The sequence below is a fragment of the Apium graveolens genome, chromosome 8 (genome assembly GCF_009905375.1).
Source record: "Apium graveolens cultivar Ventura chromosome 8, ASM990537v1, whole genome shotgun sequence".
NCBI classification, from domain to species: domain Eukaryota; kingdom Viridiplantae; phylum Streptophyta; class Magnoliopsida; order Apiales; family Apiaceae; genus Apium; species Apium graveolens.
The window spans coordinates 14,978,629-15,050,717 of NC_133654.1; the positions used below are offsets into that span (position 1 = coordinate 14,978,629).

The 72,089-nt window shown below is 34.5% G+C and overlaps 5 protein-coding genes, 1 long non-coding RNA gene and 1 pseudogene across 6 annotated transcripts; 5 read left to right on the forward strand and 2 right to left on the reverse strand.

Moving 5' to 3' along the window:
• The first annotated feature begins 25,305 nt into the window (after positions 1-25,305).
• LOC141678230 (3-oxoacyl-[acyl-carrier-protein] synthase II, chloroplastic-like) lies at positions 25,306-34,248 on the forward strand. Its single transcript, XM_074484493.1, has 14 exons — positions 25,306-25,944; positions 27,475-27,680; positions 27,758-27,961; positions 28,317-28,427; positions 28,521-28,616; positions 28,764-28,809; positions 28,895-28,974; positions 29,363-29,431; positions 29,525-29,609; positions 30,632-30,786; positions 31,117-31,197; positions 32,589-32,648; positions 33,080-33,239; positions 33,854-34,248. Exons 1-13 carry the CDS (start codon positions 25,566-25,568, stop codon positions 33,194-33,196), a joined length of 1,689 nt encoding a protein of 562 aa, XP_074340594.1. The 5' UTR covers positions 25,306-25,565; the 3' UTR covers positions 33,197-33,239; positions 33,854-34,248.
• Positions 34,249-35,370: 1,122 nt separating this feature from the next.
• Positions 35,371-36,068, reverse strand: LOC141678231 (uncharacterized). The gene is made up of 2 exons (XR_012557663.1): positions 35,888-36,068; positions 35,371-35,792 (listed from the first exon to the last, which is right to left on the reverse strand). It is a non-coding gene; the product is annotated as an uncharacterized LOC141678231 (long non-coding RNA).
• A 5,898-nt stretch (positions 36,069-41,966) lies between these two features.
• Positions 41,967-43,535, forward strand: LOC141676507 (CENP-B homolog protein 2-like; annotated as a pseudogene).
• Positions 43,536-45,459: 1,924 nt separating this feature from the next.
• LOC141676527 (major allergen Pru av 1-like) lies at positions 45,460-46,541 on the forward strand. Its single transcript, XM_074482192.1, has 2 exons — positions 45,460-45,988; positions 46,113-46,541. Exons 1-2 carry the CDS (start codon positions 45,801-45,803, stop codon positions 46,393-46,395), a joined length of 471 nt encoding a protein of 156 aa, XP_074338293.1. The 5' UTR covers positions 45,460-45,800; the 3' UTR covers positions 46,396-46,541.
• A 1,223-nt stretch (positions 46,542-47,764) lies between these two features.
• Positions 47,765-48,545, forward strand: LOC141676475 (major strawberry allergen Fra a 1.07-like). Its single transcript, XM_074482129.1, has 2 exons — positions 47,765-48,063; positions 48,189-48,545. The coding sequence occupies exons 1-2, from the start codon at positions 47,876-47,878 to the stop codon at positions 48,469-48,471; spliced, it is 471 nt and encodes a 156-aa protein (XP_074338230.1). The 5' UTR covers positions 47,765-47,875; the 3' UTR covers positions 48,472-48,545.
• A 468-nt stretch (positions 48,546-49,013) lies between these two features.
• LOC141678663 (beta-1,3-galactosyltransferase pvg3-like) lies at positions 49,014-50,345 on the forward strand. The gene has a single exon (XM_074485016.1). It carries the CDS (start codon positions 49,023-49,025, stop codon positions 49,986-49,988), a length of 966 nt encoding a protein of 321 aa, XP_074341117.1. The 5' UTR covers positions 49,014-49,022; the 3' UTR covers positions 49,989-50,345.
• A 2,096-nt stretch (positions 50,346-52,441) lies between these two features.
• On the reverse strand, positions 52,442-57,422 carry LOC141679319 (uncharacterized). Its single transcript, XM_074485820.1, has 4 exons — positions 56,579-57,422; positions 53,059-56,408; positions 52,734-52,956; positions 52,442-52,644 (listed from the first exon to the last, which is right to left on the reverse strand). Exons 1-4 carry the CDS (start codon positions 57,420-57,422, stop codon positions 52,442-52,444), a joined length of 4,620 nt encoding a protein of 1,539 aa, XP_074341921.1.
• Positions 57,423-72,089: the final 14,667 nt, after the last annotated feature.

Here is a 72,089-nt window from a genome sequence, read left to right on the forward strand (position 1 = left end):
TGCAAATATGAAAGAAAATCTACTTCGGGCTATATTTATCTACTGGATGGTGGAGCAATTTCATGAAGGTCTTCCAAACAGATGCTCATAGCTTCATCCACCATGGCTAAAGAATATATAGCATGTTGTGTGGCATCCAACCAAAGCTTTATGCCTGGAAAACTTTGTCATTGGTTTGCGTATCCTTGATGGTGTTGAAATACCATTAAAGATATTTTGTGATAATAAATCAACAGTAGAGTATTCAAACAATAATAGGAGCACTACAGATGCAAAACATATAGATATTAAGTTCCTAGTTATTAAAGAAAATATTCAGAGTGGACAGATTTTGATAGAACACATTGGGACTAACTCCATGATTGCGGATCCGCTCACTAAGGTGTTAACACCTAAGGTTTTTCACGAGCATACTGCTCATATGGGTGTTACCTTATGTGATACTTTGGTTAGTGGGAGTTTGTATTTTGGTATTTTATGTAATAAACAATGAGTTGTTTATGTTCTGCAGAATACAGTTGATGGAATTTTATTAAATGTCACTATACTTTTTTCAATTTTCTTATTGTGGTTTAACATTGAGTTGAGAAAATTGAAATCAATCTCATTGGAGATTGACTAAGGGCTAGTTGGAAATTGACATTATATAGATCACATTGTATGTAATTTCCAAGTCACTTATCCATGCATTGATTCATGTCGTTGAATATATTTGTGTGGTGATCATGAAAGGTTTAGTCACGTAAAGTTTGTGACGATTGCCACCAGAATCTCCTGCATATATAGTAGACGGACCGAATTATTTTGGTAAAATTTAAGGACGATAAATAGCATAAAGTTGCGCACTAAAGATTTGTACAATTGATTTTGGATTCATATGAAGCCCAAGTGGGAGATTGTTATTATTATTTTAATAATATTAATTATTGTACGGGCTATATATAAATATATCAATTATATTATCTATTTATTTTATTGGGTTAAATTAAGTGATCAAATAAAAAATCCAATTAGATTTTAATTTGTTGTATGGACCTAATAAGTGGATACCCAATATCAGGCTCAATTAAATTATAATGGGATATTTAATTAGGTGGTATATAAAAAGGGTTATAGTCCTCAATATATTAAGTACGTTACACGACTTATCTTCTATCCATCAGAGAGAGCTATTGAGAAAATCTAAGGTGTACTTAGTTAAGGAAGACAATAATCAAGAATATTATACTGATTCAGATACTGTCACAATTATCACCTTATGGATTCAGGTTCGCTTCCTCCTCCGGTTTAATCTTGATAATTAAATATGATGTTTCAGTCATTATCTCTATTTTAGAAAATTATGTGTTTATAGAATTGTTAAATTCTGTCATGTTTTTCGTGGTCTTTAAAGAGTCGAACTTATGCATCTTCTGTTAGGCATGTCTGTGCTGTACCGGGGCTCAAACCATCAGCCTCTTGTTACCAAGAGAAGAGGGTATCAATTAGGATACAATATATCCAAGTATCATGTTGGTCTCAAGTCTAAATGTATATGATTTATAGTCAAATCGTCTAGGTGGTGTTGAAGCTGGCTCGTTTATACCAGTCATCTTAGAGTCTATGGAGTTTTTACATAATAATATATATTCATTATGTTTCTCATAGTTTCTTCCTGAATGTCTACCAATGATTCGGGAAGGCTTATTTCAAACCCAAGATATTGTAATCACTCCCACAATAAGTTCCACTTTAAGAGATTGACTTGTGCCACACATTCTAATCTTAGATTAAGGCAAAAGTGGATTGGCATGAGTGTTCGTCACCATTTAGTTCAACTCTTGATTAGATTTATGGAACTCTTGTAAGCATTCCCTTCATTGCTTCAAGGCCTAGAAGAAGCCAGTAATTTAGTAAATATAACTGTTATGGGAGAAAATTGATTATAACACCTCGAAATAATTGTGCTTGAATAACCGAATTACACTTGATTCTCGGGTAATTATGTGGCTGCTACAGCTATAAATAGGTTTACGACTGTAGTGGTATAGCTGGAATTATCTATATATTATGAACTGAATTAGAAAAGAACCAAGCAAAATGGATGAGAAATACCTTCTCAATTCCGGCCAAATTTACTTGGAAAATAATCACGATGATTACACATGCCAATTTGTATATAAGGTGAATATTCAGACCCTTTTGCCAAATTTCCTACATACCATATAGTGGGATCAAGTTCAATATATTTCTCTAGGGTTGGACTTTATTCCTTGGCCCCACAATCCACGTTTTTATAAGGCAAACTAGTTACCATAGTCGTTCCAACTATTTTCAAGTGAGGTTTTAGTGTCCAAGTGCGGTTGGACACTAGAAACCTAATTTAATCCATAACTGATACATGATTATCATTAAATCACGTATTTATCCTTTATTCCTTGTTATTTACCATGTTTATAGTGGTAAAATCCTATTAAAAATCTATTCCATGTATATAGGAGCCGTTATTTTTTATTTTTGGAGGTGCAGTCCTGGTTAAACATTGATCTTGTCATAAGAGGTACGTTGATGCTCCTGCATCAGCACCTTACCATCCTTTCCAACCTTGCAGGTCCTTCCAGCACCTCACTTGTCTATCTAAGACTACTCCCAATACCTCCTAGCATCTTTCATGACCATGTGGACCTGCCAGCAACTAGCTGACCTCCTGGTTAGCTACTGCTTTACCAAGAACCTCGTATCTTAGTGAAAAGGTACCTCCAAAACTATGAACCTCTGGGCTAAATACATATCAAAATACATCGTAATACATGCCAATGAAGTCCAATCCTTTTATGGGACATAAATCTTGTTCATGCAAGATTTTGGGCACAATAACTACCCCACGGTTCCTTGTAGCATAGAATGTAAGAGGAACCATAGAAGCTAAGTAGCCTTTAATTTTTGTATTTCAAGCTCCAAGGGCTCCAACTCCGTAGGTGAACCCTTATACCCACTCCGAGGTGAGGTTCAGCTGCTTGACATTGCCATTTTTTGGTCACGTCATGTAACTATATTCAGTCCAAGCACACCGGACTGTTGTGGACTTAAGCACTTCCCTCAAGTTATAAACATTTGCTGAATTCCTTTTGGTCGATATGTGAATCCGTTTTCGGGATTTTCATTGCAGCCTGGTCAGGGCATAATAGCGAATCCAAAATGAGTGCCACAGGCATCATATTCAGGGCATAGAGCGAATCCAAATTGGGTGATATGGGCATCATGTTTAGAGCATAGAGAGAATTCAAATTGGGCGCTACGAGCATCCTAAAAAATGGCATCGATAACAGTCGTCAGGGCACCGTGTCAACCCTTCAGGAAACTTTAATTATTTGTAATAGCTTTTCATAGTAGAACCTTCGAACCGATGTTCACCATCTTGAGAGCTCCTGCTCCGCATGTGAATTCTCACACCCACTCCGAGGTGCGGTTCGGTCACCTTGAACAGCCATTTTTCAAACTCGTATCATTAGTTTCCTAGCCTTATCCCATGCTCGTCAAGTTTGAGCTGGAGCTCATGGTCAATTTTTTTAACAAGACCACCTCTTCTTCCACGAACGATATTGATTCTGAGACCTTTGTTCTTTGACCTCCTTTTACATTATTCATTGTGATGTTCTTTTCCTCTGCAACATTGACCTCCATGTCATAATCCCTTGTGAATAACACCTAAGCTTCATCTATTTTAAATATTCTTCAATCTTCCTAAACCTGAGCTATCAAAATGATGTCGCAACTTTCAATAATTTCCAATTTTCCATCCTGATTTACCTCTTAGGGTATTACATAATTTTTCTGGTACTTTTTGAATGATGACCATAAATCATGGGGCTTTTTCAAATCATTCCCACATATCGTGGGGCTTTTCCAAACCGTGCCCATATATCATGGGGCTTCACCAAATCTGCATGAAGGACTATAGAAATGTTATAGAGACCTCCTCAAGTTGCTAATGTGTCTTTTCAAGTGGTTATATTTATGTGGCATATAGCGTGCCTAGGTATCTACTGACAACTTCAGCTAGCAAGTTAGAAAATATATTTCTGACGTTATGCATGAGGTAAGTAAATATCTATGGCATAATGATCTATTGTGCTTAAATCCATGTAATTTCCATGCCTTAAAATTATATAATATGCGTATTTAGATAAACATGAGTGCATGTAGATAGTAAACCTATTGAAAAGATGAGGTTCTCACTGAGAACCTTTTACCAAAATGATTTAACAATTTTAAGTATGCACATTAACCATGCATGATAATGAATACGTAAAAATGTGAGAGTATAACTTATCTCCTTTTTACTACGTTGCCTTAAGCACAAGTTCAGGTGCATCAGTATACCTCTATACTGGAACCTCTTTTTGCGAGAGCATATGTATTCTATTACGTTTGACGTCCTTTTGTACCCATTTATCCTTGATTCCCTTTAAATTTCATGCTCTTGTTTGAACCTGCCATGTTAGTGGTCTACATACGTAGCTAATCCCACAGGTTGGGTAGCTCAACAGATAATAAAATATATAAAAGGCTTAATAATCAATCAGATAATAGTATGCCATATTCCATATGCATCATGTTAGATATCACAAATCCACATACATAAACAATCACCCAGTATAAATAGATTATATTACAGCTAAAGTATTGGATACAGGCACGTATAAATTATTATCCCACATATAAAAATGTTAGACATTCAATTTATAAGAGAGTTTAATAGTCCTATTTTAAGGGCAAAAAATCATAAATTTCATCATAAAGCAATTTAAGTAATTCTATCCAAAAGGTAAATCTAAGGTACATAGATGAACCAAAACTCTACGGTTCCCTCAATCCTTTATGGTTTTGAATAACCTATGTCTGATTCCGTTCTACGTACTCTACCCATGCCATTAGGTTTTATCTTATAGCGTAAAGTACTTTATTAAGAGGCAAACCAGGTGTAAATCTTATTTCTAGGTCTTGTAAATATTCCCCGATCATACTGGTCTCAAAAAAATATACAAGTAATGCTTCTAAGATTTTACCGGGGAGACACTTGTACCTAGACCTTCATAATGACTTAGATTTTTACCATGTTATAATTAATCTAATTCCCATTAACCTTAGCCAATTAATTAAAACCCCTTGAACATGACCAAAGCCTAGAGTTCCAGGTTTTGAGCCTACTTTACCTATCCTTTATAATCAATAACAACTTTTAATTCATATATGGGCTTAGGTCCGTACATATACCTTCCCTAAAGGCAATTTTCCTAGACCTAACCCTTAAATTATAAAGTGCACTTTTACCTATAAAATAGCTCAAGAATTAACAACCAATAATGAACTCAAAATCCTACCAACCTATGGATATCACACATTGCTAGTTATTTATCAACATGCACACCTTTTTCTTAACATTTTAACAATGATTCTTAACTTAGCCTTTATGTGTTATTGTCTAGTGGCCTAGTATACTTCTTTTCAAATTTATCCTAGTGGGTTAAGTTTTGAATTTAGAAATTGTAGAAAAAGATTTTAAGAAAATGTTTGTGGAGTTTAGAATTCTTATTTCTAGAACTGTAACCTAAAAAAATCTTGGTTTAGTTTGGGGTCGCAGATGTTATATTTGAATTGTTGGTAATTATTTATTGTTAAACAGGTTATTTTATGTTGAGGTGTCATTGTGATGACAAATCCTCTGACCCCGGATTTGGGGGCGTTTCACAAAGGACTTGTCCTCGCTCCACGCTTGTCCTCGATCAGGATAAGGCAAAAGGGCTTGTCCTCGCTCAGGACAATGCAACGAGCTTGTCCTTGCTCAGGACAAGGCAAAAGGGTTTGTCCTCGTTCAGGACAAGAGAACGGGCTTGTCCTCCCATAGAAAGGCAACCAAGAACAAACTCATGACAAGGCAAATATGAATAAAGCAATGGAGATTATTTTCATAACATATTCGTTGTAGTTACTCTTTGAAGAATTCCCTTCTTAAGTCGGTCAAGGAGGGGGATTCCCATGAAAAGTTTGAAGGCCTCCAGGTGTATGCCTGATAATTGAAGGTTTCCTCATGTATTCAACGGGTGTCCTCGTTTGGGATGCGGGGTTAACATTAGTGTGTGCTTTGGGAGCTTTATTCGTGTATTCAACGGGTGTCCTCGTTGGAAAACTTTGGAATCATCCTATACTTTGCACCCAAGAGTTTGGGATCACTTGTCCTGTTATTTGGTGGGTTATCCTCATTCGGGGGACAGGGACACGTTTGACATTTGGGATAAACCTGTGTTCGTAAATCAGGGGAGATATTTGTAGCGGAGTTTTATCCTTGCGCAGAAAGATGAACTATCCGTAAAGTACTACGATTACGAACGAGTCTTGGGCCTTCGCGGTTCGGCCTCGTAGTTGGACATTTTTGAAGCTAGTGAAAGATGAATTCTGGAAGGATTTCAACCGGGACTAGGAATAAGAAGTGTAAACCCATTTGATTTCTTATTCCCCGATAACTACGTCAGGCTTGATCCAATATAAAAGATACGTAGGCATATTGAAAGTGGTTGGAAGCTGAGAGACGAAAAGGGTCACCACTACCACTAACCCTAATTAATATAAGCCACCAATTTACATACAAACACCGTACACAGCTTACTTTTCCAGTGAAGAATTACCATCCTAAACCTTGTTTTCGGTGTGAAACACTAAATTTTATTTTTATGAGATTCCTCCGTCCAACACCCCGGTCAGGGATTTTAGAATTACAAACTGATAAAATTACGACAAAGATGAACTGTGAACATAAATATTTGAGATAAACTGAGGTTTGTGGTTGTGACTTCTGGCCAGGTAAGCCAGTCCCATTTCCCTTTTCAGAGGTATGAACAACCTATAGAATATTTTGTTTAGGAGTTACATGCACTAGACGTCTAGACTTGTTAGTTGTTATGGACCGGTCCATGTCCCATTTCCCATGCACTAGGATTTCAAATCTGAAAAGCAGTCGAGTTGTACTCACGCATGTCTGTAATTTACTGGGGGTCGAACCATCAACCTCGTGTTATCTAGAGAAGGAGTATCCACTGGGGTTTAATATTACTGGGGATCATGTTGAGGTCACACAGCCCCTTAGGCCTCTGTGATTTATAGTCCAGGCAATGTTGAAGCTGGCTTAATTCTTTTAGAGTTTTAGACAATTTTTACATAATAATTGATATTCATTCAATCTCTCGTAATTTTTTCCCGAATTTTCTTCAATGATACAAGAAGGATTGCCTCACACCCGAAGATCCTAAAATTACATTCGATTAAAGAAACTAAATTTGTGCCTTAAGTACTTGACTTTAATAAAGACATTAGAGGTTTAGTGTGAGAGTTCATTGCCTCCCATTCTATGCCTGGCAAGTCTTGTTGCTTGGTTTCTGTCTTGACCAGTGTCCAAATCAAAGCCACGAGTAGGCAAAAGAGCTACCTCTTGATTTTATGTCAGCAATTGAGTAGTTAACATGGTTAGTAGCATAAATTTTTTTGTACTCTAATGTTGCAAGTTCTGCATTTTAAGACACTTGGTAGAAAAATTATCACCTTTCGAGAATTTTATGGTTGTGACCAGACTATCTGATCGACATGTATACCAAAGGTCTCCAGAGTATCACAGTAACTTGGTCATCCAAATAAATATGTATTATTGCATGGACCCTGAGCTGTTTTCTAGTAGCTTAATCTCAGGCCAGGGCCTATTTATTACGCTCTACTCCCTGACAAACTCTGAGTGATATGTGAACAACACAACTATCTGCTGGTATAATCTGAGACACATGTACTCTATATAATGCATGGAAATGCACCGTTCAATGAAAATTTTTAATGTTGTACATTCATTCAGACCTTTCTTTACTTTCATTTTCTTGAAAATCTGATGTTAAAGACCTTATTAACGAACTCAGGGGAGGTGACGGTGGTTGAGAATGATGATGGTGGTTGTGTATCTCTTTCGTATTTATGCATTGCGTTTGGAGAATGGCAGATTGGCAGGATTTGACTGATTTCTTCTAAATTTGATCATGCATGAAAATCTACTTGATTCACCTGTACAGTAGTTTTTAATGGATTTAGATTATTTTAGCGGATATTTATGGGCGTGTAGCTGACATATCAATTTTGTTCAAACTTTGAAACAGAATCTTCGGATAAATCATACAATAGAATTGTTGCTTCAACAACACAAGCTAAAAGACCAAACATCTGAATCCTTTATCAGAGTTTAGTGCCCTCTTGGTCAGAGTTGCTTGATTTGTATCTGAATCTGAGTATCTAAGATGGTTTGTAGTATAAATTTTCTACAAAATGTTGCGATTTTAAATCCTGAAAGACATGAGTTTTAATTATCAAATTTTTTTTTGCATTTGAGACACTTGGTTAAAAGTATTAATTATCTCTTCTTGGAGAATTTTTAGTTGTGCCACTCATTCACTAACTCTGACTAGACTATTTGATATGTACAGCCAGCGTCTCAGAAGTATCACAGTAACCTAGTCATCGATCTGTATATGTGTTATTGTATAATTCTTAGCTGTTTTCTAGTAGCTTAATCTAGAAGCCTATTTGTTATGCTTACTACATGCAATTTGGTCCTTTTCCTCGTGTTTTAATTTGTTTTCACTAGAATGTTTGTGTTCGTTTTGAGTCTGTTTGATGACTGGATGTATATTCGACATCTTTGTCTGGTGAAGAGCACATCCATAAGGTCTTTTGATTTTGTTATTGCCCTTGGGGCCTTGCAGATAAATGGGAGGATAGAGTATTGTGAAGTAAATGATGTAAAATTTGTAAGCTGGAGGGAAGTACAATCATGGATTCATTAATCAATGAAGCATTGAATTGTCTCATAATCAAAATTCATATAGATTTAGTGTCAGATTCATACATCTTATACGTTCAAATTATTATTAATCTGACAATTTTACCTAATACCTCTTTTTGTAGATGGATCGAGTACTTGATATTAGTATGGACAAGAAAACAAGTGCCTTGTCCATGTCTTGTCCATCGGACTGCCTAGGACATTTCTCGGATTATTTGTTAGTTTAAGATGAATCAATGGATTTTCTGTTCGTTTCTTAAGATTTCATGAAGTTGTTTTTGGCAGCATTGCACAGAACATTTAACAACTGAAGCTCTATGATAACCCCCCCGCAAAGATTAAGTATTTCAGTATCTTCAATATCAGTAGAGAAGATCAGTAGAGAAGACATGAGATTTGAATTTCTGCAAAATGCAACATTTTTATCATTGTTATACTTATTTTGATATAGGTGTTAGTTGTGATTGTAGTAATGAATGCAAACTGCACAGTCGGAAGATTTTTTCTGTGGAAAGAGGGAAAGGGGTAATAACATCAACATAAGTTTATATGAAGGTACTGGCACTTGTCTGAGGTTTTTCATATAATGTACTTGTTTGGTGCCACGGAACACGGTTAGTGAATTTTATAATTACACAACTGATAAAATTAGTATGGCAGAGACGATATGTGAACATAAATCTTTGAGATAAATGAGGTTTGTGGTTTTGATCTGTTTAGGAGTTATATGCGACTTGTGAATGCTGCTTTCCCTGTTTGCTCTAACTCGTCTTTTAACTATGAGGTATTAGGTTTTCTGAACAAGATTCCACCACATAAGACTTCAAATCTGAAAAAGCAGACGAGTACGAACTACCTGCTGCTTTGGAGTTGGACCTTTGGCATGCAATTAACTAGTATTGGATCAGATGTTGGCATGCGATATGACTAGTGTAAGATTAGATGTTGGCATGTTTTCCTTCGTCTCTTCTTCTTTCTTTTTTGATATTATTTTTATCAGTGTGTATACAGAGTTCAAACTACAGACTTGTGGTAGCTAATATTGAACCAGGCAACCTGACAACGCACCTTGCTATATATGCGTCAACTATTTTCTACATTATATGGTTTCTTTTATCAACAAAGGTGATGGCAGAAATGTTGTACTAACGCATATTTACTGAGGCTCGAACCATCAACCTCTTGTTACCTAGAGAAGAGTGTATCCACTAGGCTTGAATATGTTGCTTGGGATCATGTTGAGTCACAGCGTCACAGGCCTGTCTATGATTTATAGTCTATGCAGTGTTGAAGATGGCTTAATTCTTTTAGAGTTTATAGAATTTTTACATAATAATGGATGTTCATTCTGTCTCTCATTATTTCTTCCTGAATTTTCTCCAAACATACAGTTAGGCTCGCCTCACACCCGAAGCTCCTATAAATGCATTCTGCATTCAATCTAAGAGACTAAATTATGCCATAACTCATAAGTACCGGACTTCAACAAAGGCATTGGAGGCTTAGTACGAGAGTTCATCCCCTCCCATTTTATAGTTTCTATGCCTGTCAAAGTCTTGTTTAGGTTTACATAACTGACTTGCAGGCATCCCCTGCATGCCATAAAAAGTTTTAGTGACATTTTCTAAATTTTATTTTACAATCTTTGATGGGGATCACCGGAGCCACCTCAAAAATCAAATCTCATACATTTGATCATGCATCAGAGTAATTTTTTATATAATAGTTTGTTGGGAAATGTGGGTATTGAGCCCCACATTGTCAAGTCATTTTGGGTCGTTCTTGAGTGGGTGACGCTTGGAGTATGTTCTCCTCCGTGAGAGCTTTCCGAGACACTTTGAAACACTCAAAATGGTTAAAGGATGAATGAGTTACGATCATTCAAAATTGGTCCCTTGAAGGTAGAAATGTAGATGTGAAAACTTGTATCCCACATTGAAATGGAAAAGGGGTTTCCATCGAAAAAGGGGCTCTTTGGCTTGTAGAAATATGATATGGGGGCCTATCCAAAAGAAAATCCAGTACTTCTTTGTTTTATATAGCACAGCACTTTAGTAGTGTTTAAAAGTGTTAGTAAGGTGTTGCTCCATCTCCTACATGCGCGCGCAAGGGTACAAATTGTGGGATTTTGAGGGGTAATCCGATGCTTACGAAGCCTTCGGGCTTGCCCGCGCGTGCGGACACGAATGTAGCAGAAAATGGGCCCACAAACTAGTTTTAAAGGTATTAGGGTAGATTATCTTACACACAACTGATCTAAACACAAACCATATCCTTCTCTCTCGTCGGTGATAGTTTTTTTCTCTGTTCTAGCTCACCGGAGGTGCTGTTTGTACAACGACACCGTCTTCTCGTTTTATCCGGGAAGGCTATCGGCCCGCACATACGGTGAGACGGTGAGAGTCGAAATAGCTTTAAGGAGACGGTTATTTTTCAACTGGACTCGAGAACTCTCTCGTATCCTTATCTCTTTCGTTTATTTTTTGTTTTTCACTGTTATTCGCGCACACTGTTTCAATTGTATGTATTAATCACATATTGTATTCACATAGTTCCAATGGAGTTGGATTCCTTTTGCAGAGACTAATGTAGGCATGTACATGGTCGATATATCAAATTCGCTCAACTTTGAGAGATAATCTTTAGATAAATCGTTAATATAGAACTGTTGCTCAATTTCTACCTTTACTGTAATGTTGCGTGTTTAGAACCTGAAACACGAATGAGTTATTAATTTTTCGATTAATTCTCTTCTGCATTTTAAGACACTTGCTAAAAAGATTATCGCCTCCCGGGAATTTTTGGTTGTGCAACTCATCCTGACCAGACCATCCGATCGATCGACATGTATAGCAAAGGTCTCCAGAGTATCACAGTAACTTAGTCATCGAAATAAATAGTATGTATTATTGCATGGACCCTGAGCTGTTTTCTGGTAGCTTGATCTCAGTGCAGGGCCTATTTATTACGCTCTACTTCCTGACAATCGTGAAAAAGTCTGGTTGATATGCGAACAACTCAACTATCTGCTGGTATAATCTGAGACACATGTACTCTAACAAATGCACCATTCAATGAACATTTTTAATGTTGTCATTCATTCAGACCTTTCTTTACTTTCATTTTCTTGATAATCTCCTGTTGAAGACCTTATAAAGAAACTCAGGGGAGGTGAAGGTGGTTGAGAATGATGATGGTGGTTGTGCATCTCTTTCGTAATTATGCATTGCGTTTGGAGAATGGCAGATTGGCAGGATTTGTCTGTACGATGATGATTTATTAATTTTCATCAGGGTTTCTGCTTACCAAATTTGACTTCTTGTTTTTGAGATTGGTCTTGTAAATTATGATTTTCACGTTTATTTCTCTTTTTCTTCTCTTTTATAATAGATACTCTATTTCATATTTCGTCAAATTGATCATTCTTTGATCAAAAATTTAATATTATTTTTATATAATTTTAAAAAATTGAAATTAGATTAAGTGTACTTTTGAGTGATGTAACTTTTTATTTTATTTAATTATAAAATATTAATAAAATATCGACCAATTTAAATGCACAAAAATTAAATATGTGAGACGGAGGAAATAATTTTTCTGAAGAGTCTAGCAATAGCAATCGATTGCTAAAATTTTCAATCCGTTAAAATCTTATTTCAAAAATTATAGGTGAATGTAATGAGTAACGTCACTCTTAGATTTCGCACATAGACAAGCTAGCTTAAATTTTGTTAAAGAAAATTTTGATTAAAGAAAATTTTGATTTATCTATTAATAATTTGTCAACCAATAGACCGATGTATATGCTCAATTTAAATCAAATCACATTCTTTTCTATACTTTAATGATCTCGACCTTTCATTAATAACGAACTAAATGTAAATCTGAGACGCGAGACATATCTTTACTCCTGAACTTCTAAGCTCGAATTGCTGCCATTTTCTATCAGTTAACATTCACAGTGAGTATTCAATTAGGATTAAAAAAAAATTGAAAACTTTAGATTATTCAATTTATATTCTAAAAAATTCTTCAAAATCTGATGGTATTTAATAGGGATTGAAAACGTCTATTAAAATCTGGGTTATTCAATTTAGATTTTAAAAAGTCCATTAAAATCTTGTGATATTCAATTTGGATTTTTAAAAATCCTTTAAAATTTGGTGGTATTTAAAAGTCCATGAATTTTTTTGTATTTTTTAAAATTATAGATTCTGATGAATTTGCTAATATATTTTATATTTTTAAAAATCTTAGCAAAATCCAAGAGATTTTGATGTATTTTGTAGAAATCACTATTCAAGTCAGCAAGATTCTACGAGATTTATTCAACAACTCCCCTAAAATGCGCATACAATTAAAATCAGTCAAAATCTGCCGCAATCATTCAAAATTAATAAATTGTAATCAATCTTTTAAAATTTAAATTGAATACATCATTAAGAGCAGGGGAGGAACTAGGGGGGACCGAAGGGAACCCCGGTCCCCACCAACTGCGGAATAACACCAAAATTTTAATATAAAATTTTAAAATTTACTATCAAAAATTTTTTTGGTCCCCCTACATTTAAAAAAAAAATTTGAAATTCAGAATTGATTATACAAAATTTTATTGATTTTGTTAATTATTTCATTCAAAATAATATTGATTAGATGGAAATCATGGAATTTGTTCATTAATCTTAATAATTAATAAATAAACATATAAGATAAAGATAATACAATTTGAAACAAAAAAAAATGCTTAAAACTAAAGTCTAAAAATATGGTCTTTATTATCAATGCGGTTACTAGTTCTTCTAAGCGGCATGATTAGTTGCAAGCCAATCAAATTACTGAAATTGAACATTTAAAGGAAATAGAAGAGATTCAACCAGGTAAAGGTCTTTATCAAATTGGAACATTACAACGTCCCGGAGATACTCAATGGAGTTCACATTTCACTGCTATATGTAGTTTGATAAGAATGTATGGTGCTACTCGCTCGATTTTAATTGACGATGCTGCTCAAGGGACAACTTTTTCTCAACGAGGTGATACTTTAAGTGCTATTAAAATGTTAATGTCTTGGTGATTTATGGGTTAGATGTTCCGGTTCATCCAAATTTGAAAAATCTGTCTACTCTTGGTGATTTATGTCATGGATTGGTAACCACAGGGAAAACTGACATGTATTCATTAGTTGATAGACTATTAAGGCTTGTCTTGACTCTTCCAGCATCTACTGCAACATCTGAACGAGCTTTTTCTGCTATGAAAATTGTAAAAACAAGTCTTCGCAATCGAATGGAAGATGAATTTCTTAGGAATTATTTGATGGTGTATATTGAAAAGGATATTGCGGAGATCATTGATTCTTTTTATTTGATCAAAGAAAGGCGTGCACATCTCAAATAAATCGACATGTTTTCTACTTTTATTTATTTTGGTCCCCACATGTTAGATTCCTGCTTAAGAGAGCAAATATACATTCCAAATATGATGCATATTTATGCACCAAAAAATAAAGTTTTTATCATTTTGTGAGCATTATCGCTTGAAAAATTAATGAAGCCATAGACTTACGAAGCCCTCTAAATGAATATTTTCTAAAATTATAATTTCTAAATTGATAAAAAAAAAAATCCAAGTTGTGATCAGTATTAAAATTTAATAACCTCACTATCGTGATAATTAATATTTTTTACGAGATTTGTAGTGTTAAATATCGGTCCGAATTTTCACATAAAAAGATATATTTGATTAAATAAACATTTTATATACTTTATATATATAATATATAGTTTTTATACTAATTTATGATAAATGTTCTTATCTAGTAAATTATAAACTATTCATGATCATATTTATTGTGTTTAATTGATCGCTGTAATTTTTGTATTTTGAAATATGTTCATTCAGATAAATAATATAATTGAATTTATACTTACTTTTTGACGTAAAAAGGATAAATTAAGCATAGTTTTAGTATATGTTCTATAATTAAAAGTTTAATGTATATATTGCGGTATATAAAATCAATTTTAATCATTTTAAATTGAAAAGGTTTAAATCTCTTCTACTATAACCTCTCTAAAAAATGATTATTTTTGGATTACGGGGATATCGTAATGTAATACTTCTCTAAATAATTTAAATTTGTACTCTAAAAATGCGCATATACTGTAATGCGAGTTCATAAGTGAACTTTGACGTAAATATGTATACTATAAGAAAGCGATTGCACGTTGGAGTGACGAAAATACTGAAGGCACAAAATCATTTCTTTAATGCAAAACTGAAGTTGTTACATGTGTCTTTTATTGTTGAAGGACATATAAAGTCCGAGTAGAACAGTATTACTTGTAGACTCTAGTCTTGTACTATAGTTCAGAGTTAAGTTTAACTAGCAGAGTGACCGGTCCATAACACTATAACAGCTTTAGATGCGTTTTGTAATTCTATAATACGGTGTCCCGCTATGGTAAAGATTTTGATACGGTTACAAATATAATTACCGCTTGTAAAAAAATTATCGAATTATTTAACATGAAAAACTGATAGAAACGCATAAACATTTACTCTATTCGTACTTAATTTTTTATTTAAAATTATTTCTTATTTGTAAAATTTCACGGACAAGTAGTATATATATGTAACAAGAGCCTCACACTAAAGTCTGTTTACATGTATTAAACTCTGCCGGGTAAGAATGGATGTGTATTCGAAAAAGTGAACATAAATTCATAAAATCGAGGTCTGAATCATATAATTGGATAAATATTTGAAAATTAATTTAAATCGTTCAAAAATTATCCTCACCGAAAATTTAATTGAAAATAACATGAAATGCTAAATCCAATTACAACTTGAAATCAAAACGAATAATATATTATTCGGCCCGAACTAAATTTATTTGAACAAAAAAATATATTTTTTAAGTCTCATAGAAAATGAGTAAGTTATGATTCAAAAATATCCGAATTAAATTTAATCTGAATTAAATTTTGTTCGATTTTAATCCAAATTTAATTTAATTTTAATTTTAACTTTTCCTGATTCGAATCGAATCATATCCGATCCGATCCGATCCGAATGATTACCAAATTTATTATAATCTGAAAATGAATTCAATTTTAAGTCAATCAGATCCAGAACCTATCCGTTTATCCGAATTGTTAGGTTTACTAAATCATGATGCCAACTATGATCCAAAATGCATCGGACAAATTTAAAAAAATATATATTTAAATAAAAATATGATAATATTATTGAACACATTTTTACGATAAAGAAAAAGTGCACGAAATAAAAGCACAATGTGTAAGTACAAAAACCATCGCACCTAGAAAGGGTCATGGCCCATGGGGTTCACCCCCTTAGGCTCATGGAGCATTCCGTATATTTTTATCAATAAAAATACATTTTGCATGATATAATCTAATAATTTCCCACACACAACATAAGACTTAAGGATATCTATTCTAACTTTGTAAATAACGACAGGGTTGGTGTGCTATTGCCGTGTAGTTATCAGGAAACTTGATGTTTGTAGGCAGTAGAGATGGAGATATCTTTTACGTTACCGAAACAAACAATACTGGTGGGCAGCATATACCTTAATATGCATGCACTTATAGAATTTGATTTCACATATATCCAAATATATATAAACAAAATAATTTAGCATTTATTCTCCCTTAACAAACCGAATAAACCATTACATTCAGATTGTTGATTGCTCTTTGAACTGTAATAGTCTCCGTTTATTGTTTTTGTGGTGGGCTTGACAAAATAAGAGCCAAGACAATAAATTTCGATTATTTTATACTTTTTGCACCATGGGGAGGTGGTTTGACGAATGTTTAAGAACTCCGAAATTGACTGTAAAACACTTTTGATCAGCCTCCTCGAGTACCGAAAGATTTGGCATACCCTACTTTCCAATTACTTTAACGTTATTAAGCACAAAATGTAATAATACACATAAAAATTGAGTTTAAAAATTCTGATAATAAAGTCTAATAACGCATGCCGTATTAAAAGGTTAAACTGATCATTTTAAAAAATAATCATTCACGTAAATCAATTCAAAATAAACATACTTACTATACTAGTATTTCTCTCATTCATAAGAATGAAAAGGTTATTTAGCGAAAAATTTCTATCTTGTGTATATGTGTACAATATATAAAAATGTAAAAATTTTAAAAATAAAATAAAATGTGATAGACATAATTTTTTTGAAAAAAAAATAGGTTGAGACAAACTTGAGCACATGACATTATTCACATAAAATTTAACTAATTTCATATGCATTTAACATCTAACATTTGTGAAATACCTGAACATAATTATCGTGGAGAAGATAACTTAATTACCATGAGAAAGATAACTGCTTTGAATATTAAAAAATGAATTTGGACATCTACTAAACCAATCCCGTTTTCCAAAATGGTCTCAACAAGTATTAAGTAAATCAACATCTCTCCGGAAATGACAACAACCGTTGAGGGATAATAAACCAAAAATCTCAAGCACTTCAGAACGTATTTTACAAGTTTCCGTAACTGAAAATAAAGAAAACTTTTTATGGCCATTTCCGTAAGATCGGTATGTTTGTAAAAATTTAATAGTATGCCAGGAAATGATGATTGAATCCAAAGAAAATAATTGATAACCACCAGGAAGAAAACCAAGGAAATTGATATAGTATAATAAATATATGAGTATAATTCAATTTTGATTCATATATCAAAATCAAATAATATATGTATAATAATATGTTAAATATAATATTTTTTAAACAGACAAAATATTTGTCCATAGATCTGTAAAGTCGAGTTCTGTCTGAACCGAGCCAAGTTTTATTTTATTTTTAAAACGAATCGAGTCGAGTCGAACCGAATTTAACGAGGGAACCGAAGTGATATTCAAACTTGACTCGTTTATAGCTCGAACCAAATAAAAATCTGTTTACGAACAAACGAGCTGAGCGAACTCGAGCAGAATCGAGCTATCCAGTAATATTCTTATATATTTTTTACTCGACCAACCTTAAAATATAATTTATAGTTTTACATTTTTTTTGCTAATATTTTATAGTTTTACAAATTATATCTTTGGCGTGTACACACTGACACTTTATTATCCTCTATGCTTATTTTAATCTATATCATTTTATTTTTCAAGTCAAATTTTAATTACATATTCAATTTTATTATGAATGATTGAGACATTCATAATTTTAGATACGGTACATTACTTTTAAAATTGTCAAATAACAAAATTATATTATATTTTGATATTTTACTTAAATTTATTTTTTGTAAATTACAAGTTATTTAATAATATTTATGTGAATATAAAGAGTTAGAGATAAATTAATCGTGATAACAATGGTTAATAGTTTAATTACAAAAAAAACTATGTGTTAATTTAGAAATATAATACAAATCCTTAAAATAACTAAATTATTAATAAATGACCATAAATATATATGAATAAAAATATTTAAGTAATTAACAGTAATTTGTTATTTGTAATATATGTAAACTTTATTCGAGCTGAGTCGAGTCCGAGTCGAACATATAAAAAGTTCGGCTCGGATCGTTTACTGATTCGAGCTCATTTTCATGTTCAAGATCCGTTTGTTTAACGAAACAAACCGAATCGAGCCGAATTTACTTAAATGAGTTGATCCCGGGTTTGTTCACAATACTCTATTCATTTGCGGTCCTATTTGTCACGCAAAATTTAAGCTGAATGTTGGAAATAAATATTAATTTAGGTGTGGTGAAAGATGAATGTGCTATTACTCAGAATATGAATAAATTTTAAGAAACTCGTGTTTAAGTTTGTAAGCTATTCTGTTCTCACCCTTTGTGGGTTTTAATAATATATTTTGACTTTTCAAAAAAATAATATAAATTAAATTTAGGAAAATTGTTGAAGTCATTTTTCTAAGCAGTTTTTTATATTTTGGTTATTTTATTTGATAAAAATTAATCTTCATTAAAAATAGATAATTTATCAAACTTATTTTCTTTTTTACATTTTCAATAATTAATAAATTACTCATAAAATGGCCATATTGAGATAAAATTATTATTATTCACATAACAATCAGGCAACTTTAAATCATAAATATTTTTTAAATTTTACTCTAATTATGCCTTTTTATAAGAGATATTTTTTTAAAAAAATAATCATATTTAACAAGATGAAATTATATTTTAGTTCTATTTTCTTGAAAATTATATTTTACGGTAGTCTTTGTTTCACTCTTATAAACGCTTTCGGTTGTTTAAAATGTAATAAAATTTGTTACCACTAGAATATTATATATCATTATATATTATGTTTGTAATCAATTCCTTATTATTTTCATCATTTTCATTTATATCAATGTTACTAACAAATTAAAACTATTACAAAATATTATGAATTCAATATTGTATTTACGTAGTTAAAACATATACGTGCAACATTTGCAAAACTAGTATCACTTAAATATGTCAATTTTGAAATTTGACAATCAGTATTAGTGTTATAGAAATCGGCGATCTTACCGATAAATTGGCCGATATATCGCTGAAAGGTACTCTAACGATCTAACTGAATGAAATCGGAGAAGAAAACGGTTTTGGAGAAATCCATCCAAAATCGACGATTTTCAGGCCAATTTTCGACAACTCAGAGACACAGTTGTCGGTGAAAGAGAAAGAAAAGATGTCCAGTATGTGGAAAATGAATCTGATTGAAGGAAGAAGTTAGTATATATATATATAGGGTTTTACTCCAATGAGAACCCTATTATTGTGAGATACGAGATCTAATCATATCCACTCATTTAAATACATCAACATTCATTTAATATTTTAATATTTTTCACTATCTTCTTTTTAATTCAACCACACATCAACATCAATCACCGGCGACCACCATTTCCGACCATTAACACTATTGGCGACCACCACCACCTCCGGAGACCACCAGAAAATCACCACCAGTAAAAATAAAATCATCACCGTTAAATCAAAAATCACCACCGGAAAATTAAAAATCACCACCGAAAATCAAAAATGAGCACCAGAAAATTAAAAATCACCAATGCCAAACAAATATCACTGTCGTAACTACTTTCGATATTCACCGGATTAAATGGATACAACCATTAATAATCACCATCGTCACCATATATCAATTACCACCACCACCCCCTCGAAACCTTGATGACATCATCACACGACCCCACCTCCAGCAACACCGCCAACAAAAACCATACCTCTGTTAACACAGCCTCAAATTACCCTGAAAATCACTATATACCATTGACATCTTTCTAAAAATCACTATATGTAAATCAATAATCCATCCACATAAAATCATTTACGTCAACCCCTAGTCATCACCAAAAAAATCTAAATAACCACATTTTCAATTCAAATAACTAGATCTTGCCATTATCAAACCAGATCGGAGAATAATATAGTGTAAATAGTAAATCGGATATGGAGTAGATGGAGGAAAATGATGATACACAATATTACATCGATTGTGATGATAAATCTGAATATATGGATGATCGAAAAAGTTTAAAACTCAATCGGAGTTTAATAAAAAATGAAGATGTTCATTAGGGGGGGATGAAGAGAGGGAGTCTACATATCTGGTGTTTTCCGGCGACGGTGGTGGCCGGTGGTCGGCGGGCGGAGGTAGCTAGGAGAGGAAGGTGGATACGTAGGTAGAGAGAGAAAATGCATGGGTATTAATGGCGGGCTTAAATAAAACTTGAAACATATATATTATAATTTGTGTGACTAAGATTTAATATACTAATAAATATGCATGGCTGGGATTAAATCTTAGTTCTCACAATTGTAGTGGTTCTCATTTTAGCAACTTCTTATATATATATATATATATTCATGTGAGTAACTGCAGTTTGGGAATAAGGGGTCGACGGCGATTTCGAGAAATGAACCTAAATCTACTTTGATATCTTGAAGTATATGTTTACTTCTAATTGATATTTAATTCATGTACTTGATAGTTGATACGGTAGAACAATCCTTAGTACGCAATCGAGTAAGTAGTTGAAGTTAAATTGTAAATTGTTTTGGTGTATATATATATATGTATATATATAGATACATATATATATAATTATTCCCAATTTTTTTACCGATTAATCATTCTGATTAATCCCCGATTCACCGATTAATCTTTGCAAGATCACGTGACCGATCTTCCCCGATTACCGATTTTTGTAACACTGATCAGTATACTTATATATACTTATGCAGTTGTTCGAATATAAATATTTTTAAAAATAAAAACTAGAAATATCATTTTAAAATTTATATTATACTTTATTTATTTTGAAAACTTACATAATGCCCCATATTTCACGCAATAACTTCCCTAATTTTATATTTTAACCCCCACATCAGCAGTGACCCTAATGCCACATCAACCGGGACCCCGCTACCACATCATCACCACGTCAGTAGTGGACCCACCGTCACATCATCGCCGAAAAATCACCACATATATCACCATCAAAATGAAAAATTAACATAAAAAATGAAAATTATCACTACCTACCACAACCATCAACGAAATCACAAGATCCGGATATGATTACCACAACGATCAACAAAATCACTATCCCAGATTCGACTACTGCCACAACCACCAACATATCACTAAAATTTATAAAAAATCATTGTAAAAAATCATCTAATAAACTCATTTAATAATTACCGGATGGGATAAAATCACTTAATAATTATCATATTAGATTAATAAACCAGACTACAAATTTCAAATATGTCGGAGAAGCGACGAATTCATGTGAATAGAGCGTCGACGATAATGTCGAACAAGAGGCGCTAGGATGGTGATGAAATCAGGAGACATCGGAGTTTTCAGATGTGGAATTGGTGAGTCGATTGTGGAGAGAGATATAGAGATCGTAAATATGTGCTTATCGGAGATAAATGGCGGAACGTCAACGGTGTGGACTTGTGCATGGTAGTGGTCGGTGGTGATGGTGATGGGTGTTGGGGTGATGGAGGCCGGTAATGTAGGTGAGTAGAGGGGAAATGTTAATTTAGTTACTGAAATTGTAAATAAAAAATGTCATCAATTTGTAGTTTTCATTATAAGAATTCTTTTAGTGGAGTAGCATTCTACATACTTATATAAAGGAAAAGACCGAGTCGTTTAGATGGCGCCTCTCAAATCGGCTCATTTTATTTTTCTAATTTTCACAAATTTGTGACTTAATAAATATTCTCCAAAAATTCTACAACATTTTCCATTAAGATTTTTAATCAATTTATTATCATAATATTTTTTCTAAAACTTCTACTTTCTTTTTAAATTAACTTATCATCTTGATATTCTCCTAAATTTCTTTTTTATTACCAATTCTCCTAAAATCAACTTGCTATATTAGAATTTCCTAAAAAATTTCTTTTAATTTTTATCCTATGAAATATTATAATTTACAAAGAAAAGTTTATATAAATTTATCATCATTTATAACCAGTGTTGTAAAAAGCGCATTAAGCGGACGCTTAAGCGGAATCGGAGGTCAAAGCGCTTGGATTAGTGCAAAATCAGATATTTAAGCGTTTAATAAAATTTAAGCGGGTTTAAGCGGTTATAAGCGGAATTAAGCGGATTTTGACCGATTAAACGGTTTTTGACCAATTAAAAGGGGAATTAAAAATAATTAGAAAAAATAAATCTTATTTTTAAAAAAGGTATAATTTGATATTTTTAAATGTTACTTGTATTTTTTAAGTTGATTATGACTTTGTGAATGATTATTTTATTGATTTATTATAATACGTTAATGTTATCTCTTTATTCAAAAAAATATTCATTACTTTTAATATATACATATTTATTTATTTATTTATAATCCGCTTAAGCGTCCGCTTTTAAAACCGCTTAAGCGCCCGCTTTAGCGCTTAAGCGCTAGAAGGTGACCTCACCGCTTAGGTCCGATTTGCGCTTTTTACAACACTGTTTATAACGTTCTTCTAAAATTTTGACAACATCTTCTATTAAAATGGTTGGAATCAATTTACCATAACAATATTTTTTTAAAACTTTTTCATTTTTTGTAATTCAACTTATTATCTTGATCTTCTCCTAAATTTCTTTTTAATATTATTTCTCATATTTCTCCTACAATCAACTTACTATATTAAACTTTTCTAAAAAAATTCTTATAATTTTTAACCTATAAAATATTACAAAAACAAGTATCTATGAACATATTTTCTCAATATTTCATAAAATATTATATAGTTATATATTATACTTATTATGTAAAGGAGAAGATGAGGGTGGTGAGTTAGTGTATCTCATATTGTTTCAATCTATTTATGTAAATTTTCAAAATTTTATATTATTAAATAGAAAAAATATTATGATATTAAATTTGTGAATAATAATATAGCGGCTTATTGGATTAAACATATTTAACGAGAGAACGAATTTTATTTTATTTATTTATTTATTTATTATTCATAATTTCAGAAAGACCAAGATCATATAGGAAATACAAAAAATATGGAACATTATTTTAATAGGCCACTGCGAAACGCGGCTCAGTAAACTAGTTTTTAAAAGGGTTAAATGGCATTTTGGTCACTCAATTGACCGAAAACTTGCAGTTGGGTCACCCAACTCAAAAAACTTCCAGTTACATCATTTTACTATTAAAAATTTTCATCCAGGTCACTCGCCGTTGCATTCCGTTAAAAACTTGACATAAGATTGGTGACTTGGTTTAAATAAATTCACCGTGACATGTACAGTCAGCTGATACAGTATTTTGGTCACTAAACTGACTTGAAACTTGTAATTTGGTTATCAAACTGAAAAAAAATCATTTATACCACTGACCAATATGTCCATTAAAATTGAAAGGAAAACTGATCGAACTGGTCTCCTACAACAACGTTAAGGGCCCTCATATCACACCCTTTTACAACAAATACACAGATAATCATCAATGATTTTACTCACAGAAGCTAGGGGTGCACATGGGTCGGGCTGACCACGTTAAATGTATTTTAACAACCCGACCCAAAGTTTGAAATTTTATAACCCGACCCATTAAAAATAAAAATGCAACTTGACTCTACAATTTGTTCGTCAGTTTGGATCGGTTTGAATTGAGTTGAACGGGTTATTAAAAGACATTTAAAATAAATAATTGTTAAAGAAATGTATTTATGATAAGAGAATATCGTGCAAACATATGAGTCCAAAAAATAAATCACTTTACGAGTCATTATAGAACAATTTTGAGATTTTGAAATAAAATTTCAATAAAAATTTTGAGAACAATTTTCAAAATTTTGAAACTTTTTGACATATTTTGAGATTTGTAACGACTTTAATATGTGAATTGAACAACATATTAATACATTTATTTATTGCATTTATATGTTCCAAAATTTTGTAAAAGAGAAAAAAGTGGTTTAGCAGAGCTCTTCGTTCAGGTTTTTTTCAGTTTTTAATGGATGTAACGGTCAGTAACTTGAATGATTTTTTTTGTTTGATGACCAAATTACAAGTTTTGAGCCACTTGAGTGACCAAAACACCGCCCCATCTGACTATACATGTCATGATAGATTTATTTAAACCAAATTACCAAGTTTAGTCAGCATTCCGTTAATTTTTTAACGGAATGTAACGACGATTGACGTGGATGAAAAGTTTTAAGAGTAAAATAATGTGATTGTAAGTTTTTTGAGTTGGATGACCTAACTGCAAGTTTCCGGTCAATTGAGTGACCCAAACGCCATTCAACCCTTTTTTAAAATTATGTAAACTAGTTTTTTATGTGTGCACTCAAAAAAAGATTTCAACCCTTTTTTAAAATTATGTAAACTAGTTTTTTATGTGTGCACTCAAAAAAAGATTTCAACCCTTTTTTCGTTGCTTCGTTGAATCACTTCTCATTTTTTGTCAAATTTGATATTTGATAAATTTTAAATATTATGAATCCATTAAATTAATACTCAACAAATTTTAAAATAATTATACCATTTCAATTATAGGTTAACATTTATATTATTTTAAAAAATAAAATTAATTTATAAATTATTTATGAAAAAATTAAGATTAATATTTATATAATTAATATGTCAATTTATTAAAAAATAATGATATTTTTAAATGATAAACTATATTAGTTTATTAAATTTAAATAAATTATATTGTTAAAATTACAAGTACATTTAATTTTTTTTGAAATTATATGATGTTATAAATATAAAATATAGAAGAAATCATATATTGTTAGAATTTACTTGTACACATAAGAAAAACTGAAGATACGAATACAATTATAAAATATAAAAGCAAAATGAATATCATGTATTTCTGGTGAAGATGCTCTCCAGTCTCCGGTTCACTCATATATCTACGTTGGACGAATCAGATTTTCGTAAAATATTTTGCACCCTCACAAACATATTTTTAGAGAGAGAAATTAATCCCAAACGAGATCCAAGTAATCTCTCTCCTCTCTCTCTCCCTCTCTCTCTCTCTCTCTCTCTCTCCACTACTCTAGTCTAGCTTTATCATTTCTCTCCCCAATTTTAACATCTCCCTTACCTATACATACATACATACATAAACAATCTCTATCTATCTATTTTCACAACAGATATAACGTACACTGTGACTCACTGAGTCATGGCGGCGATGACGTCATCTATGATGTGCACATGGTTCGTAGCGGCATGCATGTCAGTTACCTGTGACAATGACTATCCCAAGCAGTCTCCGATTTTATCGCGCCGGAGATGTTCGAGTCGTCGCCGGCGACTTTTATCCGGCGGCGGCGTTGGAGGCGGTGTGTGTAGGAGTCAATTAACGAGTTCATTGATTCCGGCGTGGTGTGGATCTTCGAGTATTCAAGGCTTAATGAGCTCATTAGAGCCGTGTAATGAGTATTATAGTTCTAAAGGTCTGCTTTCTTCGTCTGATTTTTTGTTCGGTGATTCGATTTTTCGATCTCGAAATGGAAGCGTTTCGAGGCGTAAAAGGATTCTGCCTGCTGCTTCTCGTTCCGGTTTGTGTAATTTGAGGTTTTCGATTTTCTATGCATTGTTATTGTATTGTTATGTGAATTGTTAGTTACTTTTTTGTTGAGTGTTAGTAGATTTTTTCGGAATCTGAAACTTATAGAATTAAGCATTTACATTGTTATGCTATTTTATTTATGTCGATTTTGAGCTGTTTGATTGTAATCATGCATTGTTGTATGTACTGTTAGTTACATTTTTATAATCTGAATTTTATATGATTAAACTTGTTTTTCAGAATTTAAGCTGTTTAATTTTGTTATAGTAGTGTGTGTGTGTGTGTGTGTGTGTGTGTGTTGAGTTTGAGTGGATTGAGTATGTTTTGTATATTGTTCTACAACTAATTTGTTACGTATATACTTGTTATTTGTTGAATTTGTGAGTCTGTACAGTTGTTACGCTTCGTGTGAGTTACTGACTTGTATGATTAAACTAAACAAATGACTGAAGTTTGTTATACTATCATCATAATATTTTAGTAGGCAGGTTATAGCAACTTATAGTTGTGTACTTGCTATGTTTGTAAATTGTAACTGTTTGTTTGTGTGTGTGTGTGTGCACGCTAGATATCATTTCCATGGAGAGGTGTGAATTCGTATCTGTTGGGTTGATGGCTGTGGAGTAGCAGTGATTTCTATTGTGCCTGCAATATTCTGTTAGTTTATCTGGATACGATGTTTATCTGTATATGACTTGTTGATTCATAATGCTTGAGAGTAAGATGAAGATGAGCTATATTTTGCTTGTCATTTTGACTGTTATTTTCTTACATTGTTGCTATATTTCTGCTCTTTTGGACAACAACATATCAAATTGTCCGGGCTTCTGGGACAAGGGCAATTAACGGCTGAGAGGGACAAGGACATATAATGGCTGAGAGGGACAATTTAGTTTAGATAATGTTTATGAGAAAGTAGTAATGCAAAGAGGTGCAATAAGGTTTAATGCTTATGCGAAAGGAATGACGGGTTTGATCATATTGTTTAATGGTTAAGAGGCGCAATTAAGTTTAACTTTTATGGAATTTAACTAAAATGGTTTTGTTGTATTGTTCTTTTCCTGATATTATATATTAATTGTTTGATCCTATATAATCTTGCGGAGAAGGAAATTAATTTCATCCTATAAAATCTTGAGGAAAAAGAAATTGGAATTAAGTTTTATATTCCACGCCGACCTCTGAAATTGTACGAGGTATGACGTGCTTGGTGCTAATGATAACTCACGCATATTGTCGGCCCCACTTATCCTCTATTATTGCCCTTATTCTGGCAAGGGGAAAGGTTACGTGGATATATATTTAGCAATAAAATAGTTTTGCTTTGCATGGCCTATGTATGGTAAATGTCATTTTAAATGTATTTTGCTCCTTTGTCTTTATGGATATCTGAAAATGTATTGTTAATTGTATGTTGTTTAGCAATGATATCTAATTGTACTTGCACTGAAATTGCTTATGTTACTTCTTATATACGATACCTTAAACAATGACCATTTTTGTGTATTTACTATACAAGGTGAAGCAATGGCGGTAGCTGTGCAACCTTCAATGGAAGGTGCTACAAAGAAGAAACCGCCTATAAAACACAGGCGAGTTGTTGTGACTGGAATGGGTGTGGAGACTTCAATTGGTCATGATCCAGATGTCTTTTACAACAATCTGCTTGAAGGTGTCAGTGGCATTAGTGAGATAGAGGGTTTTGATATTTCTGACTATCCTACTGTAAGTATGTTTTGTACTCGCTCTTCTGTTGAAAAAATCTTAATGGTTTTTGGTTCTGACAGTAATGTGTTAAACAGAAAATTGCTGGAGAGATTAAATCTTTCTCGACTGAGGGATGGGTTGCACCAAAATTGTCCAAGAGGATGGACAAATTTATGTTGTACATGTTAACAGCAGGAAAAAAGGCATTGGCAGATAGCGGCATTACAGAGGATTTTATGGATCAAATGGATAAAACTAGATGTGGAGTTTTGATTGGCTCAGCCATGGGCGGAATGAAGGTATAGCTTACTTTCTTAGGTGCAGAATACATTTTCACTTTATACAGAAACCCTACTATTAATTCATCATGTCATCATGGAATGGAGCTACTCGTCATATCCCTTTCTTTGTGTGGTTCGACTGTTGTGGTGAACAAGAGAGCCAGACAGACTCAAATTTTTTAAAAATAAAATGGCTCTTATTGATGTCTCTCGTGGCCTTGTTTCTTTGACAATGCTTCATAGACCCAAAAATTTCCTAAAGTAGTTGGAGGCAGGGCAAAACTTGACACTAATTGGCAGTATTGCTTCGTATGTGTTTCGGTGTGATCTGTGTGGTTATGTCATCTTACATGTATATACTTTATCTGTGTAGGTCTTTAATGATGCTATAGAAGCTTTGAGGATATCATACAAAAAGATGAATCCTTTTTGTGTCCCGTTTGCAACTACAAATATGGGCTCTGCTATGCTTGCTATGGACCTGGTGAGCCTAATTTGGTGCTTCAAGCTAGCAGCATATTACAGTAATTAAGTTTCTTCATCAATTTCGATAATTATTTGTGCCATTAAACTGCAGGGATGGATGGGTCCAAACTACTCAATATCTACCGCTTGTGCCACAAGCAACTTCTGCATATTCAATGCGGCAAACCACATCATAAGAGGGGAAGCTGTGTGTATTAATTATCTATTTTGAATATAGTGAATATTATATCCTCCATAAATGTAAATTATTGTAGTCTATTAAGTATTAACCCATTTAGTTATTATTTTAAATTAGAGTTTACATTAATGTGTATTCTGATACATAAACACGCAGGATGTGATGCTTTGTGGAGGTTCAGATGCAGTTATCATACCTATTGGTAGGTCAAATCTCCTTTACTTCTGTGGACATAGCTTGATAAGGACAATTTTAAATGTAGCTGCTTACCATAAAACTTGGTGCAGGATTGGGTGGTTTTATGGCATGCAGAGCACTATCTCAGAGAAACAATGATCCAACTAAAGCCTCTCGGCCTTGGGATAATGTAATTAATATATTGTGCCTCGTCTTCATTTATTTTTTGTTTCAGTTAGTGTTTCCTTGTTAAATAAATAACGTCAGCGTTTGCTAGGATCTTCATTTGAATGCTAAATTTCTACTCGGACAGTGTCTACACATTGCACAATAATTCCACTACAGTATAAGATTGTTCTTTATGGACTTAAGTGTTTACAATTATCAAATCTGGTTCTAAAATTTCAAATAATCTGATATCTGTTAAATCTCAAGAATTTTTTGACTTTGTATAGGAGTGTGACTGTTGATAAATGAGTCCACTCCAAACATTGGATCTACTACATAATCTCTTTTAATTGATCTGCGTTATGCAAGCTTAATATTACTACTTAAGAAATGGTTTTGGTATCAACCAGAATCGTGATGGATTCGTTTTGGGAGAAGGAGCTGGAGTTTTGCTTCTTGAAGAACTTGAGCACGCCAAGGTACTTAAAATTGTAATCCCTTAATCAATAATTACGTAATTATGTCGTTTAAATATCTCATATACTGATTAAATCTTTTATTATCAATAACAGGCTAGAGGTGCTAAAATTTATGCAGAATTTCTTGGTGGAAGCTTCACTTGTGATGCCTATCATATGACAGAACCTCATCCTGATGGTAAATCTAGTTTTTGTGCCAATTATTTTCATGCATTGTGATGTATTAAAAGCTACAATATGGCTGATAATAGCAAATTGACTTCATAAGGTTTATTTGTTGTCAATTTATTTTGGTTATCACTTTAGTGTCTTGTAAAAATACTTGAAAGTAATATCATTAATAACAAATATAAGCAGCAGCAACATGTAGTTAATACTAAAACATTATTACGGACTTGAATTAATTGGAATGCACTAAATGAAACATACGACTTAAATGTGCTATGCTCTTATCGAATGAAGACGTGGTTAACATGTGCTATGCTCTTATCGAATGAAGACGTGGTTAACTAAATGTTATGGTGGAGTCGTAGAGAAATCAAAATTTTTTTAAATAGAAAAGTTGTATTATAATCTTAAACAAGTGGCCAATATGGTATGTGTGCATAGAAGTGAAAAGGCGAGGAGATGGAATTAACATCAACGGATACTTTTTTAAATCAATTAAAAATATTAGAATATTTCTTTCCTTTCGGGAGTTCCTTTTGCCAATTTACGAATATTATGTACAATTAAACAACAATTTTCTGGTGTGATGACACATTATAGGAAAGGATAATTAACTACGTTAGATAAAGGAAACTAAAAAGGAACGGAGCTTAAAGAGGAGGAAAAAAAAGAAAAACAATATAGATAATTGCAGTGTTTAAGTATAGATAGAACTCCATTGGCATGGCTTTTGCATCATTAAAAGCATCCACAACCCTGGATAGGTCCTTTTTGTCATTTTTGTAGTACTTATTAGTGCACATCTCTTCTGATACAGTTTAGGTACTACTCCTTTACTGTATATTGTAATGTAGAGAATTTGCATTTTCTCTTGGTACGAAAAAGAAAAATTATGTCCAGGGCGTGGAGCGTGATGCATTTCTTGAAAGTCTCTGATGGTGCTTAACTTAATTATTGTAAAAATGGCAAACTTCTTTATCCATCACATATATGTATAAAAAGCATCTTTTTCATTTTTATCTGTATGATCAGGGGCTGGTGTTATTTTATGCATAGAGAATGCTTTAGCTCAATCTGGAGTATCCAGAGAAGATGTTAACTACATCAATGCACATGCTACATCCACACAAGCTGGGGACTTAAAAGAGTATCAGGCCCTCCTTCACTGTTTTGGCCAAAATAAAGAGGTTAATTTTAAAAAATATTTAAGTTGAGGTCATTAACATATTAGGCCCTCAAAAGTATGGAAGTTTTTACTCATAAAACCCTCAAAATGAATAAGTTTTGGCCCTTTATGTATGCCCATTATACACATCAATCTTTTTTCTTCCAACTATATATTGGAAATATAATTAATTGGAAGGAATGATGTCTACAGTTAACATACATAAATGGTTTTACTTTGGGGGTTAATGTGTTCAACTTGTCATCTTTATGGCTAGTATGTTACTAACACTTTTATTTGTTGTCCAGTCGAAACAATATCTTAAAGTTATACAAGATCCTTTTTTATGCAGTTACGAGTGAACTCTACAAAATCTATGATTGGTCATCTTCTAGGAGCAGCTGGTGCTGTTGAGGCTGTTGCTACCGTACAGGTATCCATGCATATGTTATCTGTAATATACAGTGTAAAACTAGAGAGGACATACCTGTGTATATTCTCTTACTACATTACTTACAGCTGGAAGTACTTTTATCTATAACCTGTTGTTACTGCTTAAAAAATAATCATCATAAGACCGGTGACCTATTGGTCCACTGGTATAACCCTTGCTCTATCTACAAGATCAGATGTCAAGGGTTCGAATGTCTTCGACTAGATGTGTGCGTTAGTTTATTAATTATACATATAAAAAAAATTGTCATCATAAGACATATAATTGTTATTTTTGGCTAATTTGCAATTGACTCTTTTTACTACTTTATTTTTCCCGAAAATGAGTAACTCTTGGATTCCAGAACCCACAAGTAAATTCCAAATGATCTTCTTTGAAAGATTATTTGTTCCGACTGAATCAGAAATTATTTACAACTCTTCATAATGTTGTGAGATCCATTTACTTTCTACTACAACTCCGATGGCCCTTTCACTTAATTGGTGAAACCTCTTTGCATGCTTGCAAGACTTCTGATATTTTAAGCAAATATAAATAACTAGATAGGTTCTGGCAACTAAAAAGAAAAAAGAAATGCAAATAGTTATGAATTACGGCGTACATTAAAAATTTGTCAAGCATGTTGCTTGGATTATTTCATTCAAGAAAAATGATTTCTTAATAGCTGTTCTCTTCAACCTCGGCTTAGTGGCACTGTGGAAGCCTCTTTCTGATACAGCTGCTGAGTCAAACTTATTCCTATGTTTGAACATTATAAATTCTTGTTGATGGGCAAAGGTTTATATCACATGATCTTCAACGAAATAGTCATTCTATTTTAGAATAGACCAAGTAAAAAATTATCTAATATCCCACAAGATGTGATGGTACCAGATTCCTTATTTACCTCCTGAACTCTGAGCCTTTTCGCATAGTATAGTGAAACTTCTCTATGCTTGCAAGGAAGTGTCTGATATCCATGAATAAGCAAGGCAACTAGATAATTTTTTGTTGTAATAAGAAAAAAGAAGTGCTCGTGCTTCTGATTAACAGTTTCGTTTTCAAGTTTGTTAGGTATATAAATTGGAATTTGGATTACTTTAAGCAAGTAATATGCTTTCCCACATAGGGTTTCTCTTTGACCTTGGTGTAGCAACACTGTAAAGCCTCTTTCTAATGTATGTCGTGTGAGCCTTATTGTCTTTATATGCAAAACCCACGCAAAGCTGTTGGTACGATCAGTATCAAGGGTGTGTTAGTGTGTTTTCCTTCCCGTGGTGTATCTTTTCCTTCCCGTGGTGTATTTTTGAATTGCATAACTTCTGTCGATGATAAGGTTGTAATCACTAGATTTCGCTTGATCATTGACATAGATGTGTATATCATTGTAGGCAATACGCACAGGGTGGATTCATCCAAATATTAATCTTGATAGCCCTGATGAAAGAGTGGTATGTATTTTCCCTATAATGCTTTACGTCTGCTTGGTAATATAAAGAATGTTCTTTGGCTTGTGTATTACTATCGCTCTGCTAGCCAGTAAAACGGGTCATCAGCTGGTACATTGTATGTCTCTTTACTAGTAGGCCCATCCCTTTGTCAGATTAGAAAAACTGTGGATTTGAATCAGTCTGTCATGTTATGTTTTGTTAATTTGCTTAGACCCGCACAGTAAATTTTCTTTTGTGATTTTTACTAACTAGAGGCCTCTCGCTTTTAGTTACATCAACTGCTCATAGCTCTAGCCTCTACACATAGTTTTGCAGATATATCTTTTATTTTCTGATTTATTTATACATGCAATAAATTTTACTTGTTTACTGTATAACAGTATGTTATTATTAGCATGCATTTATTTGACCGTACCTACCCATCAAATCAGGACATGAATTTGCTGGTTGGACCGAAGAAAGAGAAACTGAAAGTCAAGGTGGCACTATCTAATTCTTTCGGATTTGGTGGCCAGAACTCATCAATCTTATTTGCTCCCTACCAATGAATATGAACAAGCACACCGACTTGACGGTACTTGATGCCTGCTGGTACGTAAACACGACTTAACAATAGTCAGGTTGCCTGCAAAACTGTCTATAAATTAAGAAAACCAGTTGGCTTTAGAGCAAGTGCAATGCACAAGCCCAAGTTCCCTTCTAAAATCTGAAACTTTTGTGCCACCGAAATAATTGTGGGTCTCTCAGATATGTTGGACAACCCTTTTCAATGCAAAACCCAAGTTCAGATTTTGTGTAAGCCATGCTTATCCACACACACCTCGTTTAGACACACACGAACAGCCAACATTATCAAGTAGGAGCGATAAAAGATAGTTTAAAAAGAAAAAGCAAACCACACAGCAGGAGTTGGCCGGCCCAAGTAGCCAGGTCTGGCCAACTTTTCTCTCTCTCCAACGCACAAAAGAAGCCCAACTCTTTTAACCTCTCTGCCACATCACTCAGTTGGGCTCCCATTGCACTTGCTCTTAAAAGTGCTTTATAAAAAACCTAAAGTTCGTATAGTAGGATAATGATATTTAAACGCTTTTTTGTGATTCCTTTGGAAGGAGACCCCAAATTACCTGGGTTTGATTTTCCACAGATACCCACATTACTTGCTGTTCTTCATAAACATTGATGTATGTGCTTGCTAAATGCTGCAGATTATAGGACTGTTGACTGTGACGGATTATGTTCAGGGGTTGTCGTATGTGGTGAAAATTTAAAAGAAGACAAAGTTCTAACTGTTTATCTAATATACAAAGGAAGAGGAGGTGCTGAATGTTGAGGTACCCATCTGGAGTAGGACTGTATGTTCTAGTAGAGGGTTGTAAACTCACTCTTGTAGAGTTTTTAAATTAGCTTTTTCTTTTGGTTTTTAAAGTTCTATATGAAAGTTGGCAGAATCGTCATTGTCAAACTGAACTATTTCGATGGGAAATATCTTCATCTGATGGATTTTTATAGGCCTCTAGTGCCTTTGAATAGATCAATTTTAAAGAGTTTGGTGATGGAATGGAAGTCATTGGAGATCAACAAACTTGTTACTATTTGCTTACTCTTTGTGTTTGCATACATATATATTTTTATATCTTTGCCGTGATTCAAATTACTCAAGAGTCAAGTTTGAGCCAGTGTTGTGAAATGAGACGATGAGATTTTTTTTTCTTTTCACTTTTCCAAGTGCTGTGAAAAGAGTCGCTGCTTTTCTGGTCATCAGGGCTCAAATATGCAAGCCCAAGAAATTTATGTGAATAGACACGTTTACAAATTTCTGTGGAGGACATAAAAAATTCGAGCACGTATGCATAGTTATTCTTGTTAGATATGCATCGTCATATAAGAAAGCTCAACTTCCTTAACAGGAAGAGAGGGATCAGTACATGCAGTCCCATCCAATCTCAGCATAGTCACAGAAAGCACACCCAAGCTACGACGGATATTGGACTAAAACTAATACAACATAGACCAAACTTAGACTACTTGAACGCAAGCTTCTAGCTCCGGCAAACTAACCAAGTACTGCAAACAACTAGCTCCGGAAGGATTTCTTAGTCAATATTATATACTGTGGGAACGCCAGCAAAGATAACTGCTTCTCTCCACCAGCTTGGAAATATTAAAGGTTTCAAAACTTTAAAACAAAAACAATTCAAAGAATTGGCTTTTGGACTTGAGGTCACCAAAAGACCATCCCCGTGGGTTGGTCACGCTGATACCTATGGACGAGAAGTCTGAAGTAGTCTTGAAGGTAGTAATGGCTCGATTAGGCAAGCGTTGGTGGGAAAATAGCGGGAAGGACTCCCCAACAGGCCGTGTTGAATGATCCTTCAGTAGGGTTGTTTCTTAAGTCACTGTTGTTGGAATGGAATTCTAAAATGGAAGGTATAAGCAATGGTGTATTCCTTTCCTATGCTGGCCTTACTTAGCGGATCAGTTTTCTACTCAGACCCTACATTTACGATGTTTGGTAGGTGGGGCTGGGGATTGATAAAGATGCAACTGTGCTCATCACTTGAGGAGAAATCGCGAATAAGGATTTACTGATAACCTCCTTATAAGTGTAGTTTGATCATCTACTACCGTACCATTACAATAGTTGTACCATAATAACACAAAGGGCACGTTCAATAGCTCTACTAAACACAACTAAAACCAACATCATCTATACTAAACAAAATAAGCAACAACATAGTTTCCATTTACACATACTTAAAAGTCTTGTTGGCAACCTAAACAACCATTACATCACTTGCATTGTTACTTCTTAGAATCAACAAAAGAAAGCACTTACTACTAATTAAACTAAAAGCAACAACTACTTCATAACACATACTACTTAAAAGTTAAAATCCACCTGCAAATTCTTAAGGGCTTATTTTGTTACGAATTTCAGACTCCAACAAATCAAACTCTTCCTTGAACAGCTTGATCTCTTGTTCCATACGAGCCAGACCGGCTTGAACTTGATCGTTGAACTTTCGGAAAGCTGCATTCAAGTCTTCATGACTTCTTGAAAGGCTTTCGAGATTATTATTAAGATCTGATAAACATTTCGCCAAGTTTCCATTCACTCCATTGTTGTCATCTCCGCTCTTTGCTCTGAGAAAAAAACGATGAATAAATCACTTATTATTTTTGCACAAAATAATTTACTAAAAACAAAAAAATTTAATAAAGAAAAGAATTTGTTGGACTTGTGCAGTGCTTCTTAATTCCCTTGCTTGCTGGTGTTGTTGCGCTTCATAATGGGTTTTGAGAGTGTTGGAGATCAATATATAGACAAGAGCAAGTAGATGAAGAGTCTTATGTTATCATAAGGCATTGATGATATCTGGTAGATTTCTCAAAAGTTGTGCTTTCACTCAACCGATACACTTCCCGTAATAATGTGATTAGACAATACAATAAATAGACACGGGTAGATAACACAAATTCAAGTTCGGCTAATTTGAACTTTGATTTGATATTGAAAACACGGGTGTACGGACGAACCGCGCAACCGCGTCCAATCGCTCGCAATCGAACCGTATTTTGCGGATAATCACAAAACGCGGGTTGGTTGTGGAAGTAAATTTTAAAAACCGCTCATTCGCGGTTTGGATGCGGTTTTAAATTCTTGAAAATCGCAAAATCGCAACCGCAACTCGCAACATATATTTATTGTTATGCCCAAAAATTGGTAAAAATAATATTCAGGTTGAGATTGATGAAATAGTCAAAGTTGAGAAAGAAATGCCTAAAATTTAGGAAACAGGTAAGATTATTTTTCCATAAAAAGAAAGAAGGCGCGCTCTCTGTGATCAGGACGCGCCCTATGGTGAAAATGACAGATGGAAAGTTGCCCCTGTCTATGTATAAGAGGCGCGCCCTCAAACATAGTAAGGAGGCGCGCCCAATTAATGAAGAAGGGGTGAGGGATTCCCTGATTGAATTCTTTCCTATGGTGAGCTTTAGGGCGCGCCCTAAGTGAGAAAGATAACTTGGATGGGACTTCAACATGATTACTTGGACGGGATCTGTGGAAGATTCAAGGAATATGGAGATTATTATTACTAATTTATTTGATGCAGGTACTCTATCGAAGAACTCCTTTCTGTAGCACATCTACAGGAAATGCGGTGTCCGTGGTCAGAGACCTCCAGGTGTATGCCTGGTGATTGGAGACCTCCTCCTGTAGTCAATGGGTGTCCTCATTGGGGATGTGAGGTGAAATCTGGTGTGTGCTTTGGGAGCTCTGTCTCTGTAGTCAACGTGTGTCCTCGTTGGGAGACTTTGGAGTATCCTGCACTTTGCACCCAAAAGTTTGGAATCATTTGTCCTGCAATCTGGTAGGGGCTCCTTATCGGGAGACAAGGATGCGCCCAACATTTGGGGTGAACCACGACTATACTTGCATCCACGGACTAGAGAAACAGCTGGTAGTGGAGGGTTATCCTTGGCCAGGGAGATGCCTTATCCGTGAAGTCTCGAAGCCGCAGACGAGCCTTGGGCCTTTGTGGTTGGGCCTCATCGGCGGACATTCCTAAAGCTAGTAGAAGACGGTTTCCAGTGGGTTTTCTCCTGGACCTCGGGACAAGAAATCTAAGCCCGTTAGGTTTCTTGTTCCCCAAGAATTACGTGGGCTTGATTCCCTATAAATAGGGATACGTAGGCAAAATTGTAAGGGGTCAGAAGCGAGAGCGCAAAGGAGCCACCACTAACCCTAAGCAATCTCAGCCCCCAATAATCACCACCACCAAACACTGTTCATCTTTTTCGATGAATACTGTTCATCGGATCCACCGATTACTGCTCACATTTCCGACGAAGAACCGCCATCACAGATCTTGTTTCCGGCTACGAACCTCACACTTTGTTGCTTCCAAATTTCTCCGTCAACAAATTGGCGCTAGAAGGAGGGGCTAATCAAGATCAGCATCTATGAGGAAGGATGTCTCAATATCGTGATGAAAGTTTTTATGATGGAAGCTCTGAGGAAGAATCTGATCACGGCTATGAACATGAACCTTATGTTCCGCCGATGACTGATCATCCCACTCCGGACGTTGGGGGACAGCCGCCTGTGCTCATCAGCAACGCTGACTTGCTGGGAAAACTGTATCGCATGGGCGATGCTTTGAACGGCTTCGATTCAAGGTTGAGCATCGTGGAGCGGCGCAAGACCAGAAGAGGCCTTCTTCGCAGCCGTGTTACTCATGCACCAGAAAAAGCACCTATGACTAATAAAGATGCCTCAGCCGGCCACGACCACACTGGAGGAGGGCGTGTGCCGATAACCCCACGACGCCTGGAGTATTCCAATGATACGTCCCCAATCATCGAGCTGGTGGAAGAAGATGCTGATGGTCGAGAAATCCTGCGGACGGATAACCGGGGGGCTGCCCATCCACACCGGTCTGGACGTAGTCTTGAAGAACGCCGACAGGCGGAGTCCATGCCGGAGAATCGGCAACGAGGCTTCGCAGCTTTGAAGGATCACTTGGGGATCCGCTTAGGCGACGATGATTTAAGAATGTTGATGCTTGAATGGCAAAAAGAAGCTGATCGTAGAGATGCGACGCCCCATGATGCAACGCGTGTGCCCCTGAATTCCCAGGGAAATCAGGAGCGACACCGCGATCATGAGAGAGCTCCTCCCCGCAGATCGCTGGACCGATATGGTCGAGGATATGGAAGCGACCGTTGGAGAAGGCCCCAATGGAGGGGAAGAGGCGGAGACCGAGGTAGGTATTTAGATAGGTATCGTCGCGATAATTATCGTGGCCACATTGATACCCACTGGTATAATCGAGCAGACAACGATAACTATGCTGAATATGATGATCACAGAGATGTGGAAAATTATGATCGAGCAACGATAATTATTAATTATTTTAAAATAAGTGGTTGAACCGCAAACCGATCCACAATAACCGCAAATTCGCAACCGCAATTGACGCGGTTAACCGCAACTGCGGTTGCAGAGACAATTTTTTAAAACTGCTCTTCGCGGTTTGGTTCGACTTTTACCCCAAAACCGATCCGATCCGAACCGCGTACACCCCTAGAAAACACTATTCACTACACGTCTTTATTCAGTGTAAGTGTTCTAAGATGAGAATCGGAATCGATAGCGACAGTTTATAGTAATTAAATTCGAACAATCAGTAATTTTTTGGAAAGATTAAGGGGCCATTTGCTTCTCACCGGATGGAACTGAATGAAGTGTCACGTGACTGCTTCATATAATCATTTTTTTTATTTATCTACTTTTGTCATATGAATGATTCAAAATTAGCTGAATGGTTCCAACAAAAAATTATATCCTAAAGATTCAGGGATGGCCCTGATGTTTATTATGTACATGTAATGACTCTTCAAATTGTACACGTCCTATTTATATATTTATAATTATCAATATCCGGTGAACATATTAGTCGTAAGCATAAGTTAAAATATTGATTCTCTGAAAATTTTGTGTATATCTAACAATAGAAATTATTAAAATGATGCTTAGAGATCTACATAATTATGTTTATTGACTTCTAAATTTTAATAACACCGATGAACAATAATAATTGCCAAATTTATTTGATAAATGTTTATATTATGCTATAATATAAAATTTCTACATATAATTTTAGATGATTCAGAAAAATTAATTATCAAATAATAGTATTCGTTCATGTTCAGATATATGAATCATTCAAAAATTTAAATTGTTCAGATAAATTTATTCAAATTCAAATTTATATAGTATAAATTTATTGTTTGTTGATAATTATATATAAAACAATAAGAACTTTGTGTTTTTTTTACTGGATTATTATTCTAATATTATATACATATAATTTATCAAATAATCATATTTAATTATGGGTAAATTTATAAAATAATATCATTCAGATATTATAAAAGTTTATATACCAAATGATATTATTCATTTAGAATTCAGATATTTGATTTATTGAGATGATTCAGAAATATTAATTATTCATATATAAACGATTCAGATTTGCCAAATGGCCCCTAATGGGGATAACAATCGGATATATTTAAATAAATATATATATATATATTAAATTTAATAAGCTTTATTATAACTTAAAAAAAATATGCAGTGATTAATCTTGAAATCGGTAGGGTGCCTGCAAGGGTTTACTCAGATGATTAAAGAGGGGATAACTATCCTCTTGGTCACATGTTCGAATTCTACAGGAGGAGAATTTATGATTATGCCTCATGAGTCAGAGTCTGTCGCTTAAATACCATTTACCTTGGTTCACGTGGTTTGCAGGCTATTGAGGTTTGCAGACTATTGCGTGAACCCGTAGGATTTAACTAGTGCACACCCGAAAGGTAGCGGCTGCGGGTTACCTACGATAAAAAAAAATCGGTAGGGTACCTTTTAATAATTAACTAGATTAATATTTCAGAATATAGTTTATGTAGTTTTTGAAATTTCAGCTTATAAATGTTTTGTTAGAAATAAAGTTCCTGGTCCCAAATAATTTAGTTAAAGCGTGCGAAAATACCACTGGAAGCAGTTTGTACTCAATAATCGTTTAGACTGCTGAGTGATGGTATATCGTGTCATATTTATAATTTTTTTTGCAGACTTTATCTTGGTTGTACATGATCTCTGAGTTAAAGATATGATATTCATTGTAATTTGTGTAGAACTGATATCCATGATTGTAAGGTGATTGAACCTTACTGTATATGGAATCGACAATATCTCATTCTAATTTCAGCGTTCTCATGTTAAAATATCAGTTTAATGTTGTTAATTTTATTTTGATGACAAATAGTTCACAAATTCATTATATATATGTCATCGTGCATTGATGTGTTAATGTAGTTTGTGGGTATCTATTACGAAATTTCATGACGCGACTATTGCGAGAACTTATAGTAGTTAGTCTTCCAAAATTTTTCTTTTTGTACTTCATATAAGATTTCTCAATATTAGTTCTTTATTAGAAAATGACATAGATAACACAAAAATATGTAAAACGCTAAAATAATGGCCCTTTATGACAGTCTAAAATGATATATCGTGTTGTGTTTTTAGTTCAGAACAAAAATATAGTAATTATACATGGATTAACATGCAATTAGAGTACTGTGCCACGAGGTTGACATGCAATTAGAGTGTTGTGCCATAAACTTTTAAATACTAAAATAATAATTAATTAATAAAAATGTGTTATGAGTGCGGGGAATTATGTAAAATATCACATGAGTGGACCTCACTTAATATATATATATATATATATATATATATATTGTTTGTGTGGTCATTAATCAACACAATATAAACTTATATGTGTATGAAAATGTCTGCTTGGTGCGTCTTTTTTTACATAGTATGAACACACAATTTGTGTAAATGCTAATTAAACATGTGTTTGTAGATTTTTTAAAAGCAAAAATTTACGGGGAGAAGAAATATCGCACGCTACATTTCTGAAAACATATCTTTAAGTTGTGTTTATTTTTTCAATATATGATGTTTTAGACCTTATTTAATAAAATTGTAGCAAAGAATTTCAACACCCTTATTTCAGTTACTTCTTAATTGTTTATTTTGGAATGCAATCATCTCAACAGTTAGACATTTAACTCTAAAGCTATTTTTTCTTAAAAGTTTTTTAATATTTCATCAGTCTCTCTCATTTCTTTACATTTCGGAAATAGTGTCCGACACGCATTTTAAGGTGCATGTAAAGTATTATTTTATAACTTTTTATTTCATTTTTTTTCTAAATAACAATTTATTGGTTAAATTTTATTTAGAAAAAAATTATAAAAATAAGTTACGAAACTATACTTTATACAGTAAAACCTTTATAAATTAATATAGTTGGGACCGGAGAATTCTATTAATTTAGAGAGGTATTAATTAATCGATAAATTAATAATTATTAATTTATAGAGAATTTTCAGTAGCAAACAAAATTAACTTTTGATTAAATTTTTATTCACATAAATTTAAATAAAATGAATTGTACAATTTATATTTTATACTTAATTCAATTAATTCAATGTATATGAATTTAGAAAGTCAATGTAATGTACAATATATTAGATTCAAAGTCCATGTAGTGTATAAGTTAAATTCATTGTATTTTACATAGAAAATATTCAATGTATATTAGGAAAATTCAAAGTACATGAATTAATTTAATTCATTGTATTTTACATAGAAAGTATTCAATATATGTGTAGTCATAAAATATATTATATATACTGTATATACTAGATTGGGGGAAAAATTATACAAACAAAACAATGGCTTCTCATCTAAAAGGTGTCACAAAATCAACAATGACGGATGAAGCAAGAAAAGCATTATGTGAATATAAAAGAGAAAATTCATCATGCACTCAAAAAGATCTCCAGTCGTGGCTCGAGAATAAGTTTCATCTAAAAGTTAGTCAAGGTACAATATCAAATACACTGAAAAGGTCAGCAGACTATCTTGCAGCTAATTACTTGGAGAAAAGAAAAGATATTAAGCGACATAAACCAGCAAAATATCCAGATATGGAGAAGGTTCTCTATGAATAGTTTCTCCAGTACCAAGATCGTGTTAATATGACAGGAGAGCTAATTTTAGAGAAGGCAAAAGAGACCATGAAAATTTTATACCCTCAACAAGATCAGGAGCACACTTTTTCTCAAGGTTGGCTTGAGAAATTCAAGTTAAGACATGGTATTAAGTCATTTCGTCGCTTTGGAGAAAGTGGTTCTGTTGATGTACAGGACATGGAGAAGAAACTGGAGTCCATAAGGGAAAAAATAAACCAGTTCCCTATGAAAGATGTTTTTAACATGGACGAAACTGGTTTGTTTTACAGGTTACAAGCTGATCACTCTCTTGCTACGAAACAACTTGAAGGAAGAAAACAAGACAAAGAAAGGCTCACGGTTGTTATATGTTGCAATGAAGATGGCTCTGAAAAAATTCCTTTATGGATTATTGGAAAGTATGCAAAGCCACGGTGCTTCAAGAATGTTAATATGGGCAGCTTGAATTATCATTATCGTGCAAACAAAAGAGTTTGGATGACTAGTGTACTTTTTGATGAATACATTCGTTGGTTTGATAGCCAAATGCAAGGCAGAAGAATTTTGTTTGTGGTAGATAACTGTCCAGCACATCCAAAAAATATTGAAGGACTACAAAATGTTGAGTTGTACTTCTTGCCACCTAACATGACATCAAAAATCCAACCTTGTGATGCAGGAATTATAAGAGCTTTCAAGATGCACTATCGCAGGAGATTTTATCGTGGGTTATTAGAAGGTTATGAGTTGGGACAATCTGATCCAGGAAAGATTAATATTTTGGATGCTATCAATTATGCAGTCGCGACGTGGACGACAAATGTAAAACAAGAGTCAATAGCAAGGTGCTTTCAACATTGCAAAATTCGTTCCATAGATGAAGTTTCGAGCAATTTAAATGAACATACAACTCCGGAAGAATACATTCATGAACTTGAGGTGATGATTAAGGATCTAGGTTATCGTAATAAAATGGATGTTAATAACTTCTTAGATTATCCGGGTGAAAATGAATCATGTTCCGAGGTCCAGAGTATAGAAGAGATTGCAAACACCATCCTTGAAAATAGTGTTGAACATGATCTTGAAGACGATACAACACCGTTGGAGCCGGTTACACGTAAAAAAATACTCAAGGCATCAAAAATGCTTAATAACTTTTTGATGCAACATGAAAGCACCACACCCGAGCTTTTGGATGCAATAAGGAAGATTAAAGATGAGCTTCATGTTGATTTAAATTATATGAAAAAGCAAACTACAATTGAATCATATTTTACAAAGATGTAATAGCTATATTTTTATGAATATAAGGGAATTATTAATTTATAGTTTTATTGGGATCATATTTTTATACAGGGTTTTCAAAAAAATTATTATCTTATTATCTTATCGAAATTGATCATTTTTTGAACTGGCCCAAGTCGGGACCGAACAAAATTATTAATTTAGAGAGATTATTAATTAATCGAGTATTAATTTACAGAGGTTTTACTGTATGTCACTTAAAATGCGTGTCAGACATTCTCTCCGAAATGTAAAGAATTGAGAGGGAGGAAATATATATCATTATCGTGATCTATATGTAAGAATATATGATGTTGTATGGGTAATATATATTATATTTTTATTTGAATAATTAATCATCATATATAATCTTATATCATATATATATACCAATAATTATTGTCTTGTATTGGTGATTTTAATCGAAGAGTACTTAACAAAAATATCGTATTAATATTGAATAAATACTTATTATACATTTTATTTTCAGTATAAGTGTATACATGATAATTAGATATTATAAATTTGATTTTTTTTTCTTATAATTGAATACGTGATCATTAGATTTTATTAACCATTTTGTATATGTAATATCGTAAATTTTAATATAAGGTTTACTTTAAAAAATATAACATTGTTATTTAATATATGTTATGTGTTAACTAATTTATACTTTTCGTAAAACAATTATTTAATATGTAAAATATTGATTAATATTATTATTTTAGTAGTAAATTATTTTTTAAAATTTTATAGGTAACTAAATTAGCAAATATAAAAAGAAAAATATGATTAAAAATGTTATTCTATAACTAATGGGAAAAATACATATTAAGTGTAAAATTATTAACACAAAAGACATATTGGTATAGTGATATTGAAGTGTGTTTATTATTGGCTAGACTTACGTTAAATTTGTATTAAAAGTATAGTAAGAGATGTGTAAATTCAGTAATTCTTAGAACATAGTTTATGGTGCACTGTATCAAGTTATTCTAGTTCAAGAAATAATTTTATTCGACTTTTAATTTAATTACTGATTATTTGTCCTATTTTATATTTTATAATATATTAATATACACTCTCTCTTTCTCTCTACTATATATTGTACTTTAATGATGAAATTAAATTTTTAATAATAAAATATTAAATATATAATGATTGTTGCAGTTCAAGTAAGATAAATATGTACTCAATTACTAGTATATAATATTTTATAATATATTTAAGATTTCAATTATAATATTGTTGGAGTTGCTCTTATTAGTTGGACCAATTTCCCTGACCAACACTTCAACGTTTTATATTTTACTTTGATAACACACAATTAATTACTCAATTTTCCGAACTAACGCCTTTTGTATTTTGGACTTGTAAGTCTGCACATGATGTACATATTAAGAATTGGTCAGTTCTAGATAATTTTTGTATGATGTAATTTATCCCAATATTCAAAAGTAAAAACATTAATAATTAAATAACCACCAACAAAGTTAAAACAACTTTATAAATATAAACAAAGGGATTTATGATTTTAAAAATATTGATAAAATAAACAAATAATGTAAAAATTATTATAAATCATCGAGTTAGTACAGTTTAAATATTGTATTATTAAGAAATATAAATTTAGTTTCTAAAATATTTACAAAATGCAGATTTTTATGGGATAAATATAAATTGAACATGCATTCATTAACAATTTTTTGTAATTATTTTTGTAATACTGAAGGTGTCCGTTCAACCGATATATCGGTGACAACTTGTAAAGCCTTCAAACTGATGAATGCAATATATGTTTGTTACTAAGATGTGTTTGTCAACCCAATATCAAAAGATAAACTGCAGATTATAGTTGTAATAAGTATATTGTATGAATTAGAAGTATGTATGTTTCAAATTCAAAGATCCAAATTTTTGTCCATTGCCTATCCAAAAAAAACATTTCCAACAGAAAATTATATAAAGAAACTAAATTGTTAATTGTGTCCTTGGTCTTGGCCGCTTCTCATCTTTCTGTCTTTGTGCTTCACTCTAGATACCATGCAGAGTAGCTTGATTGAAATCAAAATGGACAAACACCAGAATTTAGGTTCCCAGTTTCCATGGTATTGCACAATAAAAAACACTTCCTACTGATGTCTGCATGTCCTATAAGTATCATCCTTGCACCATATTTCTAAATCAACCTCTGAAAGCTCTTCCACTATTCTCATTATTACCTCTCCTATCCTCAGTTTTCAGCAATATCTCTTTATATTTACTAATATGGGCTTCGCAAGCTACACTGATGAGTATACTTCCCCCGTTGCTGCATCAAGGATCTTCAAGGCCTCCATCGTCGACTCTCACAACTTGATTCCAAAACTCTTGCCACAAGGTATTCAGAGCATTGAACTTATTCAAGGCAACGGAGGAGCTGGAAGCATCAAGAAGATCAACTTTATTGATGGTTAGCACTATTACTTGTACTTATCACCACATGCTTGCAAATTTTCATGATCTGCATTCTCGTACATTTGCATTCTAGTTAAATATGACTAATGCTTATATTACTAATGTAGGCCGCAATTTCAACAGTGTGAAGTATCACATTGATGAGCTCAGTGAAGAAAACTACACCTATAATTATACGTTGCTAGAAGGTGATGACTTAGTAGAAAACCTTGAAAAAATTACCTATGAGGTTAAGTTCGAGTCTTCTCCAAGCGGTGGTACTATCTCTAAGGTGACAAGCAAGTATTACACTAAAGGCGATTTCATGCTTAAGGAAGAGGACATCAAGGCGGGCAAGGATAAAGTTTTACTAATGTACAAAGTTGTTGAAGCGTACCTCCTCCAAAACCCAGATGCCTATGTCTAGGGGTTCTGTTTCCGATTATCTGATATGTTCTCTCCAGTTTACAGTTTACAGTTTCATGTGTACCAGTTTGTTCTAGAATAAGGAGAGATTGATCTGACTCTAAGTCTTAACCATAGACCGTCATTTCTTTAAGTTCTGTAATTTATCCTGAAAAATAAAGAATCTTTTTTCTAATGTCATTTGTTTCTAAGTTCTTTTAAGTTCTACTAGTGTTCTTGAATCTTATGATTGAAAATATATTGACTTCAAATAAACCTATGACGTTAGGGAGATGCTAAGATCATGTAAAACCCAGGAGGGCTAAGGAAAAGTATCACGTGTGCATGTATTGAAGTGTGTCCATAAACCTGAATCACCTGCTAGGCTGCTACATATGTGTATTTATCCACTACATGCAATTTATCAATTATAAACTGAGTCTAGTACAAATTTTGTTGAAATGCATATGTCTGGACTTCAGTCCAAGACTCCAAGTGAACTTCATAGGTTAACTTTCAAGTTTCAAGTTCTTTTCTGCTCAACACCCGAACTACAAAAGAACCCAAAACCAGATACAGAAGCACCGGATTTTCATAGCCACGCTCTAGTTTTACATTATAGGCATATTATTTTTAGTGTTGTCTGATGGCACCCAGACCACAGTAAAACAAAGTGCCAGATGCACATAAGCACATGAGTGTGAGAAAAATCAGATATAGTTATCAGCTTTTACTAAGCAAGATTTCTTATGTAGATAGAGGGAAAGCTAAGCCTTAATTAGTAAGTCACTGGCTATGAGTATATAAAAAATTAGCCTACTTGTTGATGTTTGATTTAACATAATAAGTTCTTAACAGCTTGCTAGGAACTCTACAATTGAATTATTAAAAACCTCAAACTAAATATCTAATACTGGCTACTTGGTTCGTGTTACTCTTAAGCAAACAATCAAAAACTACACCAATTAAAAACTCGCAGATATTAAAAAAACAAAAATTAGGATATCGTCGGAATCAGGAGTTTGTAACAGAGTAAGAATGTTGTCATATACTTACCTCCAAGCAAGAGTATTAGATTATATCAAATAGGTATGTTGGATATTTGGACTCCTTTCAGCATTATATTCCGGTATATGTTTTCTAATACTCTGAGATCCAACATTTTGTCTTGTGCAATTTTTTTCGAAAGTGATCCCCAGGCAACATCAGATAAGAAACTGAAGGGTGTCCTTACCTCCATCTCTTTTTTCTGTAGTGTGTGCTTGAACCTATATATTTGATTAATCATCTGGTGACGCCAGAATGGACAAACACCAGAATATTTGTTCCTTTCAACCATGCTAACTTTACATGGTATTCCACAATAAGAAACACTTCAAAATGGTCCCTGCTTATCCTATAAATACCATCCTCTCAACATATCCCTAAAAATCTCAAAACAGACTTCACTTTTCTAATTTATCACCTCTCCTTAGTTGTCACTAATACCCTTTTATAAAAACATGGGCTTCGCAAGCTACACTGATGAGTACACTTCCCCTATCGCTACATCAAGGATCTTCAAGGCCTCCATCCTTGACTCTCACAACTTGATTCCAAAACTCTTGCCACAAGGTATCCAGAGCATTAAACTCATTCAAGGCGACGGAGGAGCTGGAAGCATCAAGCAAATTAACTTTATCGATGGTCTGCTAATTTATTTATGCTTCTTCATTCATGCATACATATAGACCTGCATTCTAGTAAAAGATAATGAATGCTTCTATACTAATCGTTTCATATCAATATTACTCACGTAGGCCGCAATTTCAATAGTGTGAAGTACTACATTGACGAGCTCAATGAAGATAACTACACCTATAACTACACGTTGCTGGAAGGTGATGCCTTGGTGGAAAACCTTGAAAAAATAACTTATGAGGTTAAGTTCGAGTCCTCTCCTAGTGGTGGCACTATCTCTAAGGTGACTAGTAAGTATTACACGAAAGGCGATTTCATGCTCAAGGAAGAGGACATCAAGGCAGGCAAGGAAAAGGTTTTGATGATGTACCAAGTTGTTGAAGCCTATCTCCTCCAAAATCCTGATGCCTACATCTAAAGTTTTTAGTTTTGCGATGTCTGTTTTTTCTCTCCAATAGGTTTTACGGCAAATGCATGTCTTGTTGTGTTACGGTTTCGTCTGTAACAGTTTATAATTTTATTTCAGAATAAGGAGAGGACGGGTTTATAAAAATAAAGAATCTTATTTCTAATACAATTATAGTTATTTCGGCCAGAGATGGATCCATGTCGCAATAACTAGCTAGCGTACTTATGGTTTACTATATTAGCAAGAATCTCAAAATCTCCGGAATGTGTGTTGGCCACTCTCTTCGGAATGTAAAGAAATGAGGCACTGCCAAACATGCACATTATTGTTAACTCTTGGCTCATTCTAAATGTGAGTTCACGTTATGAGTACTTGCTTCATTTCTCTCACTCACATTCAGCCAAAAACTCAGCCTGAAATCTTTACATTTGTGCATGTAAAGCATGAGAAAAAACATCTTACATTGTTTATTCACATGCACACTCATATTCAAGGTAAATAAAGTCTGCAAGAACATCTCCAGGTTACTACTTATTTTCATCATCTTCACAAATTATAATATGAACTTCACTTCAAAAGTATTTGTACACTTAAATATCTACCTTAAAATGCCACGCAGAAGGCGAATTCTTGCTACATTGCCCTCTCTAGCTATTATTATCATTATAGCATTCATCCTCTTCAACATTTATGTGAAATCGCAGTCAAAATTCACCTCTAATAATGCCCCCACTCTCTGTGACTCGCCTCATCCACAAATCCAGTTCAGCCTCTTAATAGGTATACTCACTCGGGCTGATTTCTATGACCGTCGCCATTTTCTCCGCCTCGTTTATGGAATACAATCCTCACCTATAGCCAAAATCGATGTGAAGTTTGTCTTTTGTAACCTCACCAAGCCTGAGCAACGAACATTGATCTCTCTTGAAATACTACGTTATAATGACATTATTATCCTGAACTGTTCAGAAAACATGAACAATGGAAAGACTTTTACTTACTTTTCTTCACTCTCAAAGATCCTTCCCCACCGTTACGACTATGTAATGAAGGCTGATGATGATGTTTACCTGAGGCTAGCGCCATTGGCATTGTCACTCTCTGTTCAACCAAGGTCAGATTTGTATTACGGATTTGTAATTCCTTGTCCTAGCATGAATCCTTTTGTCCATTACATGTCAGGAATGGGATTTGTGCTATCTTGGGACCTTGTAGAATGGATTAAAGAATCTGAAATCCCGAAAAAAGACATTATTGGACCAGAGGATAGACTAGTTGGGAAATGGTTGAACATGGGGAACAAGGCAAGAAACAGGTTTTCTAGTAAGCCAGCAATGTATGATTATCCAGGAACCAATGGAAGGTGCTCACATGACCTCATTCCGGACACTATTGCAGTTCATCGGCTCAAAAGATGGGATCAGTGGCTGAATGTGCTTACCTATTTCAACGTCACCGGGCAACTTCAGCAATCCAAACTCTACACTATCGGACTGCACCTTCAACAAGATCTAAAGTTTTTCTAGTTAACAAGATCTACAGTAGCTCAAAGTTTTTCTTTTGGTAGCTTAGGAAAATGTTTTGCAGGAAGAGCACAGCTGGTAGGAGAACTTTACAAGGATAAGGCTGCTGATGAAGCAAAACTCATCAAACATATATTAGACCTGCTTTGTTCAATCTTAGTTCAGCTAGACAATCTCTTACATTGTAGAAGAATGCAAAATACTTGCGATTCAGATAAATAATGATTCACTCATAATAAAAATATAAACCGATCCAAACAGACACGGAGTCATATAATGTGTTAGTTTCTCATTCTCAAGCTGTAACAATAGCAGATCTTGCAACTACAAGAGCTTGTTTGGAGGCAGGCTCTTATTTGAGACCAAATGCTGGAGAAATCTTTGAGAAGTTGTCAGATTAGTAGAAGAATTGCCATTAGAAGAGAATTTCATTCTGAAATGTTTTGAATTTTCCTCCATTTTTGTGTCCCACAAACTACCCATAATTTGTCTAGAATCTAGACATGGGTCAAGAAAAATTAACATCAATCTTGGCAACTCAGTGTACACTTAACACATTAGTTCCCTAAAACATAACATAATTAATATAGTATGATAAATATTTGGATTCATTAAACAGGAATAATTCGAAGAAATAAGCTTTTGGACTTGAGGTCCCAAAAGGCCATCCTTTAGGGTTGGTCGCCCTGATACTATAAACGAGAAGTCTGAAGTAATTTTGAAAGAAGCAATGGCTCAAATAGGCAAGCGAGAGCAGGCATATAGTGGGATGGAATCCCCAACAGGCCGTGTTGAATCATCCTTCAGTAGGTTGTTTCTTAAGTCATTGTGGTTGGAATGAAATTCTACAATGGAAGGTATATATAAGCAATGGTGTTTTCCTTTCCTATGCTGGCCTTAGCGCATCAGTTTTCTAATCAGACCCTACATTTACGATGTTTGGTAGGTTGGGATGGGCATTGATAAAGATGCAACTGGGTTCATCACTAGAGGAGGAATCGCGAATAAGGGCTAAAAGTTATTTAATCACAAGGCATTTAAAAGGAGGGGCTTGATCCATCAAGAAATGGTTAGAACTGGTAGTCAAGACAATAGATGCACCAACAAAAATACGAGCAACTTCATTGAATCCTTAATATCAATCTATCCTCTTAATATTATGACCATATACCTACTATGATTACCTACTAACATCCTTTAAAGTGTAATTAGTTCATCTACTACTATAACATTACAACAGTTGTAACATAATAACACAAAGGGGCACTTGCAATAGCGCTACTAAACACAACAAAAACGAACAATATTAAACATAAGCAACACAGTTATCATAACACATACTTAAAATCCACATGCAAAAGGGAGAAAATTAGTCTTGTTCGAAACATAAACAACCCCTACATCATCACTTGCATTGTTCCATCTTAGGATTAACTAAAGCTTACTTAATAAAACTAAAAGCAACATAGTTGTCATAACACATACTTAAAATCCACATGCAACTTCTTATGGGCTTATTCTTTTACGAATTTCAGACTCCAACAAAGCAACTTCTTCCTTCAACAGCTTGATCACTTGTTCCATACGAGACTGATTGGCTTGAAATTGATCGTTAAACTTTCGGAAAGTTGCATTCAAGTCTTCATGACTTGTAGAAAGGGTTTCGAGATACTTATCAATATCTGATAAGCATTTCTCCAAGTTTTCCTTCACTCCATTGATGGCATCTCCGCTTTTTGCTCTGATAAAAAACGATCAACAAATCACTTTCTATATTTGCATGAAATAATTTTACTTTCAAAACACTCTAATCAAAAATAGCGGAATATCAACTAGAATTGAACGATTGTTTCGCATTGAGCATAAAATAAATTACTTACTCCGGTTTTTTCTTACTCGTCACTTTAAATTTTGCACGCATTTCAATTTATTTTGATCAGCTAATTAGAATTATTTTTTATAATTTTTTTTAAAAAATAAAATTAGACAACTTATATTTTAATTAACAATTTTTTTTAAAAAAAATATTTTTTTCTAACTAATCGGTCAAAACACATTTCAATCGTATAAATGACAAATAAAAAAACAGACCCAAAATTACAAATAAGATAAACAGAGAGAATAAATATTATAAAAAGCTAAGAGCGTACCCCATTGTTGGACTGTTCGCAGTTCTTCTTCCTTGCTTGGTGATGTTGCTTGATAGTTGATACTATTGTTTTGAGAGTGTTTGTGTTAAATATATAGACAAGAGTAGATGAAAGGTACAAGAGTAGATGAAGAGTCTCATGTTGTGAATAAGCATTGATAACTTCGAAATTACTAACCGACTACACTTCCCGTCATAATAATGTGATTAGACAATACAGTAAATACTGTTGGATTGGGAACACTAACTCAAATTAAGCTCTGAGTTGGCATAATTTATTTTTTTTTGAAGAAAATGCTAACTTTCACTAAGCAACATCATGCAAAAGAGTCTCCAACAACAAATCTGGAGGAGACGTTAATATGTTTGGGCAATCTAGCGAACAAGGTAAACGAGCCATCAAGTGGGCTACTTTATTCGCCTGCCTTTTAACAAATTGAATTGAAAACCCTGATCCAGTAAAGTCGTGCGACAATCTTCCAAAATATGGCCAACTTCCAAATGATTCTCCTGGGAATGATTAATAGCTTGCACATAGAGGAGAGAGTCTGATTCTATACAGACCACCTGATTCGACATCGAACACAACCAATGCAAACCTTCCTGAATAGCCAGAGCTTCTGCTTTTAAAACTGTGCTCACCATCTGTAAACAGATGGCCTTTCCTCCCACAAAAATTCCATGATGGTCACGAAGAACAAGACCTACGGTAAACAAGTCTGATCCCAACTTTATAGATGCATCAACGTTCAACTTCAGACAACCCTCACGAGGAGGTTTCCATTTTTGAAGTGACTTGTTACTAGCCCTAACACTGAGCACCTGATTTTAGGCTTTAAGATGCTTTGCCTTCTTTCAATCTGAGATAGACTTAGAACTCCAGTCTATAGCCACCCGTCCTGTAACCACCTTGTTATCCCATACCCTTCTGTTTCTAAAAAACCAGATTCCCCACAAAACCTTGGCCACCACTTCAATTTCCTCCCTCGAAGCACTACTAATCTTTTGTATAAGCCAGTCAGGGACAAAATCCACCGTCTGCATATCGTAAGTTAAACCTGCATAATGCCAACAACTAGAAGCAAACGGACAATCGAAAAAAACATGCCCCAGGTGTTCAATATCTGCCATACACATAGGGCAAGTTATTGGTAGCCGCACTCCCTTTGCACTCAATCTTCTTCGAACAGGGATGTTATTTCTACAAAATCTCCACAAGAAAATTTTGATCTTGTGAGGAAGATTCAATCTCCACAACTTGCTCCAGCCATTAGATTGATAGACACTACCAGGTCCTATATTGGAATCATGCCAAAGCTGATAACCTGTCTTCACTGTATATTGACCATTTGTCGTTCGAGACCATGCTAAACGATCAACTGCAGGATTTTGTGGGATACGCACTGCCAAGATCAGACGAGCATCATCCTCTGTAAAAAAGGACTTAACTTTATCCGTCTCCCAACTCCTATCATCTGTTCTGAAAAAACTTGATACCTGCACTTGATTACAACCATAGTCTATACTTTGAGACACACAAAAATCATCCTTATTCTGCAACCATGGGTCCCTTATTGCATTGATGTCCATACTGTCTCCAAGAATCCATCTATATCCCTTACAAACGCTTCTCCTTGCTGTCATGATCCCCGACCATATGTAGCTAGATCCTGGACTCACAGAGGCATGAAGAAAATGAGAATCTGGGTAATAACGTGCTTTGTAAACACGAGCAACCAATGAATGAGGCTTTTTTATAAAATTCCAACAGTGTTTCCCCAATAGTGCTATATTGAAACCGTAAAGATTCCTAAAACCCATATCACCTCTACTCTTCGATGAACTCATAGAATCCCAAGAGAGCCAGCTTATTCCTCGTCTATCACTAGAGCTAGTACACCACCAATACTTATTTAACATCCTCTCAAGCTCATGACATAGAGATTTTGGAAGCAAAAAACACGACATGCAATACGAGGGAATAGACTGAGCCACGTTTCTAATCAGAATTGATTTACCTGCTTGAGAAATAGCTTTCGACTTCCAACCTTGTAATCTTTTATATACTTTATCTTTGACAAAACCAAACACCCTTTTATTTGAACGACCTACAAAAGAAGGGAGGCCTAAGTATTTTCCATCCTGAAGCTCATTCGATACTCCTAAAATCCCAGCTAAAGTTCCCCTCTCAGACTGTGGGACATTTGAACTAAACAAAATTGCAGACTTCTGAAAATTCACAGATTGACCCGATAGAGCCTCATAATCGTTCAAGAGAGACTTGACAACAGTGGTTTCAACAAGATTGGCACAAAAGAACAGAAAACTGTCATCTGCAAAAAGCAGATGAGTAATAATTGGAGCTGTATTACTAAACTGAGACCCATGAATGTTGCCCTCCATAGCAGCTTTATCAAGAGAGTTAGACAGACCTTCCACACACAAGAGAAACAAATACGGGGACAAAGGGTCCCCCTGTCGTAGACCCCGTGATGGACATACAGGACCTACAGAAGTGCCATTGAAACAAAAATCATATGACACTGTGGTTACACAAAGCATGATCCACTGAATCCATTTTCTGCAAAAACCCATGGCTTGCATTCGAGCTTTCAAATATGACCAGTTTACCCTGTCGTAGGCTTTAGAAATGTCCAGTTTCAAAGCAATCTCCCCATCCCTGCCTCGACTCTTCCTACGCATATGGTGAACAACTTCAAAAGCTACTAACACATTATCGGCTATACTCCTTCCCGGTACAAAGGCTGATTGGTTTTCTGATATAACATTTGGTAATTGAACTTTCAATCGATTTGAGAGCACCTTCGCTAAGACCTTATATAGAATGTTACATAAAGCAATTGGTCGTAAGTCCTTCATACAACGAGCATTTTCCTTTTTAGGAATGAGAACCACATTGGTCTCATTAAGGTTTGCTGGAAAAGAGACTGAGTCTAACCAGCACTTGTAACTCTCGTAAACTTCTCGCCCCAATATAGACCAAAATTGCTGGAAAAAAGCAGGGTTTAATCCATCAGGACCCGAGGCTTTATCCGGGTGCATCTGCTTGATAGCAACTGAAAATTCTTCGAAAGTCATCTCAACCACCAACATGTGATTTTGCTCCTCTGTTATACGCCTTTCAGATTCATCCAGCTGAAGTATCTCAGCATTATGCCCACTAGTGAACACTGCAGTGTAATAATCCTTTACCACTTGACACATATCCTCATGATTACTTACTTCCTCCTCTGTATCCGTCTCAAGAAACGGAAGATAATTAGCTTTCTTTCTAGCTGATGCACTCGCGTGAAAAAACTTTGTATTAGCGTCTCCCTCTGTAAGCCAGAAATTTTTAGCCCTCTGCTTCCAATACACTTCCTCGTGGCACAATAAATCATTTAACTTTTCCTTCTCCATAAAATAATTACTGATTCCATCCTCATCTACACGATCAACCAGAAGCCTTATCACCTCTTTCTGACGTCTAATCTTATCTCGGAACTTGTGGAAAAAGTTCCTCCCCCAGCGAGCCATGAAGCTTGAGACAGAAACAAGCTTTGGAATTATATTAACAGTGGGCAGTTCAAGCCAAAAATCTGAAACCTCCTTAAGAAAATTCGGTTCCTGGAGCCATGTGTTCTCGAACTTAAAACGAAACTGCTTCTTTGAAAAGGATGTACTGAGCAAGTCTAGAAAAATTGGATCATGGTCAGATACCGACACATGGTAGACTAGCAACTTGCAGAGAGGAAAAAGATTCCACCACTGTTGAGTAGCAAAAGCTCTATCCAATCTCTCCCGAACCCAATCGCTTTTCCCATGACTCTTTTCCCATGTGTATTTACCACCACTAAGATCAAGCTCCGAAAGAAAACAGTCATCAATTGCAGCTCTAAAACCATCCATTAAACTTTGAGGATGAGGCAGATTACCCCATTTATCCGAAAAATAAAGTAAATCATTGAAATCACCTATGATGCACCAAGGAATTTGAGAAACTCCTGCTAACCTGCGAATTAGATCCCAAGAGTGTTTACGACGTTCTCTCTCCGGGAAGCCATAAAAACAAGATAGCCTCCAGATAGCTGCATTATTTTCAATAAAATTAACATCAACATGGTTTTGAGAATATCCTACCACTTCACAAGCCACATTGTGTTTCCAAAAAATTGCCAAACCACCACTACGACCTACTCTATCAACTGAAAAACACTGAGAGAAGCCATACTTAACACGAAGCTCCTCGATTTTATTTGTAAAAGAAATAGTCTCTGAAAGAAATAAGAAATCGGGATTACGTGACTTTAACAGGTCACTAAGAACACGAATTGTTCAAGGGCTCCCTAACCCCCGACAATTCCAACTGAGGATATTCATTTGGGCTGGCTAGCTTGCTTTGCAAGCTGAGCCAAAAATTCAGGAGAAGAATCTGCGCAATCACCTTTAGAAAGATTAGATTCTGATAATAAAATCATGTTGTCACCTTCAGTTTCCATATACTCAGTGTTATCCAGCCCACGTCTTCTTTTTCTTTCCTCCATATTAAGCCCATTTAGCTCCCCAATATCAGGCCTAATAAGTGAGTTGGTTTTTATGTTTGCCGCCAACACATTTGAAAACTCAATCTGTTGAGATTTCTCTGCACCAATATGAGCCTTTCCCCTGAAATCTCGCCCTTGATTACCTCCCCTCATCCTATCTGCAGAAACTGATTCCGAGAAGTGCTGATTGTAGTTAGCATTCCCTGAATTTACGCCCCACTCAACGTCACGTTCATCTCTGAGCCACCTACTCCATTCTTGCCCCGCCGCCTTGCGTGGTGGAGCTCTGAGCCAGTTCCCCCACTCCTTGACAATTTCACTTGAACTCCTATCCATCTTTTTGTTACAAAACCTCTCAGTGTGAGTTACCATGTCACAAATGAAACATAACTCGCCCAATCTTTCATATTTGCATTGCACAATGCATTCAAAACCATTCTTTCGATATATCTTCTTCTTCCTTTTTAGTGGCTTTCTGACATCCACTAAAATCTTCAGCCTCATGCATTCACGCCATATGCTTGATTTATTGTTGGGATCATACATAACAAACGTACCAAAAAAATCACCAAGTTGTTTACCAACTTGTTCAGTCATGAGGCTCCCAGGTAAACCATACAACTGAATCCAGAATGGAATGTTATACAAAGATACCTCCAAAGGATCCTCTCCCGTACCTATTGTATTAGTGATTAACATAGCTCCATCAAAAGACCAAGGACCACCATTCAATACCCACTGCATGTTAGTGTAGGTGCCCTAGAGGCAATACATTATTCTTTTATCTTTATGTCAATTGATCATTCAATAAATGTATTTATTATGACCTTAATTACTGCGATATTTTGTTAGCATAATAAATGTCCTTAGAATCATGATACAAATTGTATAGTTTAAGTACATGACTTGAACTTGAGATTATATAATATATCATATTCTTAAAGGTCCCTAGTCGAGTATTATTATATAGGACAATAATAATACATAGATAGACTAGTATGTTGTTTGACAAGATAACCACATCTCATTGGTTATAAGTATGGGGATACTAAAGTCAATATATAGGTACATGTGAGAGTACATGGTACTGGACAGACCCACAGTGAGATTCTTCATGTTTAATAAAGTCATAAGAAAGACTCACAGTGATAATGGTGTAACGATCCTTTGACTTGAAATCATTATATTTCTATACGAGGATTAATATACTTTGACTACATTAAAAGTTACTTTTGATCGGGTGATGATAAAAGTGGACATCGGGTATATCATAAGTCGTATGAGAAATATGAATGATAGATAAAGGATTTAACCCTCCTATAATTAGGAGAGATATTATTGGCCTCTTGATTGAGTGAGATTATAAAAGCATGGCCATGCTCAAATAATGATTTGTCTCGATAATCTACTCATGGATCAAGTAAACCCGGATTAAATGTTGAAGAGGATGACTAAATACATGCCTCGAGTTTAATCTATAATATGTATGGTTAAAGGGATTATATTACATGAAAAAAAACATTAATCACAAAAGGTTTTATCTAATCACGATTTAATTATTGTTTAATTGGGTAACAATGATGTATTACTAGATACCGCTCATTGTTTATAATTTTATTAGAGAATAAAATTATTGCCAATTAAATAATAGCCTATAGGGTCGCACAAATAGAGCACTTAATGGAATAGTTAATTTAAATTATGGATTTAAATTAATTGATGATTATTTGAATTTTATTATAATTAAGTAAGACTTAATTGAGATAATATAAATTCGAATTAAAAGGAATGTTTTTGCCCATAATAATTAAGTATGACTTAGTTATTAAATAAATAATAGAAATTCGTTTTTATTATTTAATCCAATACCTACTAGGGTTGGGCTTTGCTATTATGGGCCTTTTTAATCAGTCATTATAAATAGATAATGAGAGGAGAAAGAGGCTTGTACGTTTTTTTAAGAAAACCCTAGCAGCAAAGAGAGGCAGAGGCAATTCAGATCGTCAAGAAGGAGGCTAGTACATCCATTCCGTAGTCAAGTTCGTGAGACGTTCTTGAAGGTGCTCGTGTGGATACCATAGAGGTGTTTCTCCGAGAGGTAGACACAAAGCGTGATAGCTAGGATCTCCGTTGAGTTCGTGAAAGTTAATCTCTTGAAAGGTATGATTCGTTATCTCCATAATCTGCCCATAATTATACATGGATCCTGTTTTTGGGTTTCGAAATTTTTGTTTTATTTACGTTTATCCGCTGCGTTTTATGCCTTCGGAACCCATCACTGCATATCATCTATATGATTAAACTGGAACAGGAAAAGAGCAGATTTCAGATCCTTAATGTTGATGCCCTTTGCTGGCCTCCACACGTCCGCTAGCTTCGATTTCATGGCCTTTGAGTTGACATTCTTCTCCGTCAAGAAGCTTCCAACAAGACAAAGTTCAAACTTGTTTATATTATCCTCCACCCCCTCGTCAAAAACCAATTCCTCATTCTCCTCGTCCTCGATATCCATCCCTTCCATTTGCCTATTGATAGCCTCCATACCTCAGAAAAGAAAACACTCTTACAGATCTTAACAAAGAAAAGAAGAGAAAAACACAGCTCTCACAATAACATGGAGAGAAAGGAAAATTGGCAGGAGTTGGCATAATTTATTAAAATTTAACTATATTCTCATTTCTTAATGCATATATAAGCTTATTTGATGAAAAATCTTATTGGAATTAATATATCTAAAAATGACAATAAGCGATATTGAACAAACTATTTACTATACATTTCTCGTTTATGGTACTCCCCCTCTCACAATATAACTCATTTTGACTTTTTACAAATATTTTAAGGTAAATAAAAAGGATATATTCGTAAATTATTTTTCAAATTTTCTTTTTTCTGAATAAATATATACATATTAATTTTAATTCAAGAAACAAATATGCGCAGCTATAATTTTAATAAACTTTAAAGTACGCGTAAAAATTCAAAAAAACTTTTATTTTGGGATGGGGAGAGTATATTATATCAAGGATTTTTCATCTAACAGTATAATTACTGGAAATGTACTTGTTTAAAAACAAATGTCCAGTTGTAAAATACACGAATATTAAGAAATGTGAAGTTTGATAAATAAAAATAGTTATAATTATATTGAAATTAATATACTATACGAAATTGGGCTAATCTTCAAAATATAAATTAGACTTTTATGACTAGAGTTGATTTAAGACTTTTCAGAGTCCAGTCAAGAACATTTCGTCCTTATCTGTAAGATATCGGAAAATTTGCTGAAACTTTGTAGAGTCCAGTCAAATCAAGGACATTTCGTCCTTATCTTTTCATCATCATCCCAAAAACCTTATCTCCAATTTTCTTCTATATAATTTAAGAAAACCAACCTTGGATACAAATTAAAGTGACTAACCAAGTCAACTCCGAACTCCTATATTTATACGATTCCGGAGTTATGGGGCTACAAATCAAAGAAAACCTCCAGTTTTTCTTCCAAATACTACAAGGAAGCCAACCTTGAATACAAATCAAAGTGACTAACCAAGTCAACTCCGAACTCCTATATTCATAAGACCTCAGAGCTAGGGGACTACAAATAAAAAAACCCTAATTTTTCTTCTAAATAATTCAAGAAACCTAACCTTGGATAAAAATCAAAGTGACTAACCAGGTCAACTCCGAACTCCTATATTTATAAGACCCCCGAGTTAGGCGACTACAAAAAAAAATTCTTCTAAATAATTCAAGTAAACTAACCTTGGATAAAAATCAAAGTGATTAACCAAGTCTATCCCGAAATCCTATATTCATAAGACCTCAGATTTCGGGGGCTACAAATTTAAAAAAAACAATTTTCTTCTCAATATTTCAGAGGAAAACAAACTTAGATACAAATCAAACTGAACAAAAATATTACTCCCCATCAGGGAAACCCGCATAGGAGAGTGAGAGGCAGATGATAGGCTATAATAACACTGGCCAAACTCCACCCGTGGAAAGCCCAATAAAAGAGCTCAATACCCAATTATCAGCTCATGATCTAGGTGGTAGTGGACCCCAGGTGGTCCAGTCACATCAGAATATTCCTCCCAATCATTAGTTTGTGAGTATGAGGAATATTCTTGAATCACACCCGCTCCCAGGTGGTATACACTGAGCACACTTTGGCATGCTCCAGCAACAGGGAATGTGTTAGTCCCTTAACAATGTAACAAGAATTACAGAAGGGGGGTTGAATGGAATTCTTGAAACTTTTTCTTGAATAAAAATGTTCTAACTCAAATATATATAAGTGTGAATTGATTAGCAGAATGCGGAATAGTTACTTGAAATGAATCAAAACACAAGTAATTAAAAACAAGAGTCTTTAAAAACTTTCTGGTGGATTTGAATGATTCCACCAGAGATATATAATATATATCGAGAGACTGTGTGCTATAAAGCTCACAGCTACTTACAAAATTATAACAACTAAGAATGAGAGAAATGCTAAGAATGCAGCTTACAAATGTTTCTCTCTTGGTTGCTTAGTTCCTTAGTTACTTTTCTATTTGCTGCTTCTTGGTTTATATATCACCAAGATTACAAAGTAATAAGACAGGATAATAAAACAAAAACTATCAAGTCTAATACAATGCTACTTCATTACTCTATTCCAGCATCTTTGAATATCTTCATAATAGCATGTAAATGACAATACTTCTTTGTTCTCGAAAACCCAGTTGAATAGGCTACCACATTCTATTTGCATACACTCGACGCATGTGACCGTGTTGTCACTATCAACAGATATTTGAATTCTTTATCCGTCGGGTTCATGATCATCCGTCGAGTTATTGATCATCCATCGGGTTGTTGATCATCCGTCGAATTCATTGTTGTTTATCCGTCGGGTAGCAATCAGGCACTAGACTTCATTTCATCTATGCAGAATTACAAGACATCATCTATGTATAATTAATCAACCTATTCTGCATATCTATTTAAAGTCAACATGATTTAAGTACTACTACAGATTCTAAATAATGTGTATGCAGAAACGTGCTACAGACTTTTACATAAGCTACTCACTCGATGGATAATAAATCATCATCCGTCGGGACTATATTGAGTCATCCGTCGGGACTATAATCCTTATTCGCCGAGTGCTATAATTTCACTAAGTAAAATCTACCAAGGTGTTTTATTAATGAAATCATCAAGTTCACAACATATACACAACAATCTACCCCAATTTATGTCTACTGGAATTGTAGCCATAAATTAAAAGATACTTGATGATAAAAAAACACCCTAAAAATACACCTTTGAAAGTAGATAGATAAAACTGTAAAGTGCTTCAATTAAAAAAATATACAAAGTTTAGCTCACAGTCATTTTCAAGGTGTTTCTCTAGCCTGAGCAGAATTATCTAGTTCCTTGAAGGTCTGGATCTCTTTCCAAGCTTTCTGTTGTTTTCTTCAATCTGATTTTGAAGCTGCCTGTGGAATTCCATTTCATCAGATTCTAAGAGATTTAGCTTTTCTTGCATTTCCAAGAGAGTCTCATTGCTAGAGATGCTCAATTGGTCTTCTAATCTGAAAAATATTCTCACTCATTTGTCATTCATGAACTCCATCAGCCAGTAGGGCCTTAGATTCACTCTTCTTCCTGTGTAAGGGATGATTAGAGTCTTTGGTAGTTCATCTTTAGCTCTAACACTCCTTAGTTCTTCAATCTTCTTCAGAACCAATCTTCTTGCAGTAACATTGAACCCAAAGTTCTTCTTGAAAGATGAATAAACCTTAATCAGTATAGCTTGGCTTTCCTGAAGGATCCTGTGAAGTGGCCACTAAATCTCCTTTCCTCCCTTGTATTTGAACACTAACCTTTCAGGCGGGTTTCTGTATGCATCAATTCCTCTCACTTCATCTAGTTCATCTAGATAGAGGTTTAGATCAGAAAACTCCTTGATATCACATAAGTACAGGTAATCTCCCTTATTGGCTTTAGATTGAGCTTTGACTAGAGATTTGGATTTGAGAGGTGACAACTTCACTTTCTTGACTGCTCTTGACTTTGTTCTTTTTGGCTTGCTAAGGATTGACAAATTGAAGTTAGGAATTGGTATATTCTCCCATTCTATTGGCTCATCCTTAGGCACAATAGGTTCACCATGAATGTTCCTGTAAGGATCCACCACCTTGATATCTTCAAATACCACAGAGGGTTTTGATGCTTGAGTTGTAGTTGGAGTGGATTCCTTGGGAAACTGATTCTCCAATTCCTTATCAACAATGTCCAGTTTCCTTTTGGTTCTTTTAGCCAATTCCCTGATTATTGGAGCTTTCTTCAGTTGTTCAACTTGCTTCTTTAGATCTTGAGATTCAATGATTTCAGATGGCTGAGCAGGAATTTGTTGTGATGAATTTACAGCATGTAGCTTGACCAAGTTAACAATTTGCTCTTTCTTTTATTTAGCCTTTTTAGCATCTAGAGCAGCTTGCTTTTTTTCCTGCTTCAATCTAGCCTTTTCTTCTCTCTTTGCTTCAGCAAATTGAGGGTGTCCAGCCACCACACAAATTTCTTTCCCATTCCTGAAAACTTTAGCAATTCTCTTTTTCAAAGCTAAATCAGCCGGATCTTTGTAGAAAGCAATTGACCTTGACAAAAGCTTCTTTTCATCAGGCTTAGGTGTCTCATACATAGTATCCAAAGGGTTCTTCAATGATGATTTTGGATAGTTCACCCTTGGTTTTAGAATTAATTTAGCCTTTGGAGATTTGATGCAGGATGACTGTCCCCTTTCCAGATAGTTCGTGCTCATCTCATTCACAGAAATCTGCTTGATTTGAGAGTGATGGATGGCAGACTTTTCTGGCTCCTTTACTAGTCCAAATTTTCTTTGTATATCCTCATCAATCTTCTCCCAGCTGATTGGCTTCAACTGCTTCATTTCAGCTGCTCTAAAGTTGGCTGCTGCTGCATTTATCAGATCTATACTGTCTGTAACCGGTGGCTTTGAGATAGTAATTGAAGGTACAATTACTTTACTGATTTGAATTTGAAGCCTCTACCCTCACTTGGTCCTTTCTCCCCCGTTTTGTTATCATCAAGTTGAGTAGAGGAAGAGGTTTGAGCAGCCACCAGTTTTTGAAGTAAATCTGTTTGTTGGGCTTGATGAAGATGAATGGATGTTAAAGATGCTTCCATGTCTGACATTCTTGTATCCAAGGCATCTATCTTGGTTGCAAGATCATAATTTTTCCTTAATTGCCTCTTGATGTCAAGTATTGTAGCTTCTGGAAGCTTAGAATCCATCTTGTCTAAAATAACCTTCTTCATCTCCTCAATATCACCTTTGATGGTGTTTACATCCCTAGCATGTTGGAAGCCTTGAATTTGTTGAAGTTGCAGAGAGGCTAGATGTGGCTGAAGGAGCTTCTTGGTGCTGACATTTATAGTGGTTTGAAGAGCAGTATTTGTCTGATTGATTAGTTGGATCATGGTTGTCTTGAAGTAGTGCTCATCACAGTGCTTTGAAAACGCCCATGATGGCATACTTGATCTTGAAATGGAACCTACTTCTCCCCCTATGTCCATTGCTTCATCTTCACTATCCCCACTTTCATCACCAAAGAAATCAGCTGAGCCACCAGTCTCATAATCCACATCACCAGCTGTAGAGGGCAAAGCTGTGATGGCATCCTTAGCTCTTATCATAGACTGTGTGGTATGCACCAGATTGAGCATCCTTTCTTGTTAGGTCCCAATGTGTTTGTAGAAGGGGGGGTTGAATACAAACAGTACCGAATAATCGAATTAAATGCGGAATAAAAAATGTGAAACAAAATTCAAGTTAAATAAAAATATTATTAAACTTGAAAGGTGTTACAACAACTGTATCGATTACAAGGAATTAATCTCAAATTAATTATCACAAATTTAGAATAAATTCGACATGAACTTTTTCTATTTTTGCAATAATTAGAATCAAATGCTAAACGCGATTTGAGATTAAGTTCTAGGGATTTTGATCCGCTAGATTGTTACACAAGAACAAGATAAAGATTTCTAGTTGATTGGATTTAACTTTACAATCTAGAAATTGATCTTGAAGTTTGCAGATGAGATGAAATATTTTTCTGCTTCTTTTTCTTTTGTTCTCGGGTTCTGTATGATTGAGATGATATGAGTTGAATGACTTCTGCTTCTATTTATCAACAGCCGAATTAATTGAATTGGAATGCCAATCCTTTAAGCTTGTATGACAATCGGTGAGACTATCCTTTTGAGCTAGCAAGACAATCGTTTGAACCAGCATGACTATCGGTAGGACAATCTTTTCAACTGGCATGACAATCTCCTTCCTAGTGTAACTTTCGGTATGACAATTGAAATGACTTGGCATGACAATCGGTATGACAATCCAGATTGTCATGCTAGTTCATTTTCAATTGTCTTGCTGATTTAAGATTGAATTTTAATCCAATTAAACTTCTGAAAATTCCTAAAATTAATTCTGAAATAATTAATCAATTAATTTAATTAATCAATAAATTAATCTTTGCAGATATAATTTATTTTCTTAATTAAATTATATGACTTAATTAATTAATAGAGAATTAATTCTAGTCTTGAGCAGCAACCATTCTTCTGCAAATCTTCTGAAAATCACTGAAAATAATGAATCAATTCCACCACTTCAACGTTGACACTCGATGTACTGTCTGGTTCATGAGTGACTAACTTCCGTGACGTTTCTTCATGTGTTGACTTTGATACTCTGATTTTCTTCAGATTAAATCCTTGTAATTAATGATACTCTGACGAGATCTCTGTCACTTGATTAAATCCACGATCTCGATTTATATCACTGAGGCATGATCAACTTCTTGAACTTCTTCCAGTGAATTAACTCCTCAAGTCTGTAGATGAACCTTGTTTCTGAATCCTTTGACAGATATTACTTTGCGAGATCTCTCTGACGGTCGATCCACTATTTACTTATTATATTCTTATTTGAGTTGAGTTGAATCCTCGAATATATAAATAGGTCTATGACATATGACTTACAATCTCCCCCTATTTGTTTGTTAGACAATAACACACAAATACCTAGAGGATAACTCAACTAACAAATAAGAAAAAGATATAAACATACATGCAAAGTAAATAGCAGAAAAGTTCTGGATGAGATTTAACATTTTCCAGATTCCAAGTAGATGTTCCTCTAGACTGAACATATCTTCAAGTAGTTCCATCTTCATTTGTACAACCACATTTCCTGTTGAGAAGCCCATATCTCTTGCTTCTCCCCCTATGAGAATCAATTGATTAAAGAAGATCATCTTCGTTTTACCACCTCTCCCGTACAATAGGATCCGCAGATAAAAACCAATGGTACTCCCCTAACCGCTTCTTCCCTTTCTAGGAAATCACCTTGTGTTTACCACCTCTCCCGTACAATAGGATCCGTAGTTAGAAACAACAATGGTGTGGTGTAGTGTACATATAGGATCTTTTTCTTCCTCCCTGCTATTTCTCCCCCTTAGTTGAGGAATCCTCCAAACTATTTCTTAAGCTTTTATCTCCCCCTTAAAGAAGGAATGCTTGCCGTCGTCTGAAGGAGTTCTCATATTTCACTTGGTTGGAAAAGAAATAACAAGTAGTTTCTCTTTCTTCCTCACTGTGAGTGTGTGATTGTGTTTTAGTGTACCTCACATGTGTTTCACTCTTCTCTCCACTCGTGTTTACACTCATTCTCACAAGTGTATCACTCTTCTCTCATAGCTCCATAATCCAGCTGTACCTGCAAGGAAAATCACCTTAGCCATCCTTAAGGAGGTCACAGGTGGTGCAATGGGAGTTCGCAAATCCCCATCCTTGTTAAACTCGTCAGATAAATCTGAGTCATAATCTACAAGTTGCTAGTTTCCCTTTCAGGGTTCCAGATTTGAATTCTGGGAAGGTAAACAATGATCCAACGAATTTATCATAAAGATCAAAGTTCCCTTCTAATGTCTGTGAAGACACTTCCTTGTGACTTATCAGGTAATATCTGAATCATTGTCAACAAGTTGCCGATCTGCACCTATGTCAGATCCACTATCCGCAGATGCATCCAGGGGATTTAAGCCTGGGGAGGTAGACACTGACCACTGACATATGGCTTTTGGATCAGTATCCTCTCCTAACACCTGTAAAGGCAATTGGTCCACTAATGAACCTTGAACAATCGAATCTGACCTTAAAATGGTCGAAACTCTTGTTTCCGTCAACTCATCCTTTGTGTGTGTAACCTCTCCTTGTGCATCAAGAATTGTTTATGTTTGAAGTGGTGACATTACATCGGATACCTTGGCCGACAGGCAAAATTCAATAGACTCACCCTGTTGAGAGAATGAATCTAGTAACTGTTTTTGTGCCTTTTCAGCCATTACATCTTTTTGAGAAGATGTATGGGGGCTAGCAGTTGTCTCGGTTTAAATACTACTCATCTATGTAGGAGACAGAGCTACTGGGTTGACTACAGAACCTTCCTTATGTGGTGCACTGAGGCACTATCTCCCTCACGCTCATTCATACTACATTTAGTGGTAAGAGAGTGTTGGTTGATCCTGTTTTTGCGTTTGTCTTTACAGTCTGGGATAGACGTTGTGGGTTTTCAACCTCATGACTGTCAATGAAAGAAAGTCATTGGAGACTGAACCTGTAACACAGAACATATGGTAATAGAGAGAAAATGATTTACAATAGTGATTTCAAAAGATTTTACATGAAATAAGAAATCACTAATGTAGAAAGAAGTTTGATTTTGTTTTTCAATATGAATGAGTTTTTGATAAAACATTGATCACTTAGGGTAAAGTCTAAGTAATTCTCATTCATATCAAAAGCTTACAAATATCTGCAACATAATGTTAACAACATATCATTGACCGATACTTGTCAAGTACTTTAGATACTAATTGTTATGTTGCATAACCAATATACCACTGCACATATAAAACAATATGATTGTGCTTAGTGATAAGATAGTTATTAATATGACGACTCTACTTATTCATATAAAATTATAACTTCTGTTAGAGTGCCATACCATGTCCTTGACGATTGCTTGAGCAGTATACTAGTTCATACCAACCTGAAGTGAGATTGTGAAGAAGAAATTGCATAGTCCAATAGATCTGCAGCTGCAAAGTCCATGAACTGTGGTGCACTGACTTCCTCTTTTAACTCACCAATCAGGAGTACACTTGTACACATCTTACTAGAGTACAATTCCAAGTGTAATGTGCAGCAGGTGCCTGATATGTCGTAATATTCTCAAGTCTCGTCACTGGTGCTATATGTTAGATACTGCTTCCTGATAATAACCTAGCACAATATACAAAATTACAATGATAACATTTCCAGCTTGCAAACAGCCATATCCCTCAGATAAACCTTTGCTGTTATCTCCAAAGGTAACCATGGGGCCAGCTTTCTCAACCACATTTGATAGCAGGGCTCTATCTCCGGTCATATGTCTTGATGATCCACTGTCAAGAATCCACACTACCGGTTATACTTGTTTAATGCCCTGCACTACAAATGGATTAGACCTTCTTCGGAACCCAAACTTGGTTGGGCCCGGCATACTTGTAGAACTGTCCTTTGTCAGGCAAAACAACATTTTTAATTTTAATTGTCTCAACTTTCTCAATGACTGAACATTTGACCTTGTAAACAGCCTTAACAAATTTCTGTTTAAGCTTAGGCACAAATGTCTCCTTTCTAGCCTTAGAAGGACTGGCAGTCTTAGACCTATCATGCTTCTTGTTATTCACATGCTGACGAGGAGTAGTCTTATCATTAGACACATGCTTACCATTAAAATAAGCATACATCATATTAAAAGCACAAGACATAAAATTAGAAACACCACATGCTTTATGAGAGTGATTAACAGCAGGCAATTTATGCATGGTAGACATGGCATTTTTGTTATCCAACTCATGTGTGTCTGAGTTAGTCTCAGTTGCTTTCACAACTTTGACTGGAACTTTCGACACACTTGACTTGGAAACAACCTCCTCATTAGCAAGATCTTCAGCACGTATTTCTTCATGAATAACAGAAGAGGTCGCATCAAATGGTTCAGCAATTGATGCTTTATAGAGGGGTTCATCAACACCCTTAAGCACATGTGGTACTTCCCTCCCTTTAGCACATACATGAGGAGGGGAGTTTATGCCTAATTCTCCAATAGCAGCATTGTAATCATAACCTATTCCAGATGTTTGATTAACAGCTTGCTTACTGTAGAACTCTTTAGCCTTCGAACAAAAATTGAAGTAGGCTCTAACCTTAGTCTCAAGACCGGTGATCTTGTCTTTGAGAATAGTTTCGAGTTTTCTATAACAGTCAACTCTATTCTCTAGAAAAGATACCTGTTCTTTTAATTTGTCTTGATTAATGTGCACAAGTCTTAATTCATTGACCTCTTTCTCAAGGTCTGTGATCTGTAAACTTAACAGTTCATTATCACGACGTGCACAATCTAAGTTACCTCTTAGATGATAAACCATTTTAGCATCAGAAAGTTTTACCTCTATTCTTGACGATGAAGCTTTTCCATCAATAGCCATAAGAGCAAGATTTCCTTCATCTTCATCTTCACTGTCAGTATCATCCCAGCTTCTTCCCTTTGCCAGATAAGCCCTTTCAGAGTTCTTTCTTACTTGCTTTGGCTTCCTACATTCTGTGGCAAAGTGTCCCAACTCATTGCAGTTATAGCATCTAATGGTGCTTCGATCAACCATCCCTGTTTTGTACCCACCACTGCTGGTGTTAGAGGATGAAGATCCACCTTTCTGGAATTTGTTGTAGTTGGACTTGTACTTAAGCTTGGGATTCCTCCTGAATCTGACATGGGAGAATCTCTTGACAATTTGGGCCATTGATTCATCTTCCAATTGCTCCAGCTCTTCCAAGGAATAAAAATCATCACTTGATTGATTTGTAGTAGGAGGATCATATTCTGCTACTAACTCATTTTCCTCACCCTTGGAAAACTGTACCATTCTTTCTAACTGTTGAGATTGTTGTTGTTGTTGACCTTCAGCTACAAGTGCAGTAGATGTGATGACCATTCTATCCTTCCCGTAGACTTCCTTCTGTTGAATCTGTTCCAACTCATAGGTTTTTAACACTCCATAGAGCCTGTCCAAAGAAATCTCACTCAGATCTCTAGCTTCTCTAATGGCAGTGATTCTATGTTCAAGATGAGCTGGCAGTGTTAAAAGGAACTTTTTGTTGACCTCCCTGATTGAATAATACTTTCCATTGATGTTCAGGTTGTTGATCAACACATTGTACCTCTCAAACACTTCAGTAATTCCTTCTCCTGGATTTGATTTAAAATGTTCATATTCAGAGGTTAGGATTTCCAACTTGTTCTCCCTAACTTCCTCTGTGCCTTCATTAATCACCTCAATAGTTTCCCACATGTGTTTGGAATTTTTACAGTTCATCACATGTCTGTTCATCAAGGGATCAAGGGAATCAATTAATATTAATTGAAGGCTGGCATCCAAGGAGGCTTCTTCCTTCTCAGCAGGAGTAAAATCTTCAGGCTCTTTTGGATAGGTTCTAGCTTCAGTAGTCACCACACCATCTATTATTACCTCCGGTTCAATAACCATCGGAGTTTTTATACCCTTCTTTAACAAGTTTGAATATTTGGGATTTGCAACTTGTAAAAATAATAGCATCTTCTTCTTCCACATGATATAATTCTCTTTATCAAATTGTGGAATTTTAACGGTTCCAACTTTATGTGAAGTCATTATGAATTTTTGAATAAATAAAAATTCAAGGAGTTGAAAAATCACAAAAGTCTAGGATCTTGATTTGTTCGTTAATCAGAAGGCTCTGATACCAATTGTTAGGTCCCAATGTGTTTGTAGAAGGGGGGGTTGAATACAAACAGTACCGAATAATCGAATTAAATGCGGAATAAAAAATGTGAAACAAAATTCAAGTTAAATAAAAATATTATTAAACTTGAAAGGTGTTACAACAACTGTATCGATTACAAGGAATTAATCTCAAATTAATTATCACAAATTTAGAATAAATTCGACATGAACTTTTTCTATTTTTGCAATAATTAGAATCAAATGCTAAACGCGATTTGAGATTAAGTTCTAGGGATTTTGATCCGCTAGATTGTTACACAAGAACAAGATAAAGATTTCTAGTTGATTGGATTTAACTTTACAATCTAGAAATTGATCTTGAAGTTTGCAGATGAGATGAAATATTTTTCTGCTTCTTTTTCTTTTGTTCTCGGGTTCTGTATGATTGAGATGATATGAGTTGAATGACTTCTGCTTCTATTTATCAACAGCCGAATTAATTGAATTGGAATGACAATCCTTTAAGCTTGTATGACAATCGGTGAGACTATCCTTTTGAGCTAGCAAGACAATCGTTTGAACCAGCATGACTATCGGTAGGACAATCTTTTCAACTGGCATGACAATCTCCTTCCTAGTGTAACTTTCGGTATGACAATTGAAATGACTTGGCATGACAATCGGTATGACAATCCAGATTGTCATGCTAGTTCATTTTCAATTGTCTTGCTGATTTAAGATTGAATTTTAATCCAATTAAACTTCTGAAAATTCCTAAAATTAATTCTGAATTAATTAATCAATTAATTTAATTAATCAATAAATTAATCTTTGCAGATATAATTTATTTTCTTAATTAAATTATATGACTTAATTAATTAATAGAGAATTAATTCTAGTCTTGAGCAGCAACTATTCTTCTGCAAATCTTCTGAAAATCACTGAAAATAATGAATCAATTCCACCACTTCAACGTTGACACTCGATGTACTGTCTGGTTCATGAGTGACTAACTTCCGTGACGTTTCTTCATGTGTTGACTTTGATACTCTGATTTTCTTCAGATTAAATCCTTGTAATTAATGATACTCTGACGAGATCTCTGTCACTTGATTAAATCCACGATCTTGATTTATATCACTGAGGCATGATCAACTTCTTGAACTTCTTCCAGTGAATTAACTCCTCAAGTCTGTAGATGAACCTTGTTTCTGAATCCTTTGACAGATATTACTTTGCGAGATCTCTCTGACGGTCGATCCACTATTTACTTATTATATTCTTATTTGAGTTGAGTTGAATCCTCGAATATACAAATAGGTCTATGACATATGACTTACATTTCTGCATTATCATTGCCCTGTTTAGCTAGAAGTTGATAAGCTGGAATAGGGTGAGTAAATGTCTCAGCATCAAGGGAGGTGGAATCTATAACATCTTTAGGTTGCTGAGATAGTCCCTCCCTGTCTGCATCCTGGACATTCATTGACTCACTAGCAATGCCATCCATCCTTATAGC

What these genes read in the sequence shown, in the direction of transcription:
- LOC141678230 (XM_074484493.1), top strand. Translation starts at nt 25,566, where the DNA reads ATGGCGGCGATGACGTCATCTATGATGTGCACATGGTTCGTAGCGGCA. An exon ending in CTATGCTTGCTATGGACCTG is followed by an intron (nt 28,428 to 28,520) that starts GTGAGCCTAATT and finishes ATTAAACTGCAG; the next exon opens with GGATGGATGGGTCCAAACTA. An exon ending in AAGAACTTGAGCACGCCAAG is followed by an intron (nt 29,432 to 29,524) that starts GTACTTAAAATT and finishes TATCAATAACAG; the next exon opens with GCTAGAGGTGCTAAAATTTA.
- LOC141676527 (XM_074482192.1), top strand. Translation starts at nt 45,801, where the DNA reads ATGGGCTTCGCAAGCTACACTGATGAGTATACTTCCCCCGTTGCTGCA. An exon ending in ATCAACTTTATTGATGGTTA is followed by an intron (nt 45,989 to 46,112) that starts GCACTATTACTT and finishes CAATTTCAACAG; the next exon opens with TGTGAAGTATCACATTGATG.
- LOC141676475 (XM_074482129.1), top strand. Translation starts at nt 47,876, where the DNA reads ATGGGCTTCGCAAGCTACACTGATGAGTACACTTCCCCTATCGCTACA. An exon ending in ATTAACTTTATCGATGGTCT is followed by an intron (nt 48,064 to 48,188) that starts GCTAATTTATTT and finishes CAATTTCAATAG; the next exon opens with TGTGAAGTACTACATTGACG.
- LOC141678663 (XM_074485016.1), top strand. Translation starts at nt 49,023, where the DNA reads ATGAACTTCACTTCAAAAGTATTTGTACACTTAAATATCTACCTTAAA.
- LOC141679319 (XM_074485820.1), bottom strand. Translation starts at nt 57,422, where the DNA reads ATGCAGTGGGTATTGAATGGTGGTCCTTGGTCTTTTGATGGAGCTATG. An exon ending in AGAATCTAATCTTTCTAAAG is followed by an intron (nt 56,409 to 56,578) that starts GTGATTGCGCAG and finishes TATTTCTTTCAG; the next exon opens with AGACTATTTCTTTTACAAAT. An exon ending in AGCTCTGGCTATTCAGGAAG is followed by an intron (nt 52,645 to 52,733) that starts GTTTGCATTGGT and finishes AATCATTCCCAG; the next exon opens with GAGAATCATTTGGAAGTTGG.